This window comes from Eschrichtius robustus, chromosome 3, assembly GCF_028021215.1.
Source record: "Eschrichtius robustus isolate mEscRob2 chromosome 3, mEscRob2.pri, whole genome shotgun sequence".
NCBI lineage: Eukaryota > Metazoa > Chordata > Mammalia > Artiodactyla > Eschrichtiidae > Eschrichtius > Eschrichtius robustus.
This window is the reverse complement of record NC_090826.1, coordinates 19,698,836-19,768,664: the sequence shown is the minus strand read 5'-3', so window position 1 is coordinate 19,768,664 and position 69,829 is coordinate 19,698,836. Positions and strand designations below refer to the sequence as shown.

The window sequence follows — 69,829 nt, the reverse complement described above, 5'->3', positions numbered from 1 at the left end:
CAGAGGCTTCTAAGGTATCGGATTTTTTTTTTTCCAGTGGAGAACAAGAGGACACCTGACTGCCCACAGCATGCCAAGAGGGTGCACGGTCAGAAGTGGCAGGAAAGGGAATCCCAGGAACTGGGCACCTGCAATGTGCCAGGCACACCCACAATATTTTTTTTCATTTAATCCTCTTTGCAATTTTGAGAAGTGGGTCCTGCTGTTGGCCCCATCTCACAGGCGAGGAAGCAGGCTCAGAAGAAAAAAGCCTTTTGCCCACAATCTCACAGCTCATAAGGAACAAAGTCAGGCTTCGGGAAGGTTCTTTCTGCTTCCCCAGGCAGCCTCCAGGAGTTCGAGCAAAGTCTGGCACACGCCTCTGAAGAGGCACATGGAGATTATAAGCCTCTTGAGGGAAAAACCAAACTTGTCGCCCAATAAGCATTTGCCACATGGTCCCAGGAAGGCAGTAAACCACCTGCTGCACAAAAGTGCCCCTGGGCCCCCTTCCTGGGCCTGAACTCAGCTTCCCAGGGAGGGGGAGTCCCTCAGAGTGACCAAATTATAGGTGTTATGGGGGGCCCACTCTTATGTGTGGAAAAAACAGCCGAGTGCGTAGGGTGGTACGTTAGAAACTAGAGGTGGTGTCGGCAGAGTGGAAACAACTCCTGGGCTGGGAAGCAGGGGCCCGGGTTCCACTGACTCACGGGTGAGGTGGGGTGAGTCTCTGCCCCTCTGCGGGCCTCAGTTTCCACTTCTATTAAAGGGGGTCTTTCCAGTTGTGTTCATCTCTGATCTATTTCACAACATGGCAGACTCCAAAATGCTCCAAATTTAGTCAGGAGGCCAAGGCCCCTTGGCAGGCTCTACTTGTGCCACTGAGCGCACCCCCCTTCCACCCCCGCCCCCCGCCCCGGCTCTACTCAGGCCAGGCCAGCTGATGAGTTTCCAGCAGGGGCAGTCTATGCTCCTATGTGACTGTGATGGTTCTTTTCCTGCACTTACTCATAACAGAGCCCAAATTACATCACCGAGCCTCAGACAAGGAAACCAACCTTCATGGTGCCCTCACCCAGCTGCTTATCTCTTCGAGAAATGTGTTGTCCCCATTCTACAGGAAAGGAAACTGAGGCCCAGAGAAGGCAAGTGACTTGGCCCATAGTCTTGCAGCTGGGATCCAGCAGAGCTGGACTGGAACTTGAATCTGACTCCAGAGCCCTATGGCTTTCACTGTAAACCTGCTTCCTCTCTGGACAAATTAGGACCTCCACCCCCATCCCCTGCCCCCACCAACTTGCCATTCAGGTAGAGGAGACTGAGCCTTCATGAGGGTCCAGATGAGGCACAGACAACGAATTTCCTAGGGCATCCCGCTCCCAGGTGACCCAGTGAGGCTGGGGGCAGAAGCAAGTCTCCCTGGGACCTTGGACGAGCCCCTCCTCCCCCGGATGCCCCTTCTGCTCCTTGTTAGCTTACAGAGACGACCGTGAGTCCAAGGCTGGTGCCAGGGCCTGGCCCCAAGCTTGGGCTCCCTGGGAGAGGCCAGGTGGTGGTGCCCAGTCTGCAGACGACTCTTGGAAACCTCGGGATTTAGCTTAGAGGGTGCTGCACAGCACTGTGGTGTCATGGCTGAGGCCCAGGCTGGTGAGCCAGAGGCTGACATTCTAATTCCACTCAGAATACTGTGTGGCCTTGCACAAGCTGACTTCAGTATTCTGGGCCTCAGTGGTCTGGCCCATGAAATGGGAGAGTAGAACTTATGAGGGAAATGGTAAAGCCGCCACCCTCCCCCACCACGCCTGACCTGGCTTCTGGGAACACGGAAGCGTGGCGTTGAATCATCCTCCATGTCTTTCCTACTTTGGAGTCTCCCTGGGAATGGAAGGATTCAAAAAGGGGCTGACAAAGGGCACTGGGAGCCAGGCGTGGGGGGAGCGGGGAGCGGGAGAGCAAGAGGAAAGACCCAGAAGCAGGAAAGCCCAGGCACATTAGGCTGGAACAGAGAACCCTACGGAGATGCACAGGTGGGCAAAATGAGCAAAGGGCCTTGAATGACTGGCGCAGGTCTCAGATCCCGAGCTCTGCACAGGGCCCCTTGGCAAGGCCATGCCACCACCTTTCCCTAGGAGGGCCTTTCTGAAGGCAGACAGGCCTCGGCGTGAGCGCTGGTGGCACCCCTTCATGTGTTTCGCTTTGTACTTAATCCCAACTCCCGTAAAATCTCCCTGAAGTGCTACCCAGCCACACATGTGGACGCCTCTCCCCGGCTGCAGTGGTGGACGATGACCCGGGGAGAGCCACACGCAGCCCAGGGTGGGGGGCCTGCGGGGGATCCGGGCTCCTGGCGCCCAGTGCGGGGCCCGCAGGGCTCCCGGCTGCCCTGGCCAACACTGGCCTTAATTAAAAAGGGGTCTCCCACAGGATCCAAACCGCCCCCCACGCCACTCCCTCCCCAGCCGCTTCCAGTTCTGCTTCTGGGCCGCGTGCTGAGGCCAGCTCCACAAATAAAAGCCATCCCTTTTTGTTCTCTCTTTCTCTTTCTTTCTTCTTCTTTTTTTTTTTTCTTAAAAGAGAGAGAGGCAGCCACAAGATCTTCTAAGAGGCTGTGACATCACGGCCCAGGTGACCGCCGCCCAGCCAATGGGCCAAGGCCGCGAGCTGACTTCTTGCATCCTGTGAGCTGAGGTCGGGTTGACACCGTGAAGGCCTGGTCCCTCAACCACAGAACCACAAGGCCAAGCCCTCAGCCGCCTTCAGGTCCCTGCGCCGGAGCTGGTTGGCTCCCGGTCCTCCCACCCCCGGGCCGCCCTCGCACCCACTGAGCTGAGCTCTGCCGGGGGCGAGCCTCATTCATTCATTCCCGTAGCGCTTGATACTGGGCTGGGTCTGCTCTCACTGCCCTGCGACTCCTGCCCTGGCTGCCGAAGGCCCCTTCCCGCCATCTAATGATACACTCTGCATACGCTTCTGTTGAAAATTTGTGGCGAGACATTCCTGTGGGACCTGGAATCCAAATTCTTGGGTACAAACAGAAACTTACTTTCCTTGGGGATTTTTTTTCTCTCTCGCTCACACACACACTCTCGCGTTCTTTGCTTTTTTCTTTTTCATAGCAGTAGGGGGAAAAAAGGGACAAAACGAAAAAAACAAACAAAAAGCAGCAGGGCCCCCCCCCCTCCTTGTTTTCAAAAGTAGCTAGGAAAAAATAAAACAACAGCCAACCAAGTCAATCCCAACCCAACCCCCTGAAGGGTTGAAACCTCGCCTTCCTCAGAGCGGGGCATGGCATCGAACAGCATCTTCGATTCCTTCCCGACCTACTCGCCGACCTTCATCCGCGGTGAGTAATGATCCCCCTTTCGGGTGGGGAGCTGTGGCCAGGCCCCGGACCGCGACCCTCCACCGCCAGCCCTGGCTGCTTTCAAGTGCCCGGGCTGACTACCTAAATCCGCTGGCTTCTGAAAGCCTGAGGTGGGAAGAGGGCTTGGTGGCCTCCGTGGTCTCCTGGAGTGGAACATCCTTGTGGACTTTCATCCTCAGCTGGCGGGGACTGTTCGTGGCGGGCGCAATGGATACCACAAGACCTCAAGACCTCAAAGGCCAGACCTCGGAGGGTCGTGGGGTGGAGAGGACACGGGGGTGTCCCTGTGACCCGAGGCTTCCTGCCTCACCATCAGGGCTCCTGAGCCCAGCTGCCCCAGCCCCTGGTCCACCCGGAGAGCTCAGACCCTCCACCTGTGCTCAGGCAGACACTCAAATATTCCGATCCCCCAGAGCCCAGCCAGCTTCTGACCAGAGCCATGGAGCAGGCAGGGGGCAAGGCTACACCTTAGGATCTAGAGACCTTCCCGAGGACTTCTCCTGCATGGCATTTTCCGAGTAATCCCTGGGGTGAGGGAAGCAGAGGGAGGAAGGGGCTACAGGCTTTTGTTGGAACTCGTGCAGCTCTGCGTGGCCTTGAAACTGGATTGGAGTTGAGGGAGCAGGCCTTGGGAAGGCTTATGGACTTGGTCCCGGGTAGAAATAAGTGTTTCTGGGTGGCTTCCACCTCTATTCGTGGCCTAGAGGAACCCAGAGGTCGGAGTTATGTGCCTCAAAAAGGATAGGGTCCCGGGATCCCCCATTTGAAACCTCTGATTGAGGCTAGAACTCGGGGGGAGACTGTTCCTGCCTCTGTCTGGCCCCCCTGCAGCCTTCCTCCCCGCTAGCAGGAGCCCAGAGGGGGCTGTGGCACCGGAGATTGGAGGTCAAGAGGCCCTGAGTCTGAGTCCCAGCTCAGTGGCGACCGTGCTGAGCGGCCTTAGACAAGTTACTTAACCTCTCTGTGCCCCAAATGGAGGCCCCTCTGGCTGTGACATTCTGATTGCCTGAGGCTGGGAACGGACTGTGTATGAGGGCAGTGCCTCTGGGTTATACACGGGGATGAGTTCTCCTCCAGGACAGAAGGACTGAGTGGCATCCAGAGCTCCAGGGTTTGGGGGCCTGGTGCTGCCTTTTCTCAGCTGAGGTGATTGGCTGAGACACAGAAGTCGGTCTGACTGTCCATCTGCCCTTCTGCCCATCTGCCTGTCCTGCTGTGGGCTAACAGAGTGACTCTGAGCCAGTCCTTGAGCAGCCAGCTCTGGGCAGGGACTGAGGCACATCTGGGTGCTTATGGTCCAGAGGTTTCCGCGAGGGCTTGTCTGAGGGGTGGACCCATTCCTCCTCCCTGGAGAGAAGCTGAGGCAGGCTGTGTGGCCGCATGTGGGGGCTGAGTGGGGAGAGGCAGGGGCACTCCCATCAGACCTGCTTGTGGCTGGTGACCAGCAGCAGCCCGAGGTCTGGGAGCCGAGCGCCACGGGCTCCTTCCTTCAAGCGGCTCCTATTATAACGCTGTTCCCTTTGTAGTCCTCGGAGCTAATTAAAGGCAGTTCTGTGGCAAGAAAATAAGAGTTTATAAAAACCATTTGCTGGGTCTTTGTAATCTGTATTTCTCCCTCCGTGAGCAAGATGGAGAAATGTCGAGTTTAAAACAAAGGAAACTTGGGAGACAGGACTAAAGGGCCACCCACCTAGGATGGGCTCCTGATGCCATGGGGCCTGAGAGATGGTAAACGGTGACACAGAGGGAGAGGAAAAGGAGAGCTGGTGGCTTTGGGCCGGCTGTGCGCACAGAACGGGCTGATCCCTGGTGGACAGGGGTGCAGATGCGTCTTGTAAACCAGGGTCCGGGGGGAGGCCTCAAGGTCTGGGGTCTGAGGCTTTCCCTGCAGCTCCATGTTCTGTCCCCATTGTCTGGCCCCCTCTCTCCTGCCCAGTTCTGTCCCCCACATTCTGCTCACTTCGGGGGATCTGTCTACCAAATTCTGTCTCTGGAGGCTCACAGGGCTGCAGCTGCCAATTCTGTCCCCAAAGAGATCCAACCTCTGGGTCCTGCAGTGCTTGGCTACATGCTGTCCCATGTAGGGTCCTTAACCTGCCCTGAACCACAGACCTTTCTGGAGTCTCAGGAAGCCTACGGACTCCTCAGAATCGAATTTTTAAACGCATAAAACAAAATACAAGGAACTATGAAAAAACCCCATATCTATGGAAATACAGTTATCAAACTATAAAAAAGCAAGTCTGTGACTCCGTGACCATGGGCCTCTCAGTGGAGATAGTAACGGCCATAATGCAGCAGGAACGGGCATACATGGTATTTCAAGAGAATCCGTGACAGCCCTGATGAGACTGGAGGATATCTGTGATTTCCATGGGTGACAAAATCACTGTGGCAAAAGATGCTAAATTTTAGTTAGAGGTCAGTGAAAGGAAAGCTGTCACGTGTTTCCCGCTTGGGTTCACGGACCCCCCTGAATGCAGGCCTGCGGTCCCGGCTCCTCAGCAGGAGGCAGTGGAGCCAGTGGGTCTCACGACATCACTGCCCCTCGAGAGCTTTTAAGTTTGGCTTCCCGATTCCAGAACTCCTCTCAGTTCCCTGTGACAAAGAGGTTTGGGGAGAGCATGAAGAGGCATTTGATTCCCACACGAAGTAGAGGGTGAGGAAGAGACGTGAAGAGGGCGATGCTTAACCCACAGAGTTGGCAGACTGATGGCAGAATTCCAGGCACTGAGAGGGCAAGGGGGGCTCCTGGGGTGTCCCGTGCCCTGAGCAATTCACCACCTTCTCCCATCTCTTCTCCGGGACTCTCCCAGGTACGAGAAGGGGTATGAATATTCTCTTTGACAAATGCGGAAGCTGAGGCCTAATGGTACACTGTGTGACTATGGGCAAGTCCCTTCCGGTCTCTGGGCCTCAGTTTCCCCACCTGACAAATGTGGGCAACGGCCTTGATGCTGCCCAAGGGCCCGTCCACAACCCATGGAGGGCCAGCTCCTTTATTCTGGATCTGCCCCACGAGGCCCTTCTCTGAGCCCCCTGGGGGCGTCCCCCTTGCAGCAGGTCCCTCTCACAGCACCCTCAAACTGCACCCCTATGGGCAAAAGCACTCTCCCCAGGACACTGAGGGAGGGCACCCTTCCAGGGAGGGACCGGAAGGAAATGGGTCTAAGCTGCCACTTGCAGGAATTGGGAGACTCAGGGAGATAAATGTTTTCCTTTATTCAGTAATTCCCCAAAAGCTTATCAAGGAGTAGATACTGAGATTCAAGGTGGGCTCTGGAATCAGACTCTCCAGGCTCAAGTCCTGACTCTGCCCTTCACTAACTTTGTAGCCCGGGGCGAGCCACTTCACCTCTCTGTGCCTCTGTTTCCCCATCTGTAAAATGGGAATGATGATTACACCAAGTTCATGGGCTCTGGAGAGAATTAAATGAGCAGGGTGCCTGGCATAGAGTAAGTGCTCAATAAATGCCTTCACTTTTTAAATTATCAGGAGCCTGGCCTTGTGCTGGGAGCTCAGGTACAAGGGTGACTAGGTCAGTCTCTCCACCCTTGAAGAGGTCACAGTCTGATGTGGAAAGAGACGGGTAAACTGAAAATTGCACTGGGGTGTGATAAATTTATAAGGCACAAAGAACAGGGGGCTGGGGGATCAGAGAGGGGGCACTGGTCAGCCTGGGGGAGGAGAGGACAGTCCTCCTGGAGCTGGGCCTTGCAGGCTGAGGGGGTGACAGATGGCGAAAGGATGTCCCAGGCAGAGGGAATGGCCTGGGTGGGAAAGGATGAGATGACTGTGGGCACCTCCTGGGATGGCTGGGGGCACCATGCGGGGTGAGGTGCTGGAAGGGGACTGGGACGGGCCTGTCTGGCCAGTGTTCTCTGAGCAGCGGTGGGCAGCTGCACCGCTGAAGACACCTGGAAGGAACGGGAAACGGCCTCTCAGGTGTGAGGCGGGGTGAACAGAACTGCCCTGGGCAGGTCTAGCCGGGAGGGTCTGACTCAGAGGTCACTGGATGGCAGGAGAGCTGCCACGACCAGAGAGGTCACTCACCGTGTCCTGTGCTCGGCTCTGGGCAGTGGCTAAACAACAGGGGGCTCTCCCGAGTCCCGGGCACCCCAGGATGGCTGGTCACCCTGAGTAGAGCGCCCTTGGCCGCCTCCCCTCCCCCGTGACCCTGGGAGACGAAGGGGTTGACCGCCAGCCACCCACAGCCACTCTGGCACTTGCCTGGCGCCACCTCTGCCGGGGCCCTTTGACGGCAGCTCCTGAGTCCGCCCTGCACACGCCCATCTCCCCAGACCACCCTGCCAGTCCACAGTGCCCCCCAGGTGGGAAGGGCATTCCTGGGAGTCCCCCACTGGCCACAGAGTCTGGGCGGGCATGAGCCGGCCTCACACAGTGGGACTGTGTGTCCAGGCCTCACCCGCGCCCACGACGGCGGCCGGCGGCCCCCAGCGGCCCCACTGGTCACATAGAGAGCCCATTGACGCCTCGGTCTTGAGGTGGCCGCATCAAAGCTGAGGCCCGCTCGGCTACCTGAGAGGGTGGAGGAGCTCAAGGAGGGGAGAGGGGCCAGGAGTCAGATGCCCCTGAGCAACGGGGCCTGCAAACCTGACCTTCTAGAAGCCTCCTAGGGAAGGGAGGCAGACGCACCCCCTGACCCCAGCCTCGCCTCTGAGCCAGTCCTGACTCCTCCAAAGGCGGGGAACCTGGGCTCTGGGCTCAGGGTTCAGTGGGGCGGCCACAACACCAGCTCCTGCTCCTGTCTCCTGGGGATGCCTCATCTGCAGACCCTTCCTCAAACTCACCAAGCAGGGGGGTACCCAGATGGCAGCTGAGGAGTCTCACCCAATCTTCAAGACTGAGCTCAAGCACCCCCCTGCCAGGAGTCTTCCCTGGGACTACCTGTGGCCACCAGGGAGCCCTGGCCTCCTGGGAGCTTCCGGGCCCAGGCCGGCCTGGGGGACCAGCGAGTCACTCCCGCCTTGGTGCCCAGTAGCCTGCCTTACGTGCTGGAAGGGGATGGAGGGAGGTAGGAAGGGAGGGCTTTATCCCTCAGTGGATGTGGAACCCGAGCCCTCCATCACCCGCCTTGAAACAGCACTTCCTGGAGGGACACAGCTGGGCTGGGAGTTGTGGCACTGGGGCTAGGAGGGAGACCTGTCATACGGGGAGACTCCACAAGAAGCAGGAACAGTGAGTGAATCCAGGAGAATGTTGGAGCTGGCAGGCAGAGTGCCTCCGCCTCGGTTTATAGATGGGGAAACTGAGGTCCAAAAAGATGTGTGGTCTTGTGTGAAGTCGAATTCCGTAGCAGGAACACCAACTTTTCTCAGCTACTCGTGGACCAGGCTCACATACAGTCTAAGAGTCAAGCCAGGTTTGAGCTGTTAGATAGCTGGGTGACCCAACATGTTAATTCACCTCTTTGAGTCTCTTTCCTCCTCTATAAGATGGGACTAGAGTGGTTGCAAGGGAGAATGTGACCCTGCCCTGAAGCCCTGCGCACGGCACTGGTCTATAGCGAGTGCTCACTCAGCACGGCCACCTCTTTGAGCCCCTCGGCCCCGCCGCCTCCCCACGTTCTTTCACTTGCCACCCGGCAGATGTTCCCACGTATCACCCCATTGCTCCATCTCCAGCACGAACCGCCTGGTGTTCTCAGTGCTGGAGAGAGGTAAGCATGGGGGAGACTGTAGCGGGACAGTCAGGCCCCTTGTCAATGGCTCCCAGAGATGGGGATGGGGAAGAGGGCGTCCTCTGGGGAAGAGGCCACATGAAATGCAGTTAGTTACAAGCCCAGGCTGCAGCCAGGCCCCACCATTTCCTCACTCTGTGGCCTTGGACAAAGTGCCTCGCCTCTTTGAACTCAGTTTTCTCATCCGTACAATCGGGAGAACAAACGGTAGCCACCTCAGAATGTGTTGGGTAGGTTAATGAGATCGTGTATGTTACATACTTAATATAGGGCTTGGTGCAGAGGCAAGACCTCCATAATTATGGAAATTATGACTATTTCGTGTTCCCGCTCCTCCTGGGCAAAAGAGTCTGACTCTGAACAGGATGGGGAAGGTGAGAAACCTGCCTCTCTCCTCTCAAGACCCAGCCTAACATATATACAATGGAATATTACTCAGTGATAAAAAGAAACGAAATTGAGTTATTTGTAGTGAGGTGGATGGACCTAGAGTCTGTCATACAGAGTGAAGTAAGTCAGAAAGAGAAAAACAAATACTGTATGCTAACACATATATATGAAATCTAAAAAACAAACCAAAAAAATGGTCATGAATAACCTAGGGGCAAAACGGGAATAAAGATGCAGACCTACTAGAGAATGGACTTGAGGATACGGAGAGGGGGAAGGGTAAGCTGGGACGAAGTGAGAGAGTGGCATGGACATATATACACTACCAAATGTAAAATAGATGGCTAGTGGGAAGCAGCCACATAGCACAGGGAGATCAGCTCGGTGCTTTGTGACCACCTAGAGGGGTGGGATAGGGAGGGTGGGAGGGAGGGAGGGAGACGCGAGAGGGAAGAGATATAGGTATATATGTGTATGTATAACTGATTCACTTTGTTATAAAGCGGAAACTAACACACCATTGTAAAGCAATTATACTCCAATAAAGATGTTTTAAAAAAATAAAAAGACCCAGCCTAAAGGCCGCCCCCTCTGGGGAGCCTTCCCAGGTTCCCCCCTTCTCCCCTCCAGGCCTCGGGAGTGCCCTGCCCCCGCCCTCACTCCTCCCACCCCCTCCTGTCGTGTGGGGTGCTCCTGGGAGCAGGTCAGGCTCAGCGCTTCTTGCTAAGAGGGAGGAGACAGAGGGTGAAAGGACCAATGAACAGATGGACCAACACTGACCTCCAGGGAGGGTTCCAGCTTCTCCCCTCACTTCCCCTTTGCCGTCTGGCTCGTTCTTTGAAACGCTTGCTGGTGGGTGCCTGAGCTCTCACATCCAATTGGTGCAGCCGTGTGAAGGGTTAGGTTCCTCTTTGGGGTTTTCTTTCGCGTCTGGGAAAAGTGTTTCTGGCAAAAGGTTCAGACTTACGTGTGGGCGGAAAGGGCGGATGCCATAACTTATGATTCGCAGGGGTGACCGAAGTCAGCCCCCCGAGAACATCCTTCATTGTGTGACACTGAAAGTGGACACTGGTGGACTGAAATTCCACCACGCACTCGGCCCCTCTGGGGTGAAGCATTGCCAGCTGGGCTTTTTTTAGAACGCAGGGTCCAGTGCCAGTGAGTTCTCTGATCTGCTCACCTTTGTTAAGAGGAGAACAGCGGCTGGGTGTACAGCAAGTAGAAGGTGTTAAGGGAAGGAAAACTTGGGGTGCTCAAATGAAAGGGGGTGAAAAGAAAGGGCATGGGGAAGAGAAGGGAGGTCCATTTTGGTCATGCCCCTGCCCCAGACTCAACTCGCCCGGGTGCCCAGTGGCTAAAGGCCAACACTGCATGGCCCCAAGAAGTGCCCCCACCTTGAGGACTTCTATTCCGTCCTCCCTCACTGAACCCGAGTTCTGCCCCCCCGTTACCCCCCATGGAGGAAGCCCTGCTGAGGCCTCACCCACAGCTCTGGGCTCCCTCATATCTTAGGAAGATGCCTCAGGGCCAGCATGGTTGGAGCCCCATGTTAGGGGTGGCAGGGGCTTATGGCACTGAGCCTGGCTCTCCCCTGTACAGCAGGCATATCCCTTTCCGGGCAGGCAGAGGAAGCCGCCTCTGGAACAAGGCCACCTTAGAAAAAAGACTGGAAGGGCAACACGAAAATGTTGTAGTTAGTGCTACATGATGCAGTGATGGCAGGGAGCCTTCATTTCTAATTCTCTTGGTGATTTTTGTAGGTTTTCCAAACTTCTTTTATTTATTTATTTATTTATTTTTGGCTGTGTTGGGTCTTCGTTTCTGTGCGAGGGCTTTCTCTAGTTGCGGCGAGCGGGGGCCACTCTTCATCGCGGTGCGCGGGCCTCTCACTATCGCGGCCTCTCTTGTTGCGGAGCACAGGCTCCAGATGCGCAGGCTCAGTAATTGTGGCTCATGGGCTTTGTTGCTCCGCGGCATGTGGGATCTTCCCAGACCAGGGCTCGAACCCGTGTGCCCTGCCTTGGCAGGCAGACTCTCAACCACTGTGCCACCAGGGAAGCCCAGGTTTTCCAAACTTTTAAACACTGAACATGTATTACTTGTAAATTTAGGGGAAACTTTTTTTCAAAACAAGGAAGAGGAAGAGGCAGCCCCACACTCCCAGGAGCAGGTGAGCTGGGCCTCCCATCAGCCGGGGCTGCAGCGAGGGGTCGGCCTGCTCCTGCCCAGCCAAGGCCCCACCGGCCGCTCCTCGTCTCTCTTCCTCTTCCCAAATCGCTATGTCAGTCATCTTCCTCCCTGGCCCTCCCTATCTGGCTGTGGAGCAAGGGTCTGCCTTGGGCTGGGCAGAGCCGTGCATACAGCAGGTGCTTGGGAAATGCCTGTGGCCTGTGTTGTGGTCCCAATCTGAAGACAGTTTTTCCTGGAAAGGGCTGGTTTTCCTGGATTCTCCCATTCCCAGTGCCCAGGACTTGGGGTGTGATGTGGGCCAATTGGCGCTGCTGATCATTCAATGGACATTTATTGAGCATCACCTGCATGCCAAACACTGTCCTGGGCACTGAGGATTCAGGAGCAGACAAAACAGACAAAGGTGCCTGACCTCCTGGAGCTGACATCCTCGTGATGTATGGAAAGTTTGCCTCAGGGAAATGCCCCAGTGAGAAAGGCCAGCACCCCTTCGGCTTATGCCCTTCCTATCGGTGTAGAATCTCAGGCTCCTGGGACTTCTGTAACTTCCCATTACCCCATGGAACCCTCATCACAGCTCCTTGTGCTGGGCACCACTACCTCCATTGCAGAGATGAATAAACAGACAGACCCAGAGCGATGGGCGATGGACACTAACATTTCACAGAAGGAAGACACTGAGGAAGGGAGAGGGGAATCATGTTTGTTGATGATTTGCTGTGTGCCAGGCACTGTGGTGGTTCTAATTTCAGTTAATCAGTTAATCTCTAATCCATGTAGTAGGTGTTATCAATATTATCCCCATTTTACAGATGAGGAAACTGAGGCTCAGCAAAGGGAAGTAACTCACCCAATGTCATGTAGCTAGTAACCGGTGAAGCCCAAATTCATGTCAGAATCTGTCTGATATCAAAGCCAGCCTGACAAAACTCTCCTTTTTCTACCTGGCAGACATCTCTTCTTAAAGGCCCAGGCTCACCACCTCCTTGGAGCCCTCCCTGATTCCTCCAGGCAAGGTGATTCATATTTTCTTCTATGCAATTAGAGTACCTTCAGGCCCTTCTCAAATAATTCCAGAAGGCTTCCCAGAAAGGGTAGAATCTGAGACAGGTAGATCTGGGAAGGAAGGAACACTGGGGAGTCCAAGCAGAATTAACAGCATGGACAAAGGTATGGAAGAAGGACCACATAGAGAGGATTGCTTAGAAATGGGAGGGCCTGTGGGTCCTGTGGCGACGTTGAGGGAGAAGAGGCTGGAAGGAAGTTGAGCCAGGCCTAGAGGTTGGGCATGGCCTTCAAGGCAGTGGGGGTCCAGGCAGGATCCAAGCTGGGCAGTGATGTGGGGCAGAGCATCCTGTGATGCACCAGGCCGCTCTCTGAAATAGGCCAGTGTAGACGTGCGCCTTGAGTGCACGTAAGTGTGTGAACACAGACCACAGGGGCCCTCCCGCACCTGCTTGCGAGCCCTATTTTTATCACTCTCTAGACACACACCTCAGCAACGAAAGCGAACTTTTTCTCAGGCACATAGACTGTGCCATGGATGGGATCGTCTGTGGTCAGACGAGGACAAGTCAGAGCAGCCAAAACGAGACCCATCCCCGGGAGAACCTGGGACCAGTGCCGGCGACACAATTTGCAGGGCACAGTGCAAAAGGAAAATGCAGAGCCCCTTGGTCAAAAATCATTAAGAATTTCAAGATGGCAACTGCAGAGCATGAAACCAAGCGTGGGACTCTTCTAAGCAAGGGAGCCTGTGTGACTGCTTGGCCTGCAGGCCCCTGAAGCCGGCCCTGCCTAAAACAGCCCTAGGTTGGAGGGGCCCTGGCCTGAAAATGAACCTCTGTCTGCCTTTCCTTCTTTTGTGCTTCATTCCTTTGACTTGTGCAGGCCTCCATTCTTCATGAGTCCACAATTTTTAAAACAATGATAATAAATTAAGCCTTGGGCAAGAGCATACCTTGAAGCTTTTAGAACCAGCAAGAAAGTTAGGGAAAACATAAATCCACCCGACACCCCCACCCCACCGGCATTTTAGGTTGTAGATCACCTGAAGGACCTAGGAAATTTAAAAATAAACTCTGTAATCTCAACACCCAGAGAAAACCACTAACATTCAGTGTATTTCTGTCTAGACTGTTTTTCCTTGTGTCTGGTTTTTGCCTCTAAAGGGTCTCTTCCCTTTATGGGTGAGGTCATACGGAGACTTATGACATATCCAGGAACTTCACCAAAAATATTAACAATCATTATGCATATATGTCGGGATATGTCTTGGGAGAGTCTGGAGCAATGCTGTCCAATAGAACTTTCTGTGATGTTGAAAGTGTTCTGTCTCTACTGCCCGATACAGTAGCCACTCACTGCGTGTGAATACTGAGTACTTGAAATGTGCCCACCCAGGTCCACGAGTGTGACTGAGACACTGAATTTTTAATATTATTTTATTTTAATTATTTTAATTTAAATAGCACATGTGGGACCATCCAGATCTAGAAGAGTGTATGCCCAACTGTTAACCCAGGTTATCGCTTGAGGTGAGGTTATGGAGTTTTTCATTTTCCAACTCAAAATGTTTGAAAAGTTTTATACACAATCATCACAGATTGCTTTTGTAAGCAGAAGAAAGCTGCTGAAGATTTAAGTTTGTAATATATTCCATGCTATAGGGGGAGAAAAAGACTTTAGATTTTTAAAAGCATATCACCAGGGAAGATTGATCCTGGCAGAATGAGATCTATTTTTATTTTTCTTATCAACATACAAAAAAAAGAATGTGGGGTTTAGAATCAGAAGTTGTGGGTTTGCCTCCTGTTTCTGCCACTTACTGGCTGTGTGGCCACTTAACCTCGTGAACCTCAGTTTCCTCACCTGTGAGATGGGGATATTGACGCTACTGACCTCGCCAGGATGCTGTGGGGACTGAATCAGACAGTGATGATGAGAATGCAGGGAACCAGCTGAGCAATGGAAGCAAGTTACTGGAGATGATTTCTGTAGAGGTGGAAGCACTCGTCTCTGTGAGGGGCGCTGCTCACAGCTCTGCCATTTCCTAGAAACCAGGAAATGAGTGGGGCATCTCCCAACGTGTGTTCAGCAGATGTTATCAGGTGTTGAGCAGAAATAAAGGGGGCTCATAAAAAGGAATGAAATAATGCCATTTGCAGCGACACGGGTAGACCTAGGGATTGTCATACAGAGTGAAGTCGTCAGAAAGAGAGAGACAAATATCGTATAATATCGCTTATATGTGGAGTCTAGAAAAATGGAACAGATGAACTTATTTGCAAAACAGAAATAGAGTCACAGATGTAGAAAACAAACTTATGGTTACCAAAGGGGGAAGGGGAGGTGGAATGAATTGGGAGATTGGGATTGACATATACACACTACTATATATAAAATGGATAACTAATGAGAACCTACTGTATAGCACAGGGAACACTACTCAGTGCTCTGTGGTGTGACCTAAATGGGAAGGGAATCTAAAAAAGAGTGGATATATGTGTATGTATAACTGATTCACTTTGCTGCACAGCAGAAACTAACACAACATTGTAAAGTAGCTATACTCCAATAAAAATTAATTTTAAAAAAAGAAATAAAGGGGACTCTGTGACCAAATAAGATCAGGAATGACTGTATCAAGCAGTGTTCCACAGAGGATTTTACTGCAGGACTTTTCAGAGCCTTTGATATGCTAACGAACATTGGCTCCTTGAAGGAGCTGGTGTGTTGAGAGCCCACTTTGGGAAAAGCTGCTCTAGGGAAAGCTATTAAATCCACCATAGCTGCAGGCCTGTGGGAGCAGAAATTGTATGAAACTTGAAAGGGAAATTTGCTGGATCCTAAATGCAAAAGGAAAAGTACAAAATTGGAATTAATAAATGCATAATTATCTAGAAAATATAAATTATGACAATTCAACTCTTAAATAGTCACATTAGCAGTAAACACTTACATGGCTCTTACTGTATGCCAGGCACTAAGTGCCTTACAGATCTTTGCTCACTCGATCCTCACAACCCTACAAAATAAGTGCTATTATTAAGCCTGTTTTATCCATGAGAAAACTGAAGCCCAGAGAGGTTAAACCACCTGCCCAGGATCACCCACCTGAGGTTCAAACCTGCATCCGGAGCCTGTGCACCTCACCGCAGCACATTAGCTCTGAGTTAATTGAGGTTTTCCCAGATAAAGGAACATCCCTTGGCTTCCACTGGCCTCCTTCCTGGGAAGGGCTGGCGGCACTTCCACGAGCCTAGCCAATCAGAATCAGCTCTGCTGCTTTCTTGCTGGGTGAGTCATTGCCATTTCTGGGCTTCAGTTTCCTCCTCTGAGAAATGGGCCAGTAATCATTTGAAGACCAAGAGAGGGAGGTTTGTAAAACACAGTGCAAGGTCTACTTAGAAAGCACTTGATGTATGGTGGTCCTCTCCTTCCTCAGTGCACAGTTGGGGAAACTGAGGCATGGAGCAGTGGGGGCGGGGAGGGGCCGGGGGGGAAAGTTGAGCCAAAGTTGAGCTCAGAGAGCACTCCAAGGAGCCAAGCCAAAATCCCATAGCTGGCCCAGTCCTCGCATGGCACAAGCAAAGGGCTCCTTTCTCATTCGGCAGGGAGGGGCCCCTGTTATCCCTCTCATAACAGCACTTTGAGCACTTTGGTGGGGGCCTCTCCCTCTGGGCTCCTCTCCCTGGGACGCCCAGCTTTCCCAGGGGTCCCTCCCACCTAGTGTAGGTTCTGTGTGATCCAGCACCACGCCCCAAACCTACTGCCTGGGCATCCTGCAGCAGTCCTCTAGAATTCCCCTCTTGGGTCCTCCATGTGGAGTGAGGGGCACACACAGACATGCCTCTGCCCCTATTCATGGACCACCCTGCTTACCGGGGGGATATATTCCCCTGCCCTGGGTCACCTCTGAAATTGACTCGTGCCAGTACTGGGCTCAGCACTTGATATAATCACTACTAACTCTGGCAAACCCAAGCAGTTGGTATTTTTGTCCCCATTTTGCAGAGGAGGAAAGTGAGGCCCAGAGAAGTGAAGTCACTTGCCTAAGTTCCCAAAGTTTATAGGTGGTGGAGCTGGGGTTCAATCCCAGGCTCTCCTCACCACTGCCACGATGTCCCCCATAGGCACAGCCTAGTGCACAAAAGACAGCTCCTGAGTATACGTGCTAGACACACACACCCACACTCCCCCTGCACCCCTGCATGTCAGGGGCTTTGTTGCTGGGGTGGAAGTTGGGTGACTGACCCTCCCGTCTGAGCTGGGTCCCTCCCTCAGGCAGGGCCAGCTTCGTGAGCTGTAACCCATGGGGTGCTGCAGGGCTCCAAGCTCAGAAGGTCCCCACACTTGCGTTTAATGCTCCGCGGTTGCATCTCCGCATTCTTAATACCTTTATCTTTGGCTAAAAAGGGGCTGCTGGGGGGTGCACACCAGCTCAGACTCCGGGGCTGCCCCATGCTCTGAGTGGAGGCTTGTCCTTCGGCCAAGGCAAGAGGGGAGCTGGACATCTCGGCCCCCTGCCCGGGCAGGCCCCAGGCCAGCACACAGCCCCCTGCCCCGAGGAGGCTTGGCCCAGAGTGGTGGGCCTGGGATGGTGAGTGGGCTCCTGATGGCCTCCCTGCCCGAGCAGACAATGGACTGGTGAGGCAGGCACCTGGCCTTGGCTTTTGGACACATCGTGGCCCATGAAAAGCTCATAAAGGCCCCTGCTGGCTGGGGGAGGCGGGACTACAGCTCGTAGGGGGTCAAGCTGTGGTCAGGGTTGGGGCTCAGTCTGTGACCATTTGGGAGCTCCGATTAGGGCCTGTCTGTCTTGTTCAAGGCCAAGTCCCCAGTGCTGAGCTAGATCTGACTCTTCGGAGCGCTCAGTAAATACTGCTGGAGGAATGAATGAGTGAACACAGTTTTCCCAGGGGAGCCGAGCCCTGGACCCCGGGAGGATCTGCACTTGCAAATTAGCCAGACCTGGGTTCGAATCTTAGCTCCACCACTTACTCCCCGAGGGTCATATTTAAGCTCCCTTTCCCTCAGTTTCCTCATCTGTACAAGGGAGAGAACAACAGTTCAGACAATTAACTAAGACAGTATTTCAAGTGCTAAGCTCCGCCCCCGGCCCCAGTGAAATGCTCAGGGTGTGAGAATTAAGATGATTTATATTAAGAGGCTCTAGAGACACCTTCCTCCTCAAAGCTGCATGGTATTCACTCTGGCTCTAAGATTTCAGGCTTCAACATTTTTTAGGTGTTTTTCTGTATTTGACCAAGTTTTTTCATTGTGCTCATTCTACTTGTATCACAGGGGCAGGGGTGTGTTATGTGAGACCCTCAATGAACGTTATTTATTAACAGTATTGTTTTAAACAGACAATAAAAAGGAGGCAAGTCAGAGTCAGCTCCCCTCAGGCCTTCACTGGGGTCCCAGCTCCTGGAGGCCCCGACAGCACCGGGGCCCTGGGCCCAGCGTGCCCCCCTCCCCCACGTGGGCCCCTCCCCCACAGATGCCCCATCCCACATGATCCCCTCCCCCACACGCAAACCTCCCCCACATATACCCCCTTGTCGCATGTGCCCCTCCCCCCCGTACACCTGCCCTGCATACACCCCTCCCCCACGTGCATTCCACCTTCAGGTTAGACCAGCCCCAGCCATGGGGTTCTGGGTGAGACCTGTGGTTGTGGTAGGGCCTGTCACAAGCTGCCCCTGTTCAGCAACCAAAGTCTGGTCCCCCCAGGCCCGTGTGCCCACTGGCCCCCATGCTCCTCCCACCCCCACCACGTACGTGTGAACACACACACACACACGCACACACAGAGGCAAACACACATCAGAGGCCGCACCCACTGTGATAGACACCCGACTTTTCAGGAACCCCTGTCTGTGGGGACCAGGGACACCTGGTGGTGTGGTCTGAGGGAGGCCGCAAGGGAAGCGGCTTTGCCCCTACCCAGGCTGGTCCCAGCTTCTCCGGCCAGGAATTTCCTCCTCTTCCTGGGGGGCCCCCAGACACCTGCCACTGGCCCCTGTCCACAGGGCTAATGCTTCTCGAGCCTCACGGGAAACCCAGGACTGATGGGACAGAGTGGAGGTCCCAGCTCAGAAGGAGGTTCTCCAGCTGGGAGATGCTACAGAGATGTCCAGAGGGGACTCATGATCTGACAAGTGGGAAAACTGAGGCCGAGACAGGAGGGTCTTGCCCTGGGTCACCCCAGGAGGGTGGAGGCAGAGGGGGTGGAAGCACACAGCAGAGGGGGCGGTGAGGAAGGCAGGCCTGGTCCAACCTCTCTGGGCTTCGGTTTCCCTGCCTATCACACGGGGACCACTTGGGGACCTTCCAGCTCCAACAGTCTGATCTGCTGGGAGCTCTGGAAGGCTCCAGGGAGCTCCAGGTAAAGTCCACTCAGCTCCCTGGCTGGTGGGGGAAAGAGGATGCAAATAGGAGGGGTCCCCAGGGACCTGGGTTAACCCCCTGAACTCATTTCTGGCCTCTTCTTCCTGTGGGGTTGGTTAAAAAATAGCCTCCCATCTGCCGGGGCTGGGGGGGTGTGGTGGGTAGGCTCCATCTGGGGCTGTCAGGTCTAGGACTGAGACTTGCCCGCTCCAACACCGCAAGAACCAGGCTTGGCTGCCTCTGATGACGTGGCCCGTCTGACAAGAGTTCTCTCTTCCTTTGACTCAGCGGTGAGTATCACCACGGCTGTGCTCAGAGAAGCCGCATGCCCAGGAGGTTGTCATCTGAGTCCCTGCTCTCCCATTTTACAGATGGAGAGGGTGAGGGCACACACAGCATCAGGACAGCAGACAGAATCTGGCCCACCCAGCTTGTAGGCCAAAGCTCTCTCCTTACTTCCCAGTGATGCTGGGACTCTGCCCCATCAAGTAGCAGGCAGCAGGGGTAGGGGGGCTAGGTCTTTGCACCCCCAGATTACAAGGCTCACAGCTCTTCAGGGTAGAATCAGTGGTCTACACAGGTGCAGCCCCTGGAGGGCAGAAGAGTCAGCTTTACACTGAGTCAGGCCAACCTAGGGTGAATCCCAGATGCCCTGTTTCCCTGCTCTGTGAGCTCGGCCAAGCCACTTCGTTCTCAGACCCTCAGTGTTCTCATCTGTAAGATGGGAGATAGTCATCCCTACTTCCAAGGGTGATTGTGGGGATGCACAGAGATGCACAGGGCCTGGTATGAGGTAAGTTCAGTCATTGAATTATTAACACACATGATGTCTATGCAGGCCTGAGGTCGTGAGCACCCTCAGAGATGTCTGAGGCTGTTTCAGTTGGAACCGAGTGTCTGAGATGGAAATCATGAGCCTTAGACCATAATGCGGACAAATGGCTAAATGAATGGGTATCTTCAGCCTGGATGGAACCAGTGAGGCCTTGGATGTAGAGGGGGTTTTTCTTCCGAGGAGGTCAAATAACTCCCACAATTTCCTGCCAAGCCCAGAAAGCCAAGGCGAATGGTAGGAGCGGGACTGGGGAGCAGCAGGCAGGTGGTGTCGAGAGCCCAAGAGTGTCCACACGGGGCTCCCCATCCTGGAACACATCCCAAGGGAGGGACCAGGGACGAGGCTAAGACATCCACACTGGGGTGTTCTAGCAGTGTCTTCATAACTGAGATCCAGAAACACCCCAAAGGGCTGACCACGAGGGAATACCACGGTGGTCCAGCTGGAACTGGGGGGGGGGGGTCTCTCCACACACTTACCCCCACCATGCCCCATCAGTGTAGTTTTGTCGCCTGCCGTCAGGGAGAGGATCAATATCAAGGGGAAATGCACACTGTATGTTGGTGAGTTTCAAAAGCAGATTCAAAACATGGACTACAGGTTCCCACTGTTAGAAAAGAAAAGAAGGAAAGACAGAGGGAGGGGGGAGGGAGAGAAGAAAAAAAATCTATACATATAGTAAGAATACCAGAAGGCTGAAAACCAAAATATTAACAATTGTTCTGGGTGGCAGGATATGGGTGGTTTTAATTTTCTTCTGCATAATTTTATTACTTTCCAATTTTTCTTTAATGAATGTGTATTATTCTTATTATCAGCAAAAAGTGTGTTTTGTTTCAAGAGATGAGGGGGTAGGGATTAGAGATTGTTCTTCCCCTTTCTTAGACTCTAAAACTGAGGCCCAGAGTGGGAAAGATGTTCGTTCATTCCCTCGTTCATTCATTCACCGCTCATTCGTTCATTCATTCATTGGTCCTTAAATGCTTCTGGAAAGCCCCTTAGAGCCATGTTCAGTTCTAAGTTCCTCGGCCAAAGAGCTGAAAATGACTCAGTTCTGTCCTCAGGGAGGTCACAGTCTTGGGGAGTAAAGGACAAAACAACAAGTCCTTACAGTGTGTTCAGACAAGGGGCCAAGTCCTCCTGGGAGCATCAGAGACAGTCTCACAATGAAGGGGAATTAGGACATGGCTTTGGTGTACGAGCAGGAGTTCTGCAGTCAGAGAAAAGAGGGAAGCCACCCCTCACAGAGGCACCATGGTCTATTAGAGAGAAAGAATCCACTATGTGTAGGGAAGTGAATTAGGAGATAAAGCTAGAATGTTCTGTGAGCCAGGGTCTTCGAGGGCCCTGCACTGCCTGACTCTGCCACTCGATGGCTGTGTGACTGAGAAAGTTACTAAACCTCCTGGGCCTCAGTTTCCTCATCTATAAAGTGGGCTAATGACCCCATTGGGTTACTGCAAGAACTGAGTAAGTTAGTAATTGTAATGCACTCAGAACGGTACCTGGTATATAGGAAGGGCCATGAAACTGTTTGCTTTCATTATTTGCTGTTATTTATCCTGTAGGAATTCTGGAAGCCAAAAGGATTTTTAAGCTAGAATTTAATGTTCATTCATTCATTTATTTATTTCACTCATTCAACGGATATTTATTGAGATCCTAGTATGATCCCAAGCACATTTTTAGGCACTGGGAGTAGAGTTGCCAGACAAAATACAGGACACCCAAATTAGTTGAATTTCAGATAAACAATGAATGACTGCAATCGTTGGGACAACTTTACACTAAAACAGTATTTGTTGTTTATCTGAAATTCAGTTTAACTTGGTGTTCTGTATTTTTATTTGCTAAATATGGCAACTCTAACTGGGACTGCAAAACCAAATGAAAAAAAAAAAAATACCCTGCCCTCCTGGAGTTGACATTCTGGTGCTGGGGGAGGGAAAAGACAATTCGTAAGTGAAAGTGTAATTTATCAGGCAATGATAACTGTGCTAAATAAGTATAAATCAGGGAAGAAGGATGTATTAGTTTCCTATCACTGCTGTAACAAATCACCACAAATGCAGTAGCTTAAAGCCCATACATTTATTATCTTACAGATCTGGGGGTTCAGAAGGCCTACGTGAGTCTCGCTAAGAGCAAGGTGCTGGCAGGGCTGTGTTTCTTTCTGGAGGCTACTGGAGAATCCATTTCCTTGTCTTGTCCAGCTTCTAAAGGCCATCTGCTTTCCTTGGTTAGGGGCCCCTTCTTCTGTCTTCACAACCAGCAACATTGGGCCAAGTCCTTCTCATGCTGACATCTCTCTGGTTCCCCAATCAGTTCTCCATCTCACGTCTCCCTCTGACTGTCCTCTTCTGCCTCCCTCTTCCACTTGTAAGGACCCTTGTGATGTATTAGGCCCACCCAGGTAATCCAGAGTAATCTCCCCATCTCAAAGTCCTTAACCTTCATCATATCTGCAAAGTCCCTTTTGCCATGTGAGGTGACATATTCAGTTTCAGTGGTTGGGATGTGGGCATTTTTGGAGCCATTACTCTGCCTACTGCTGGGGCCCCAAGAGGGCCTCTCACTGGGGTGTCAGGGACCTGACTGAGGTGGGGAGTTGAGCCATGCAGACTGAATGTAAAGGCTTTCCAGGCAGAGGAAACAGCATGTGCAAAAGCACTGTGGTGGGAGTATAACTGTGTGTTTGAGGACCAGAGAGGAGGCCGCGTGGCTGGAGTGGGATGAGGGAAGGGAAGAGTGGAAAGAGATGAGGACAGACAGATGGAAGAGTGGGGGGCAGTCGTGCAGAACCCCATAGGGCTGATTGGAAGGGGAGAATCAGTGATGCCCCTTCCCACTCCTGGCCCTCAACTGCCCTCAACCCCTGCCCCCAGTACCATCCTGTTCTGCTAAGCTGACACCCACTCACATCAAAGGCCAAACTCCGCTCAGAAGTATCGCAAGATGAGAAGGAAAAGGGATTCAAGGGAGTTGGACTCAAGGATCTTCAAGGTCTTCCCAATATCAACCAGCTGTGACTTCCACACTCTTAAGACCCTCTGATTCTAGGGATATTATATTCCAGGACAAAAGCCTCATAACTGTGTGACCTTAGGTAGGTTACTTAACTCTGATGAGACTCGGTCTCCCCACCTGTAAGTGAGGGGATCATAGAACCCAGGATGCACGGAGTTAAACCGTATAAAGTGCTCAGCACTGCGCCTGGCACACAGTGAACACTCAATAAATGTGAGTTCCGATGACAAAGATTCCGCCATTCTCGCAGTGTCTCAGAGCCTGGAGCCCGTGACCCTGTCTCCGGGAGCCTGACATTGGCCGGCTGTGGGGTTCCAAGTCTCCGGAAGGCCCCTACACTGCCAGCGTGCCCCTGATGCCCTGGCCTTCCCCACGTGCTGGGTGGCATGGCTACCCCACAGCCACATGAAAGGCCATTCCCCCAGGGTGTTCCCACACCTGGGAAAACCGGCAGCCTGCCTGGTGCTGGCCCCGCCCGGTGGCTAGAACACCGGGCAAGATCAGTGAAGCCCGGCTGGGCTCCCAGGGCCGCCACCTTGTTCCAATCAGGGCCGGGCGCCCTCTGCTCCGGACCCCTGCACAGCCCCCAGCGCCGTCCCTTCCAGGCCCTGCCCAGCAGCCCACGTTTCTAGCCCCGTGACCCGTGAGGAGCGGTGCCCATGGCCTGACTCCACTCTGGCTGCCGCCTGCCTGGGCTTGGAGGTTGAAGAACATGCTGGACAGTGGGGCCGGCCTGAGGAGCCCCAGGCCGGGTATGGGGCCTGGTGGGGTCCTGGCATTGGGGCACAAAGGAATGCAGTACAAGCCCCTCTCATCTCCAGCCTCAGTTTCCTCAGCTCGAGGTCAGGCTACTTCAATTCACCCCAGCTGGTTCTCAGGGCTATTGTGGGAGAAGCAAAAAGGGAGAAAAGGGGAAACAAGTTTTAGAATCATGGACATGCCCGGTGCAGAGGAGGTGGGAGAAGGCAGGTGGGAGAAGCTGCTTCCTGCCGTGCTGTGGGCCCTCCCACCAGCTCCCCTCTCCCTTCCTCCACCTGAGTCTCCTCAACCTTCAGGTCTCAGCGCAGATGTCACCTCCTCCGAGAGACCTTCACTGACCCGCCTGTCTAAGGAATTAGTGACCACCCACTGTCTATCTTCGTGTTTATGTATTTGCCTCCTTGTTTATCTTGTGCCTTCCCTGTTGGAGTCAAAGCTATCGTGTCCATTGCTGTATCCTCAGCACCTAAAATAACCCCTGGCACATAGTAGGTGCTCAAAAAATGTTTGTTGACTGAATGAATCTAGCTAGAGCCTCCTCCTTCCTTTGCTTATTTCTCCTTTTCCTTTCCATCCGAGCTCTTCCCCCATCAAGTGCAAGGCTCCCCGAGGATAGGACTGGGAACATTTCCCCCTGCGCTCCTAGGATGGGACCAGGTCTCTGTGAGCTAAGGACTTTCAGAGCATCAAGCCCACCCCTGATTTGACTGAGGTTCAGAGATGGGGCAGTAAGAGGGTGCAGCCCCCATCCAGGGTCTGAGCACATTTTATGATCCCATTCCAGAAGTCACTCAGGGACACCCAGAGATGCACAGGTGATGAACGTCACATTCTTGCCAGGGACAAACTCATGCCAACAGCAAATGACAAAGAGTGCCCGGTGTCTGAGCCTGTGGCCCAGACACACCAGACAGGGACTTATGAGCTTGCTCTAGCCTCTGTTTGGCTCTGCCCATATCCTCAGCACCTCCCCAAGGGCCACAGGCCTGCTAGGCGAAGAGGGAGGGACACAGGCTCATTGCATAGGGCTGGTGTCACTCTGGGAGCAGATCTCCCTGCTGCATCCCCCAACCCCAGCCATCCATTCCTGCTGGCCTTTGGTTCCTGGGGGTCATCTGTGGACCCCAGGCCACAGCTCTGTCTTGTGTCCATGGCGTCTGTGCTCCCCATGGGCCTGGCAGGGCAGCACAGGCTGCCTAGGTTCAAAGCTCACCTCTGACATTCACCCGAGGTGTGAACCGGGGCGACTTATTAACCTTTCTGTGCCTCAGTTTTCCTAGTGCTATAATGGAAGTAATAATAAGGGTACTTAACACATAAGGCAGCTGTGAGGATAAATGAAATAATACATGTGAAGTGTGGATATCGTTAGTTATTATACTGAAGGGCCTGGCCCCTGGGGTGAGGCTGCTGTATACAGCAGGGCACAATTTCAGCATCAACAGATCTTGATTCAAATCCCAGCTCTGCCCCTTCCTAGCCGGGTCCGGGAGACTCACTCAATGAACTTCAGTCCCTCGCCTGTAAAGCAGGCCCGATGACATGTACCTAGAAAGCTGTTGGCAAGATTTAAGGAGCTCAGTAGGGAGCATGCTCAGCAGGGGCTGGGTACCCCAAAATGCTCCACATGGGGGGACTGCCATGATGAGCATGGCTTCAAGGCCACCAGATGATTCAGCTGAGTGAGCTGGTGGACAGGACAATCTGGTTGAAACAGTGATTTGGCCAAGAATAAACACTCTCCAACTTTGATGCACCATGGGCAGTTTTGCAACTCTATGCAAATTTCAGCATTCTTGTCAATCATTTTTTCAGAGGTTTCGGGGAGGGATGGCTTTTTCGGGGAGGGAGGGCTTTTTCACCTTTTGCTTTTCTCTTAAAATATTTTCTTGTAAAATATAGTAACAGGGAGTGTATATAAATAGTGTTTAAATGATAATAATAGAACAGACATCCATAAACCCACCACCTAGCTTTTAAAAATCTCTACTAAGTGAGGTGGATGGACCTCGAGTCTGTCATACAGAGTGAAGTAAGTCAGATAGAGAAAAACAAAAATATCGTATGCTAACACATATATATGGAATCTAAAAAAAAATGGTTCTGATGAACCTAGGGGCAGGACAGGAATAAAGACACAGACGCAGAGAATGAACCTGAGGACACAGGGAAGGGGAAGGGTAAGCTGGGATGAAGTGAGAGGACAACATTGACATATATACACTGCCAAATGTAAAACAGATAGCTAGTGGGAAGCAGCTGCATGGCACAGGGAGATCAGCTCGGTGCTTTGCGACCACCTAGAGGGGTGGGATAAGGAGGGTGGGAGGGAGACACAAGAGGGAGGGGATATGGGGATATATGTATGCATATGGCTGATTCGCTTTGTTGTACTGCAGAAACTAACACAACACTGTGAAGCAATTATACTCCAATAAAGATGTTAAAAAAAAAAACCCACTAAGTGGACCTTAGGGCTCCCACCAGTGTCCCCTTCCCAATCACATCCCTCCTTCTCCCTCTCCCTGCCATGGCGGGGCAGGGGAACCACTCTCCTGGTCTTTGTGTTAACCATCATCTTGCTTGTCTGTATGCTTTCTGCTTTCAGTGTCATTTTCTATTTATAAGAGCAGTCATTTTGGAATGAACTGAAAGGCAGCAATAAAAGATGTGACCTAATGAACTACTAAAGTTTACTTGGAGGGAAGAGCATGGAAGGTGGTCAATTCTCCCCATTTTACAGATGAGGAGACTGAGGCTTGAGGAGGCCCAAGGTCACACACTAGCAGGTAAAGATGCCAGGGTGAGAACTCAGAGCTGGTAGACCCTGCATCACAGACTGTCAGGTCACAAATGGAACTTCGGTTTCACTCTATCATTTGTTCAATAAATGTTTACTACGAGCCAAACCTAAGCTAGACACTGGTACCTGGTCCAGCCTCCAGCCCCATCCAACATTTAAATTCCCTCTACAATATCCTGGCCTCAACTTGAATACCTCCCATGACAGGGAGCTCTCTACCTCTAGAGGAATGTCTCATTCTGTCTCTGCTTCTTTTCCTCATATGGAGCCCAACAGCCACTGGTCATAGTTCCATCCCCAGCATTCGTGTGGTCCCCTGCCACGCACGGGCTCTTCAGAGATCTGAAAGCAGAGTTCTCAGCCCCAGGCCTGCTCTTCCCCAGGACAAAGTTCCCAGTTGCTTTAACAGTTCATCAAATGACATGGCTTCAATACTCTTCCCCATGCTGAGGTCCCTGGGGGTGTCACCTAGGCCTTAAAAGAGGGGGCTCAGGGTGACTCGCCCTCCAGGGGTGGTCAGGCTGTGGCAGCTGCTGTTTCTGAGCTCCCATGTGAGCCAGAAGCCCCCTCACGACCCCCTTTGAGCAGCAGTAATTGCCCCGTTTTACAGGTGAGGTGGCTGAAGCTCAGGAAGGTGATGTGTCATGTCCAGGGCCTGTCAGCCTGAACCTGACCCCAGGGCTTTGGGGCCCCAGGCTCATGCTCTGCCCTCCAGCCCAGGCTGCCTCAGGGACCCTCCCTGCAGCCCTCATATAACAGCCACCTTTTTCTGGACCAAGAGGGCAGGCTCCCCTCACCTCCGTGGAACATTTGGGAGGGAAGGAGGTTAACAGTCAGATACGGGGGGAAGTGTCTGAAAGCCCCGGGCTCACAAACCACCTAGAGAGTCAATGCCCCTGAACTAAGAAGAAGCAGAAACTTCCACAGCCAGGGTTCAACTCCTCCCAGAGCTGAGCTAGAGAACAAATTCAAGCTCTGAGCCCTTACTCCACACCTGCCTCAAAGTTTGCATGTAGCTCTGTCCACAGGATGGTCTGTGTCTACATACACTTGACGTGTGCCTATTGAGGCCTATCTGCGTCTACACTAATGTGTCTGTGAGTGTTGACACAGACAGATGTGTCTCCTTGTGAGCGTCTTTGCACACACATACACTTAACTGTTTACATGTGTGGCTGTGACCTAGCAGTGTTGGGCTCCATGAGGACTTGTCCACATAGATGTGTGAGTGTGAGCTGCCAGTGAGTGTGTGTGAGAGTGTGCCCACGAGCATGTGTGCTGCGTGAGTGTGCCCATGAGAAGAGGTGTGTGTGTGTGTGTTTGTGTGTGTGTGTGCACGTGCACACACGTACCCTGTGTGCCTTGGGTCCAGTAAGATCTTTCTTCTCCTGGCTTTCCAGCGCTCTATCCCTCACCTGCCCCTTGGGTCCTACAGTTTGACCCTTCCTCCCCATTTTCTAGCCAAATTATAACACCTGGAATAGAGGTCTTTATTACGGAAACAATGACACAACCTAAATGTGAGTGGGAAAAAAAGGACATTACCATCACCAGGCACATTTTTTCCTAAGGAGGACCCTTAGCTGAGGCTTCCAGACCTGGGCACTTAAGGTCCCTGACAGGCCATGGTGGCCTGTGGAACTGGGGAAGGAGGACAAGACCAGAGTTGGTCCCTCCACAGGTTTGCACAGAGAAAAGCTAGGTTATCAGGCAGGAGCCTCAGAGGTGGGTCCAGCTGCCAGTGAGCATCCTGTGTGACCTTGAGCAAGTCTATGACCTTGCCTGGGCCTCAGTTTCCCCAGTCATAGATTAACATGGAATTCTAGAACACTGAAGATGGACAGTCCTCCTGGGGATCAAGTGTGGGCTAATACACTTCTCTCCCTGATGGGGTGTCTGAGGCCCAGAGAGGGAAGGGGCTTGCCTGAGGTTACCCAGCAAGGAATAAGGGGACGGCTCCCCTGGGGCCAGCAGCCAGGTCATAAGTCATGACCACCTTTAGGCTCCATTCAACCCCAACTTTCTATGATTCATAGAGGATTGGAAGCCCTTGGAGTTTATCAAGGTATAAGGCACAACTGCTTCCCCAACCAATGAGGGTAGCAGAGGAAAACTGGAGCATGAAACAGTGGAGGAAGTCACAAAGAAGGACTTCTAGATGTTTAGGACAGAGAGCTGGGGAGGGGGGCCAGGACTCCCACTACATCCAAGGCCAGACTCAAGGCAATGACCCACACAGAAGAGCTAATAAATTTACAAGTGCAACAAACAACTATAAAACTGGGGCACCCCTCCCCCTCAGCCCTAGGGGTCGGGGCCCAGGTCCACTGTTGTCCAATCCAGGACCGAGGGACCCATTCCCCACTGACTGGGTATGACCATGAGTACCTTCACTTGTCAGGCCTCAATTATCCCTTCTGTTATTTGGGAATAAAAAAGCCTGACCGTGTACCTCACCATCCCCACTGGGCATGGTGAACATGAAAGACTGCAGAATGGGGAGTGGTTCAGACACTTGCTTTGGAGTCAGAGGGACCTGAGTCCAAATCTAGGCTTCCTTGCCACATGGAAACCTCTTTGAGCCTCAGTTTCCACATCTGCCCAATTCAAGAGGTTGTTTTAAAGTTCACCTCAGACAATGTAGGTGCTCAAAAAACACTCTCCCCAGGCCTGAGCACATGGAAGGGGCCAGGAGACATGAGGCAATGGGCTGATGGGGTGACCTGTGGACAGGACCAGTCATATCATTTGAGGGGCCTAGTGTAAAATGAAATTGCAGGCCCCTTGTTCAATAGGTATTAATGTCAAGGCAGTGACGGCAGAGCATGAATCCAAGTGCAAGGCCCTTTTGTGGGACTGCATGCGTCATGGGCCCAGGAAGCTGGCCCTGCCTGTGGGACATCTGGGGCGGCTCAAACTCAGTTCAGGTTGAGGGGCTGAGGCCCTGCCACTGTGGCTTCTACCACCATGCGGAGGGCTACCCCTCTCCCCGGGGTTGCAGCTGGGATCACGACCGCTGGGCCCTGCCACTCTCGGTGGCCATCGGAGGCTACATAAAAGACCAACTGTTTTCCACCTCATTCTGCCCCGTTTTTATCTCATGCCATGCATACAGCACATAGTTGATTTCTTTCCGCAAAGGGCTGCGCTTTTTTTCTTTTCCAAGGGCGACGCTTGAAAGCCATGTGGCTTTTATTGCTGGCAGGAATGTCTGAGGCGTTCCTCTACCACCACATGAAATGGAGCCGTAATCTTCATCTGCGTAAGGCCAAAGCCCCCAGTCTCCTCAGAGCCATCGGCCTCTGAGATTAATTAAGGCTTCACAAGGACTGATAGTCATTAGGACCTTTTTGGGGCGATGGAAAATCCCTAATGGGACTGGCTGGGCCCGGGAGGCCCTGGGTGGGCAGGCATGGGGGGAGGTGGCGTGGAGAGAAAGATACCCTGGGGCACAGTCAGTGGGAGGCGGTGAGAGGGGGTTCCAGACTCTGCCCCTGGCCAAAGCTGTGACCTTGAGTCGCAGCTTCCCCTCCCTAGGCCTTGGTTCCAACATCTGATAAATAGGAGATCTGGCTATGATACCTCAGAGCCCTGTGGAGTCTGACATTATAAAATTCTGAATCCTGCCCACAATTCTCATGCCAGGATTCTAATTCTATTCCATGACTGTAACTTCAAGCAACTGATTCTGGTCCATGAGAACAAGAGAGTGGTGGTCAGGAACGTGGGCTCTGGGGCCACGCTGCCTGGTGGGAATCCTAGCTCCACAGTTTCCCAGCTGTGTGTCCTTGGGCAAATTACTTAACCTCTCTATCTTCGGTTTTCTCACCTGTAAAATGGGGGTGATAACTGTACCTCCCCCATGAAAGTATTGTGAGGCTAGATGAACTTTAACTGTTGTCAGTAATGATTAATAAAGCTCAGCATTCTAACCCTGTTCCAATCCTATTGGAAAAATTGGTTTTGGGACTACCAATTTCTTGGACTCCTATTCTTGCCACCTGATTAAGGTTTGGAGGCATTTTGAACCTGAAAGCCCTCCTGTGTTTCCTCTACTATAGGGGATGCAAGAGGCAACAGCCACTCAGAAGAGCCCTTTCCTTAACTGCCAGAGCGGAAGCTCCATCCTGGGCCTGGGGAAAGGCCACGCCCTTTCCTGAAGCCCTCTTGGGCTCCAAGATACCCAGGCCCGTCTCACCATTCTCCTGCTCTTCCTTGCCCCCCAACAGAAGAGTCCTCTGATTTGATGGCTCTGCCAGCAAGGAGCTTGGCACCCACCCAGTGCTGTGGATGGAGGCACTGTGACCAGCCAGCAGAGCAGAGACAGAGCCCTGCTCTGTGTCAAGGAGTCACGTTAAAAGAAGGGCCCTCGGGGCTTCCCTGGTGGCGCAGTGGTTGAGAGTCTGCCTGCTAATGCAGGGGACGCGGGTTCGAGCCCTGGTCTGGGAGGATCCCACATGCCACGGAGCAACTGGGCCCGTGAGCCACAATTACTGAGCCTGCGCGTCTGGAGCCTGTGCTCCGCAACAAGAGAGGCCGCCATAGCGAGAGGCCCGCGCGCTGCGATGAAGAGTGGCCCCCGCTTGCCACAACTAGAGAAAGCCCTCACACAGAAACGAAGACCAACACGGCCATAAATAAATAAATAAATAATTTAAAAAAAAAAAAAAAAAAAAGGGCCCTCGAGGGACTTCCCTGGTGGTCCAGTGGTTAGGACTCAACTGTGGCCCCAGGTTCAATCCCTGGTGGGGGAACTACGATCCTGCAAAAAAAAAGAAGAGCCCTCAAGACTTTCTTGTTTGAACCTCTCAGGTTCTGAGGCCCAAAGGGAAGAAGCTCTTTACTCTCTGAGCCTCAATTTTCCCACCTGTAAAGTGGAGAAAACAAAATCTCTACCCTGCGGAAGCCTCATAAGGGTTAGTGATAATTGGGGTAGCACTCCCAGCACACAGCAGGAGTCCAATCAATTAGGGCCATTGTTAGTCATAGACCACAGCGCTCTGCCAGAATTATTTCCGTTTTATAGATGACCAAAGTGAGGAACAGGGAGGGTGGTAGGAAGACCAGACCCAGTGGCGGAAGCCAAAGCCAGAATCCACTTCCCTGGCTACTGATGGGGCCACCTCCTCTCCCCTGGCCAGGCTTGTGCTGAGACCACCCCTCTGCCCTCCGTCCTCCCGCTCGCATTCCCAAAGCTGGGCACCCTCTCCCAAGGGAGCTACAGCAGGGTGGGAGTGGGAGTGGGGGGCTCCGCGGCTGCAGGGGCAAGAGGGAGCCGGCACCGCCTGAGGCTCCAACCCGGGGTCACAGTGAAAATCATCTGGGGTACTGCGGAGAGCCGGCCCAAAGCCTAGAAGGCTGGTGAAAGTGAGGCCTGCAGGGAGACGGGGCACTTCCCCTGGAGCGATGGGCCGCACCTGGCCGGGAGGGGGTGCTGGAGGGACGCCCTGCAGCCCTGGCTCGGGGCTCCATCTTTGGGCTCCAGCAGGGTGGGCGGAGGTCAGGCCGCCCGTCTGTGGTGCTGCCCCCTGGCCTTGCAGGAGCTCCGTCCCAGTCTCCCTTCTTCCCTGGTGACTCAGGTCAAGTCTCTCCCCGTTCTGGACCTCAGTGTTCCTATCTGTAAACTGGGGACTACAGCTGAGTCAGCCTCCTCACAGGAGAGTTGGTTCCGAGGTGAAAAGAGAGCAGGCTGTGGGAGCGGACAAGCCCTGCACCCGCTTCCGGGACTCTGAAGGGTCTGCTGATTTCCAAGTCCACTGCTGTTTAACAAATTTTATTGCCTCTAGCTCCCCTACCATCATCACAGCTAACGGTACTGAGCTCTTTCAATATCTGTACACTGGGCTCTTCCCATTTCTTCATTTAACCACTGGTGGGGGGAGGGGGAAGGAACGTATATAACCGTTTGAGGTGTCTCCTCCCCGAATTTCGAGTCAGATTGAGCTTTTAATCTGGCTCTTGTCCTCCTTAGCCCGGAAAACCTTGAGCAATGTTTCTTTTCATTTAAATGGGCGTAACACCTACCTCGTACACATGAGGATTGAAAGACGCACTTAAAGCCCAAACACAGGGCCTGGACCTGATAACACCTCAGCCAACATGGCTGTTACTGCTCTTCCTACTTTATTGTCCAGGGGACCAAGGCTCAGAGAGGTGCAGACCCTGGGCAAAAGTTACAGCCAGTTAACCGCAGAGACTGTAGCTGTGTCCTACTCACCATGCTCTCCCCAGCTCCCTCTCCCTCCCCTCAGAGTCTGGCCCTTTCCAAAAGAGAAAAAAAAAAAAAAAACCTCTGCAATTTGAGAAGTCACTTGTCCTCCTCCTCCAGCCCCATCAGCAGGAGCCTTCCTGAGAGGCTGCCCAGGAGGGACGCCTCAGAGATGGATTCTCTGGGGTGAAAGCTCCCAACTCCGAAGGCAGCAACCCCTCAACCATATTACTGTTTCTCATGACCCTTTCTCACTAATTCTATATGTATATTTTAATATATGATATATAGGTAGCATATATAATAAAACTTACCTATGTATAAATATATAGCTGAAATAAGGACACAGACAAGTCCTAGTTTAATTAGCAGCATTCTCTTTCTTTTTCTTTCACATGGAACAATTGATGGTATTTTTGATATGGTGAAACACAATGCCCCTCCCCTCCAGACTGTGAAATGCAGCAATTAGAATGACCTCCATTCACAGAAGAGGAAACTGAGGCTCAGTGAGGGACAGGAATGTTCCACCTTGGGTTCCAGGGCACTAGGAAAGAAACAGGTTTCACCATGGGTCTCTCTGGAGTGGGTGTGGAGGCCGGGCTGGGAGGAACCATTAGCTTCTGGATGACTGTCCTCTGTCCATTCACTGGACTAGGGCTCCCATGAGACTCAGGATAAAGGGAACAGCCGCCTCCTGGGGAGGGCGTGGGGGCTGACAGTGCTGGCTGAGGCCAGTTTCCACTTGGGAAAGTGTCTGTGGGGAGGTAGGGGGTGAGGTGAGTGGGTTTCCAGAGTGAGGGTCTGAGAGCCCAGGGGAAGGTGAGTCCTCAAGACTCAGGCACCGGCAGCCCTATGATGGTTGCTGGAAAACCCTCCTGCAAGCTGTCTCTGCCTGGACATTCCTTAGCTCCCCCAGGCCACCCCCAGGAGAACCAAGGGGGCCAGGATTGCCAAGGACTAGGTTCCGAGTCTGGGGAAGCTTTGAATTTGGGAACTGGGTATTTCACAAATGGGAAATGTGAGGCCCAGAGAGGGGAAGGGACTTGCCAAAGGCCCCGGACAAGGGGTGATCAGGACTTATTTTTTTTTTAGTATAAACAACAGTGCCAGCTTGAATGGATGGAGCACCACCTATGTGCCAGGCCTGTGCTAAGCACTTTACACACAATTCTATGAGGAGGCCACTGTTATTACCCCCACTTTACAGACGAAACAGATGAGGCTCAGAGAGGTTTTAAGCAGTTTTCCCTCGATCACGGTAGGTGGTGGAAGAACTCAGGCAGTGGAACCGCAGGCCAAAGCTCCTTCCACAGCCAACGGACCTCTTCGAAGGTTTTCCAGAGCATAAACGTCCACTATCTGGCACAGCTGGGGGGTCCTCGCCCCTCCCCAAGCACTGGGACTCCTTAGGAATCAGACCTGCCCTCAGAAGCGCTCTCTCTGGTGGGAGGGGAGACACGTGCAGGCACCTCACTACCGGGAGTGCACTAGGCGCGCACTCCTAGACATTCTCCTGCAGCAGGAGGAGGGTGCCTGACACAGGGTCATTCTGACCCCATGGATCCCCTTCCAGGGGTGGAGGACACTGGCGGGAGGAGTGGCTCCCAGAACCCAGACTCTGCAGGCTCCAGGTTGTGTCCCTGTTTACCCAGCTCTGGGCCAAGGTAGGTCCAGACCTCCTGGCTTCCTCCCCCTGCTGCGGACAACTTGGCGTTCCCGTAGGTGGGCTGTTTGTCCATCGGTCCCAGAGAAGAAGGAGAGGAGATGACGGTCCACATAAGATGGGGAAGGGAGAGGGTAACTGGGTGTCCCAGCTTGGGGACTGGGAGCTTTCCAACTGTAACTGTCCTTTGAAAAACGGGGAGAGAGGGGGTGGGAAGAGAAGGAGAGAGAGAGGTGTGACTCTAGGTCCGTCAGTCTGGGGTGGGGACAAAGTAGGTTTGCCTTAGGTTGAAATTGGGAAAGAGCTGGTCTGTTCCTCTGTGAGTGCTCCTCAACCCCGGTGCCCCGGAACAGGACAGGAAAGTACTGTGCATTTCTGCCAGAGGGAACGTTCTGCAGCGGGTCGGAGGGCGCAGGAGCCCTCCGGTGTCCGAGATGCAAAGGCAGAGAGCGTCCTTGTCCATCGGGGGCGGAGAGGGCAGCCTCTGGTCTACCACAAAGCCATTGGTTTGTCCGATACGTAGCCGCACAGATGGTGAGGAATCGGGCGGGAGGTCTGTCCAGAAGGGGCAGCTTGCAGGAGGCGGCCGGCGGCGCCTGAACGCGGGACCGCAGCTGGCGCACATCTGTGCACAGAGCCTGTCGGGGCATCTCCGCGGCTGGCAGAGTGCAGGCGTCAACTAGCGGTGGATCTCGGAACTGCTCCTCCCCCGGCGGCCCCGGCGACCTCCTGCGTCTACAACCCAGGTTCCCTAGTTCTGGCGCCCACTGGCAGCGAGCGCCTTCCTTAGGGCTGGAGCCATGACGGGTCCTGTGACAGGTGCCAAGATCCACAGGAGTCCTATTCTCAGGAAACCCATTTGTAAACCCGCCGTAGGATGAGAGGGAGAAATCAGGCGGAGAGACAAGTAAGGGCACGGCTGCAAACCAAAACCACTCGACAAATCGAATTTACGAACCCCAGACGCAGCGGGTCCTGGCCCCAAAGCCGCTCCAGGGCAGTGCGGCGTCGCCCGTCCTCCCTGGCCCCGGGCCCTACCTGGCGGGAAGCTCCCAGAGGTTGGATGCGCCAAGGTCCCGGTTCCTCACTTTCTTCTAGTTCTGCGGCTAGTGTCAGCGCTCACGTGAGCGAGCGGGCCTGAGCCCCGGCGATCTGCAGCTGCGACGTGTAGGCTCTATAAAAAGGTCCAGTGAGGGACCTTCGTCGTCCCTGCTCTCTAAATGGCCCGAGGGACTGACGTGAGGCTCCGACAGGGGTGGGGATCAGCTCTCCAGGTGGTCGAGGTTGGGCCAGAGCCGGTCCTCCCTGGAGCGGACGCAGGGCTTGATTTCGTTTGGCAACGACGAAATGGCGCGCGATGGGCCGGGGTCAGATCCAGGGCGAGATCTTGCAACCACCGTCGGATCCTATGCTTCTTTGCTCCCGAGGCTTGGAATCGGTCGTTTTGCACCTGTCGAGTGCCGGAAACAACGAATATCCAACCCGATCTGCAAAACGGCGGGGAGGCTCTGCACGCGTTCGTTCCCCAGACTCCAGGGAGCGCATCTGGGGCGATAATCCAGTGTGAATGGCGGCTTGATCTTTCCAGTTCCCCTCCTCGATGTAGCCTGTCCCTACGCCCGCTCGCCCGGCCTAGGAGGCGGGAGACGGATTGTTTGCCTGCTTGCCGCCGGGGAATGTTTGGGCCACGCGGCCGGGAGTGGGAGCGAGGACCCAGGGCCGGCGAGCAGTGCCTCGGCAGAGCTGTCTTTGGTCCCTGCCCGCGCGGCCCAAGCGCACCGTCCGGGAAGAGGTGGGCGTGGACCCGCGGGGGCCAGTTTGCATCCACATGGTGGATGAAAATTCCCTCCTTTGGAAGAAGGGGCCCTTAGCTTTGCAGCCATTCCTGCGTTCTCTGCACAGTTTTCCTCTCACCAGGGACTCGCGTCCTCTTCCACGATGCAGGACAGTGTTCACATGCGCGCGGGGTCGGCGGGGGGCGGGGGTAAACACTCGCGTTTTTCAGGCCCCACCGCGTTTTTCGAAGACCCTCAGGCCGCCACAACGAAGAACGACGCAGCGAGGCCTGCGCGATCCTGAAAGTTATTTTGAGGGGAGAGCGGAGAGGAATGGGGTTACTCGCCCCCAAGCCGATGAGGGCGCGTAAGGGACACCCTTCCCTCTGTCCCCAGGTTGGCACCGGAGCCACCGAGGCCGGGAGGAAAGTCGCGCAGAGCTGGGAGCTGCAGAGGCCTCTGGCTCGCGCGTAATCTCCTATGCGGTGGAGGCTCTTGGGTCAAAATAATTTGCGGGACAGGTAGGGGCAGTGAGAAGCCACTTTGGGGCAGCTCCCCGCTGGATGTCACCGGCCTTGAGGCCCCCGCGGCCACCAGCTGAGGGTGCAAGCTTCACAGGCCGAAAGCAGCTGGAGCTGGGGAGGCCTGGCTGCGGGCGGCCGGCAAGGGAGACAGAAGAGGAGCTGCAGCCCCCGAGTCAGGAGGCGGCGGCAAATGAGCCTCTGTAGGGACTAGACGTCTTAAACAAATTCTTAGCCTCGGCTCCGGCTCCCCAGAACTCTCAAGGAGCCCAGGGCGGTCGCGCTGGGGGGCCCCAACCCCGGGCTTCCTCGGCGGGGCGGAGCCTTCCGCCCCTCCCCGTTGGGCGGCCTTCGGCGGTCCCCGTTCCTCCCCCGCGGGCGCTGCCGAGGTGCCCGCGATGGGGGCTCCGATTGGCTGCACAACGCGTCGCTCGGGCCGGCCCCGCCCCCGCGGGCGCCGGGGTACTAACCCCTCGCAGGCGGTTTCGGCACCGCCACTTGATTCTCGAGGATTTGCTCTGGGGCTGCGGCCGCGGAGTCGGTGGGGAGGCCGCTAGCGGGCTGCGGGGGCGGGAGGCGGCGGCGGTGGCGGCACAGCCCGCGCGGGCCCCGCCGCGGCCAAGGCAACCGGAATCGCCGCGAGGGGCGGCCGCACGCGGGCCGCTCGACCAGGATGCGGGACTAGCGGACCGGCTGCGCGGCCGTCGGGGCAGCGAGGCCTCGCGGCTGGCGGGCCCAGGCGAGGCGTCCCCGGGCGCCGCCCCCTGCGCCCTGAGGCCTCGGCCCGGCTGCTTCTGCTTTCCCGATTCTCGCGGCAGCGGCGGCCGAGGAGGCGCCCGCGCCAGCCGCCCCCGGGGGAGCCGCGCCGCCGCCGCCCGCCCGGTGCCCTGACGGCCGCTGTTATGCGTATTCCTGTAGACCCGAGCACCAGCCGCCGCTTCACACCTCCCTCCACGGCCTTCCCCTGCGGCGGCGGCGGCGGCGGCGGCGGCGGCGGCGGCGGCGGCAAGATGGGCGAGAACAGCGGCGCGCTGGGCGCGCAGGCGGCCGTGGGGCCCGGCGGGCGCGCCCGACCCGAGGTGCGCTCGATGGTGGACGTGCTGGCGGACCACGCGGGCGAACTCGTGCGCACCGACAGCCCCAACTTCCTCTGCTCCGTGCTGCCCTCGCACTGGCGCTGTAACAAGACGCTGCCCGTCGCCTTCAAGGTGAGTGCGGGGCCCCGGGCGGGAGGACACCGGCCCTGCGCCTTCGGGCGTCTCAGCCGCTGGAGCCAGGGCCCCAGAAAGGGAGGGGAGGGGACGTGCCCGCGACCCCGCGGCGCGAGCCCAGCAGCCGAGCCACGGGCGCTTTCGGTCTCTTTGCGCGCTCCGGCCGGGGACTTAGGCGTTCCTTCTCGGATGCACCCGACACGGACGGCTTTTAGAGGATTTGGCCCCTCCACCCTTGGGGAGCCCTGCGGAGAGACGTTGACGCGGAAACGGGCGGATGGGGCTTCGCTCTTCCCCAGCCCGGATCCCTCGGACACAGCCCTGCGGGCAGCGGGGCAGAGGAGTCCCGGGACCAGGGCGAGGACACCGGAGGCGGGGCGCGGAGGGTGGAGAGGGCCTACCCGCCTCTCAGAGGAGCAGCACCCCTCCTTCTGCACTGCTTCGGAAACACTTCCTGCTCACACCGTCAACTCCCGGCTTCTGAAATTTTACACCGGGAGGCTCTAGGCCGGGATCGGGGGCCTAAACGAACCCTAAACGGTTGCGGCCGGGATCCCGAATGTCAGGCAGAGACTGGGGGCGCTCCCACCCCTGGCAACCCCCAGTCATTCAAAGGAGCTTTTTCTCTTTGCTGGGGAGTAGGCGACTGTTTCATTTTCATTTTTTTAAGGGGGCAGCGAGATGAAACGAAAACGCCTTGGTTTTCCCCTAAACCTCTCACAGCTGCCGTGAGAAAGGGCAAGGCAGGAAGGGCCAGCGGCTGGGGGTGGCGGGTGCCTGAGGTGGCTGGAAACAGCGGCTCCTGGCAGCTGAGGCCGTCCTTGGTCCCATTAAGACGACTCCAAATTGGAAAAAGGGATGAGTGGCTCTTTGAGGTCTCCCGGGTGACATCTTAAAATACCAGTGGGGAAAATCTCCCGGGGAGAAGGGGGAGGGGGAAGCCCGTGTGACTTTAATCCTCAGATCGGAGGTTTTACTGTCACTTGGAGCTTAAAAGGAATCTTTGAAATTAAAAGAAGACAGGATGTTGACAGGAAATCTGGCCTTTTTAATCAGACCCCAAACATTTTCTCCTTGAAATTTTTACCATCTGGATCCCTAGTCCCTGCACGCGGTGGCCACGTTTAAATGGCTGTGACTGCCTTTGCAGTCTGATTCCTTTTCAAAAGGCATCTGCCTCCCCATGCTCCTTGGTGTGGGGGCGCGGGGTAGACTGTATTAGGGGGGGCATCTCCACCCCCATCCTGCAATTCCCAGCAGGTGCGTCCTCCTGCTGTCAAAAGCCCCTCTCTCACTTTAAAGGGGTTTTCTGGACAACCCCTCTGAAAACACCAGTTTGTTTTGCATTTTGCATTTTCCCTCCATAACGAATTCAGGCTCTGCAGAGGCAGATAAACTGGGCCTGGGCTGCATTTCAGGAGCCAAATTTTGTACCCCAAAGGGCTCTGGCATTAATTGAATGTGGGGAGCAGTCCCGTTATTATTGATGACATTATTTTCATTTAGAGACTTGGTTGCTAGGAGCGTGTTGATTCCTCTTTTGCTCAAGCCGAAGGGAAGAGAGGAACTGCACCCCACAGCATACTGCCTGCGCTCATTCACTGCTTTCACTTAGATTAAATTTCATTGAAAGGATAAATTGTTCAGGACGTGACTTAACCAGTTGATCTAGGATTTGGGTGTGGAAGGTAGAGATTTTGTCTTTTGATTTTTGTTGTATTGGGGGGGCAGGTCGCTATTGTTTTTCAACCTCTTCTCCAACCCGCATTTGAAAAATCTGCAGTGCGCCTGGGACCTAGGGGAGCTGCCCGCCCAGCTCCTCCCCTTCTTTCCTTGGCCTCCCCTACCTTCCTAAGCTGTCCCCCTGCCCCCATGCCCTCAGGTGGTGGCTCTGGGGGACGTGCCAGACGGAACGGTGGTGACAGTGATGGCGGGCAACGATGAGAATTACTCCGCTGAGCTGCGCAACGCCTCGGCTGTCATGAAGAACCAGGTGGCCAGGTTCAACGACCTTCGCTTCGTGGGCCGCAGCGGGCGAGGTGAGCGGGAGGGAGACCGCGCCAGCCCGACTTTGGCAATGGCAAAGGCGGGGAGAAGGAAGCTGAGAGCGAGGCCTTGGGGTCCCTGTGGCAGCCCCAGAAACAGGTCTTCAGGGCCAGCCTGCCGAAAAGTGGGGAGTGTCCTTCCCAAGCATCAAAACAGCGTTTTGGAACCCCTTGGGGTGTTACAGACCCTTCTGAGGATGTGAAGAAAGTTAGGGTCTTTTGCCGGAAAAAGACACAATTTTCTTCCCATTTCTGGGGTTTACTAACTTGTGAAGTCTTCCAAACCTCCCCTCTTTCCCGATTAAGCACCCTTGTCTCACAAAAGATGCTGGGAGAAGATAGTGGACTATCCCTGTCTTCAAAATGGGGCCTCATCAGTCTTTTTTGGCAGGATGCTTCGAGGCTGATTTAGACAAATCCTTGGTCTTTAGGTCCCCAGCACCCCAGCCACTCTCCCCACTGGGGTGGAATCTCCCCCACACTTTGAGGCTGCCTTCTCCCCAGCTGCGGTCTCCTGAAGCCACAGTTTCACCAGTTCTTCGAGCCTTAAGGTGGTTTAGAAAAGAAACGAATGCAGTGCAGGATGCTGAATGTTGGAAAGCATAGCTTGAAGGCTGCCGTCTCCCACCCTAGAATCATGGCTGGTGTGCCACCCTGCCTGTCTGATCTTCCTCAGGCAAGATGAAGGAAGGCAGGACCAGACGCCGCTGTGGCTGCTGCCAGGGGCTGTTGAGTGGGAGGCTGCTGGGAACTGAAACCCATCATCACTTCTGGGTGGAGAAGTTCTAGAACCCCTGCTGGGGCGAAATGGAGACTTGAGGGCTCGCTGGCCCTTTAAGACCAGCCTGCCGAAAAGTGGGGAGTGTCCTTCCTAAGCATCAGCCGGCCCCTCCCGCTTAAGAAAGTAAGCTAGGTTCCCTCTGCTTCCAGTCGCGACAGAGGCTGAGGCAGAATGGTACTTTTCATCACCAATAAACAAGACCTGCTTAAGGTTTTAGTTCCCTCTGAGCCGCCGGTCCTGCTCGGAAAAGGGCATCTGGGCACCATTTTTTCCTCTCCAGCCGCTCAGTGTATACATACAAATGTCAAACATATTTTGACTTTTCAGCATTAATTAAAACCAGGGCATTATTTGCATGTAATAACTGTTTACTTGTTACTTTTTATGAAACTGAAATAGTTTACATTCTTTCAAACATTTCCTGTTCCTGTTGGCTCCCTTCCCCACGCCCAGATTTCTTTCAGACGTTGCCCTTAACTGGTTGCAGGTTGATGGATGGAAAATGTTTGCTTTTATGAATTAAGCTTTCATTGCTGCTCCTAATTAGTCTCCAAGCCCCTTTTGTCATCCCCAATCTCTCGAGCGTTTTGCAACTTAATCCCAGCCCCAGCCCTGAGTGGAGAGTCGCTCGCCACTGGTTGGTGGTAGCTTGCTTGGATGCAGTTGGACCGTGGGGTGGTGGCCAGGTCCGCCGGCCCAGATGGTGGTGGCGAGGGAGGCCCCCTACAGCTGCAGCAGAAGGGGAGGTCAGTCTTGGGAGCCCAGTAAAGCACCTACACCCTCTTCTGGGAGGTGAACTCCAGAAAGAGAAGAGACGGTGATTCTCTGTGTTACTGAGATCTTGCCTGGCCCTTCTGCTGCTGAAAACGATTTCTTTTTGGTATTTATACCCACAGACCTGCACCCACCCTGCAAGGCCCGCCAGGAGGGAGATAGGTTTCCAAAGCATTGTGTAGCAGCGTGTTCTTGGAGCAGGCAAGGCTGAGGCTGGGGTCATGGCTCTGGGAGATGCAGGAGGCTGGGTTTATGAGACATCCTCACAGCCATTCTCTTGCCAGCCTCAGTGGTCCTGGGAGGCAGAAGAGGCCTGAGTGGGCGCTCCGATGCCCGTGGAACCCGACGGCACTTTCAGACCTTGGAGGCTCATGGTCTTCAACAGCCTGGGCTCTACAACCAGCCGACCTGGATTTCAGTCCCAGCTCTGCCAGTGACTTGCTGGATGATATTGGGCAAATGGCTTAACCTCTCTGTGTCTCCGTTTCATCGTCTGTAACATGGGGATAACAGTGTTACCTACCTCGTGGGATTTTTGTGAGCATTAAGGAAACGGGTACTAGCATATCAGTTGGCACATGCTGAGAGCTGGATACAGGTCAGAGATTTTGTTACTTCAAATGCCTGGGGCTGGAGGAGATCTTTGCAGTCCCTTTGAATGGTGACAGTCACTGATTTTCTGATTACGGTGTGGTTTGGGCGGGGGTGGGGGAAACCCAGAAAGTGTGAAGTGTCGAGTGGGAGAAGTGGAGGCGGCTGGCAGTGAGGAAGGAGGACACAGGGGTCCTGTGGCATGCAGCTCTGCATCTGCTGTGCCCCTCCTGCCCACTGGGAAATTCCCTCTGAGGAACAGATCGGTGGTTGACACAGACAGTTTGGGCCACTTTAGGAGTCAGGACAGGCTGGGGTTTGGGACTCAGAGCCTTTCCCTGGCTCTCTGACTTCTGCCAGAACTAAGAAACCAGAAGGAAACTTCTGCTTGTTTCCTTGCATTTTATTCCTTGAATCTGTCTTAATTCCAAGAAGATAGCTTTCCGTACAAGGCGTACACACAATACCACCACAGAGCTCTCACGATAAGCCTGAAGGTGTAAACCAAGAGAAGGAAGGGAAGGAAACCAAGTCATTCTCCTGCAGTGATTAGGGCCAAGGTCCCTGCCCTGCCGGACACAGTGCCCCTTCTTACAACAAATTTTTGCAGCGCGCCCTCTACCATCCTACAATTGAAACGCGCAAGATAACAATCTATCCACCTATGTGCATTTTCAAAATCTATATAATTCCATAGCTATAATGGAGAGAAAAAGGAAAAGTAACTTATAATAATGTATCTATTTGAATATGTAAATGTTGGGGCGAGATGACAGACACTGTGAGGTGGATGGGTGTTTGCACCTCTAGCCGAAGCCCCGTGACCCCTGCGGCCGGCCCGACAGGCCAGGTGTACATGACTCAAAGTCTGAACGTGGCACTGCCGTCAATGACATGATTTGCTGAAGCTGTGAGCAATTCTTGGCAAGAGTCTGAGCAAAATTTTAAAGAAAAGGAATTGTCTTCCCTCCCAGAAAATTCAGTAGATATTAAAAGAGTGTAAAAACTTTTTCCTTGTTTTATGTAAAACTGAGTTAGGCTCATGGCTCAGAGAATCTACATAAGCAAGTTTTTCCCACACGGGAAGAGCGAATAGTTGATTGCCCTGTGCAGTGCTAGACACTTGCATACCCCCCGCCTTCCACATCCCACCTCTTGAGGACCACGCAGCACACATCCCCAAAATGCTGTCTAGGAGGGGGCCGCTGGCCTAGGTGAAGATGAAAACAACATGACTTCCTGAACTGTCATGAACTGGTGAAAAAGAAACCGTAGTGTGTGGAGACAGATTTGGGAGCCAATGTGTAGGTGCAGCCTTAGGGGGACCACTGGTGGGGGAGGAGTGGATGGCTTCCTGGTCGACACTGAACAAATCCAGAGGCCCCCAGAGATGTCCCCTCCCGCTGTCCATGAGGCCCCAGTGAGTGGGGCTTGTCCCACAGGAACCCAGGCAAAGAGAGACAGGGACTTGCCCGAGGGCGCACTGCCAGACCCCGCTGTGCCTGCAGCTCCATCCAGGGACCCAGGTCCTGCGGGAATGCCTAGGGCCACTCTCAGCCCCAAGGAGCAGCTATTTCCGGACTAGGACTTCTCCCCCTCCTACCAGGGCCGGTGGGAGCACCTTGATTTGCGATTCCTGGGCTCCCGGCTGATTGCGAGTTTGCCCCGGGTTTCTGCACCGTTGTCCACCTCCTTTGTCCTCTCAGCTTCCTGCTCTAAGAGAGTGGAGAGGTGGACGGATGGGTTTGCCACCAGGCGGAGAGAGAGGTGACGGGCGCTCAGGGAGACAGCTTTCCCCACCTGTGGTTCGTGGGGCCCCTGCCTCTTGTGGCACCTGACACCTGCCCCTCCCTCCCACTCCTGCTCCCAAGTGCCAGCCCCTCCCTTCCTCCCTCCCTGGTCTCTGTGGGTACCTGGGAGGGGTGGTGTCAGGCCTGGAAACTGGGAGGAAGCTGTTAAGGTGGGCTGGTGACCTCAGGGCTAGCCTGTGGTTTGCTGCCTGGTGGGGTGGAGGCTCCTCACTCCCCAGGAGTAGGTGCTCAGGGTCGGTGCGGAGGGGCAGGCTCCAGTACATTCTAACCTTCCTGGGCTCTGCCTGGATACTGTGTGACCTGGTCAACTCATTGCCCCTCTGTGAGTCTCAGTTTTCTCATCTGTAAAATGGGAGCAGTAACCTCTGCCCTTAATTCATTTAACAAACATTTATTGAGCACCTACTATATGCCAGATGCTGTCCTAGGGGACACAGCAATGAACAAGACAAAAGTTCTGGCCCCCAGGGAGCTTATAATCTAGTAAAGGGAGACTAATTAGATAAGTAGGTAGATTATTAGAAGTAATAAGCATCAGGAGGAAACTGAAGCAGATCGAGTGGGAGTGGGAAGGTCTGTGATGCTTCAGAGTGAGCTTCTTAACCTTTCATCACCCCATGGACCCCTCTGACAGTCTCAGAATAGTGCTTTTTAAAGAATGAAATAAAATACAAAGGATGGCAATGAAAACCAATTATGTTAAAACATAGCAAAACGTTTTTAAAAATTGTGATAAATGCGCTGCCTTGTTAGCTTGTTAAATAACAAGATCTAGCAACGGGTTTGATGACGACCGTGACTTTGAAGTTGTGACGAGCATGAAAGATATTTAAAGAAATCTGCAACGTCTGTAATGTGATATGTAAATATCTGTGACGTCTGTTGGTGACAAGGTCACAGGGACTGCTGTAATGCCTCTGTGGTTTGTTGTCTACGTTCATCCTTAAGAGAGATGCTAAATTTCAGCTAGAGGCTAGGGACAATACAGTTGCCATTTTTTTCTTTTCCTATCCCAGTTTTCGAGCCCACTCAATTCTAAGAGGGATGCCAAGTTAAAAATGCCTCCTTTAGATAAAGTGACCGGGGAGGGCCTCACTGGAAAGGTGACTTTTCAGTGATGACCTGAAGGAAGTAAGGTGAGAAATAGAGCACTTCAGGGAGCTGGCAAGTGCGGGGCACAGGGGCCCATCCGGCTCTGGGCTGTCAACCTAAACTACCCATCAGCTTGGCACCCTGCGGTACCAAGGAGGTGACGGAAGGGTCAGAGGCCCAGGGACCCCTGGAGAGGGCCTGACTGGTAGGGGGAAGGATTCAGGAGGGAAAAGACCTCAGAGTGAGGGGAAGCAGTAGGGGGGAAGGAGGGTCCCGGGAAGGGTGGGGCCTGGAGCGGGAGGCCTCTGCACTTCTTGTTTCCAGAAAGCATGGAAAGCACCCCTGTTGTCTGAGTGAGGGCCAGGTGGGTGTCTCTGGCCCAGAGCTCCAGGTCAGGAGTGGGTTGCATTTCCACCCCTGCCTCCAGCTGGCAGGTCTGGCAAATCCCTCCAGAGAGGCCCCCCACTCTTCCCTAGTTCGAGTCACACCTCAATTTAAACCCCTTCTGTCCCCCTACCCCCCTACACCCCCCAAGTCTCAGAAGCCCTTGGGTTCCTGGGTGTGGCCCCGGCAGCCTGGCTGGTTTTCTTTTGTGCTGGGTTGTCCTCTTTCTGAGGCTGGAGTTTTCCCTCCATCACCGGATCAACAAGTAGCAGCCATGCTAAGCTATCGTTTCTCACACCCCGCCCCCCCCCCCAAGCTTTCGTCTCCTACTTGTGAAGTGGGAATATGGAATCAGGCCTGCCTGCCCTGGAGAGGTGTTGGGAGGACGAGGACAGCCCTGGGGGGACACAGGTGCACAGGGCCATCAGCCCCTGCCCTCGGGGAGTCCCCAGGCCTGTAACTGGGGACCAGAGATAGGGGTGCTCAGAGGCAGAGCAGGAGGAGGCCAATTTGACTTGAGGATCAGTGAAGCTCCCCCCACACCCCTCCCCAGCCTCACACGCATGGAGGCTTTGATGCTGGTAGAGAACAGGGCGGGAGAGGGGGGCTCTCACTTCAGTAAAGGTGCTGGGAAAATTGGGGTGCCCTTTGAAGAAAAACCCAACCAGTAAAGCCCCAGAAGAATCAAAGAATTCAACGTGGAAGGTAGAGAGGATGGTGTTTATTGAAGGTAACCTTTCTAAACATAAAATGACAGGAGAAATCACGAGCAAGAGGTAGAACTGAAAATGCAAATCAGCTTGGTGTCAGAAAGCGAAATGTAAAGGCCAGTGAAGTGGGAAACCGACTGCCACAAATAGGACAAGGAAAGTGTTAACAAGCTTGATAGAGTGATTTTTCCTTAAGGCATTGAAACCTTAATAGAAAAGTATGAAAGACCATGAAGCAATGATTTGTGTTGGATTAGGACAGATGATAAACATATAAAAATTTTCAGTCTCACTAGTAATAGAGCAAAGGTGACGAAGTCAAGAGTGTTTAAGAGATCTTCCACCTTGATGGATGAGGTCACGAAGACGCTGACAGCATCACGGTAGACTCGGGCCCACACCAATCACGATGATCCTCTCCAGAGAGTCATCTCACCGCAGAGATTAATGCCCCTGAATCCATCCCAACCCTCTGATGCGATGAAATCACTCACCGCTTCTTGGAATCTATTCTAAGGAAATAAGCAGAGATGTAGACAAAGATTTTTATAAACAGAAGGCCATTTTCGTTTTATTTTAAATGGTAAAACAAAAATGATGATTTTAAAAGTTTTCTCCCCTCTCAGGAATTTTGAATGGAGACTTTGGAGCCAAATGTCTATCTAAAAATAGAACAGAGTTCTGGAAATAACAGTTGTGTCTACAAATGAAATGTCTGCAGTTCCCAAATCAGTCCTTTTTCAGCCCCAGCTGCACACGCCAATAAGAAATTAGCAGCAAGGTAACACTCAAGAGTAAGGAGGTGGATAAGTAAAAGACAAGGCTTCCATGAGTTGAAATGTTTTGCAGCCATTAAAAATGAAGTTTATGAAGAATTTTTAATGACATAAGTGCTTATGATGTGTTAAGTGAACAAAAAAGAGGGTATGGAAATACTTATTTTAGTGTCATTGCAACTATGTAAAAACACACACTCGCCCAAAAAGGGTTGCAGGAAAGAACACCCAAATCAATGTTAATAGTGTTTATCTCTGGCTAGTGGAACTGTGGGTGATTTTTTTTTCTTCTTTTTTATATATTCTGTGTTCTCAAAGTCTTCTATAAAGATCACTAATTATTTTCATGAAAAAAAACATGTACTCATCTGAGCTCCCCACCCCAAAATCGCAAGGGTCTCTAGACAGAAGGAACAGCACAAACAAAGGCCAAGAAGCAGGGGGGAAGCAAGCCAGGGTGGCCAGAGCGTGGGGCAGGGGAATGTGATAAAGTTGATGCCAGACCTCCCGGGGCCTTGAATGCCAACCCCAGCAGCTTGAATTTTACCCAGAACCCTATCTTCTGCCCAGGTTCAAAGTAGAGAGAGCTGCTCCTTCTGGAAGATGAAGGCTTCAGGGTGTTGTGAATAGTTCCAGGTGCCAACCTCTTCTTTATTCCCCACTCTCCCCAGGGAAGAGTTTCACACTGACCATCACCGTGTTCACCAACCCCACGCAAGTGGCCACCTACCACAGAGCCATCAAGGTGACCGTGGATGGACCCCGGGAGCCCAGACGTAAGTGCCAGAGCCACTGAGCCCCTGGGTCGGGGAGGAGGGCCCAGCGGGGGAAGGGCAGTCACCGAGGTCAGACAGATGGCACTGGATCCTGGGAGCTGTGGCGGATTGCAGTTCTCCGCTCCACACCCCGCCGACTGTGTGCCTGTGCTTAGCCCCGGGCTGTAGGAAGCCAAGCTGGGAAGAGGAGTTGACTGAATCAACTTGACCTACCCTTGGCTCCCCGTACCCCAAGGGATGACTGCCCACTGGGGGCTCGCTGGGGGAGTATGGATTTGCAACCTTTAAGGAAAGGAAAAGGATGGGTGTGTGTTTGTGTGTGTGTGTGTTTGTGTGTCTGTGTGTGTCTGTGTGGTGTGTGTGGTGTGTGTGTATGTGTGGTATGTGTGTGTGTGCTGTGTGTGCTGTGTGTGTGTGTGTGCTGTGTGTGTGTGGTGTGTGTGTGGTTGTGTGTGTGCGGTGTGTGGTGTGTGTGTGTGTGGTGTGTGTGTGTGTGTGGTATGTGTGTGTGTGGTGTGTGTATGTATGTGTGTGTGTGGTGTGTGGTGTGTGTGTGTGTATGTGTGGTATGTGTGTGTGTGGTGTGTGTGGCGTGTGTGTGTGTATGTGCGGTGTGTGTGTGTGTGGTGTGTATGTGTGGTGTGTGTGTGTGCTGTGTGTGTGTGGTGTGTGTGGTTGTGTGTGTGTGGTGTGTGTGTGCGGTGTGTGTGTGTGTGTGGTGTGTGTGTGTGGTGTGTGTGTGGTGTGTGGTGTGTGTGTGGTGTGTGGTGTGTGTGTGTATGTGTGGTGTGTGTGTGTGGTGTGTGTGGTGTGTGTGTGTGTGCGGTGTGTGTGTGTGCGGTGTGTGTGTGTGGTGTGTGGTGTGTGTGTGTGTATGTGTAGTGTGTGTGTGTGGTGTGTGTGTGTATGTGTGGTGTGTGTGTGTGGTGTGTGTGTGTGTGTGTGCGCGGTGTGTGTGTGGTGTGTGTGTGGTGTGTGTGTGTGTATGTGTGGTATGTGTGTGTGTGGTGTGTGTGTGTGGTGTGTGTATGTATGTGTGTGTGTGGTGTGTGTGGTGTGTGTGTGTATGTGTGTGTGTGTGTGTGTGTGTGTGGTGTGTGTATGTGTGGTATGTGTGTGTGTCTGTGTGGTGTGTCTGTGTGGTGTGTGTGGTGTGTCTGTGTGTGTATGTGTGTGTGTGTGGTGTGTGTGTGTGGTGTGTGTGTGTATGTATGTGTGTGTGTGTGGTGTGTGTATGTGTGTGTGTGTGGTGTGTGTGGGTGGTGTGTGTATGTATGTGTGTGTGTGGTGTGTGTATGTATGTGTGTGTGTGGTGTGTATGTGTGGTATGTCTGTGTGTGGTGTGGTGTGTGTGTGTGTGTGTGGTGTGTGTGTGTGTTTGGGGGTGGAGGTTGGGCCAGGTTTGCTCTACTCCACCCCAGGTTCCTCTGTCAGTGGCGGAGGGAGGGAGCCATCAGAAGTAGGGGCTGCTCGGGCTGCAAGGCCAGATCCCCTCCCTGGAAACGTTCTTTGAGTCTTAGCATGTGACTTAAGTCACATAGAGCCCAGACACTCTGACCCCAGGACCCACATCTTAAGATCAGGAATGCAAATTTGATTCTGCAAATATTTATTGAGCACATATTCTGTGCAGGGAGCCCTGATCCGTGCACTTTAGCATCAAAGAAAGTTTGTGTTTCATTGCTTCTGCCTGCTGAATGACCTGGAGTTTGCAGATTCAGACTGGGGAAACTGGAGGGGCAGCTGCCACAGTGGGCCTGAGGCCTGTGTTCCCTGAATGAATGAGTGAAACAAAGAAGCAGCTGGCCGTCGCTGGACTGGCTGCTTCCTGAGCTCTGAGCAGAGCTCTTGTGTGGACTGGCCCCCACTCACCGCATGCTCATGCCTGGTGTATTGAGAGCTGCCCTGTCCTTCTCTTTGTAACTGTGGCCCTTTACAGTTTAGAAAACCCTCTCACATTTATTGTCTCGTGGGATCCTGAACCAAAGGGTCACTAGGTTCCAGGGAGGAGAGAATCCAGCCCTGGGGATGTTGAGAACCTGACCAGGGCCTCACACTGTCTCAGGTGCAGGGAGGCGCCAGTCTTCCCAGAGGCAGCCTTCAATTCCAGTTCCAGGGCTAAGTGGGCCTGAGGCAGGAGGCTGAGAACGGGGTGTGGCTATACCAGGGCAGCGCCAGTGAGGGCCCCCCAGGCCTGGCTCCCCATCAGTCCAGTTCCTGGGCCCACTCCAGTACCTGGCCACTTGGGAAAGGCTCAGAGCTGGGCCCGGTGGCCCTGGAAGAGTTTCCCTGTAGGCCTCTCAGGGCCACCTCCTCCAACCCGCCTCGGGCTCCTGAACCTGGTGATCAGGCCCAAGTTATTCACCTCCCAGCTGGCACCTGCCCTGGCCAGATTCCTGCTGAGTCCTTCCTGCTGGGATTGGATGTGGATGGGTCCATGCCCCTGGCCTTGGGCTTTGTGGCTCTGGACAATCATGGCTCCCTTTTGGCTTCAGTTTTGTCATCTGTGAACCGGGTCAGTGACCCCAAGAGTCTCAAGGTGGTGATGGCTGGGAAGCCCTTGTGAGCCATAGGCCCTTGGTACAGAGAGCAGATTCTGAGCCAGCTTGCCTGGCTGGGAGACCTTGGGCAAGTCTCTGATCTCTCTGGGCCTCAGCTGCCTCCTCCAGGAAGTGGGATGATACCACCCGGCCTGCAGGCCTGGAGATCAGTGATGGCTTGTGGATAGCATCTGGCTGTAGCAGAGGGAGGGTCCTTGTGAGTCTCTGTATCTGTGGTATTCTCTTGTCCCTGGTACCTGGCATCCCCTCTGTACTCCCACCACTAACACCATTAGCCGATGGTGAACGTTTCTTGGTCAGCAGCAGGGTGGCTGCTGAGAAACCCAGGCCGTAGTAATAGAGGTATCAAGTCTCCGCTGAGGGAGGTGGTGTCGTAGTCTAAGTCTCCAGGGGCAGAATCGGGATGAATGGGAGCCACGGTTGGGCTCAACGTGATGATGAGGCGTTAGGAGCCACTGCACAGAACAGTGAGCACCCACTGTGTAGCGGCGTGTGAGCGGAGGGCGCTGGGAGCTTGGTGGGAAGTCTCCCAGGGACCGGCCAATGCCTGGAATCCCCCGGAACCCTCCACGTTCAGCCCTGCCCCGCCCAGAGCAGCTGCCCCCCCTCCCCAGCCGAGGCCACTGGATGAGGGTGGAGGCTCAGCCCTGCCCTTGGAAGCCCCCAGTCAAGTCCTTGCCTGCTCGTCTCTCCCGAGGTCCCCCAGACATGAGACAGCCCCTTCTCGGGGTGAGCTGGTAGGGGAAGACAGCCCCTTCTCAGGGTGAGCTGGCAGGGGAAGGGGTGGCATAGGTCGAGGCAGCAAGAGGAAAGGAAAGAAATCAGGAGCGGAGAGAAGCCGGAGTCAGAAGCAAGGCGGTACGGGCCAGATCAGTGGTGTTAGAATGACTTGAAACAAAATCTTAGCAGAGGCTCGCTTATAGAAAAGAGCAGATGTAGGAGGCGGCACATCTCCCGGTCTCCCATCTGAGCACCTGCTTGCTCTTCCCCCTGCCCGGCCTTCAGGGCAGGTCTCACCTGCACCCTGGGTTCCAGCCCCAACCTGCCCTTCACTCTGCGACCTTGGGCAAATCCTCCTCCTTTCCCCGCTTCCGTTTCCCCACCTATAAGTGGTCAGAGGGCAGCTCAGCTGCTGCTGGTCAACGAGCACTCCCTGTGTGCCAGGCCCTGTGCAGAGTCTCTTTTTTTTTTTGGCCGTGCCGCACGGCATGTGAGATCTTAGTTCCCCAACCAGGGGTAGAACCGGCATCCCCGGCCTTGGAAGCGCAGAGTCTTGACCACTGGACCACCAGGGAAGTCCCCCAGAGTCTCTTAATTGATCCTCGGCAACCCCAGGAGGAGACAGGCCGGGAGGCCAAGCCACTTGCCCAAGGGTGAGCTTCGGTGCACCCCGGGGGCTCCACCCTGGGGCTCAGGGAAACCAGGGCCACTCAGAAGGGCCTTCCTAGCTCAGCGTGCTCATTTGTAAGATGGGGATGATACTAGCTTCTGCTCCGGCGAGTTGTGAGCTTTACATGAATTGCAGCTGCCTGGCCTGCAGGAGGTACTCAACAACCCTGATGGATTATCACAGGGTTTCCCTTCTGGGCTTTTCTCCTGCTTCGTCACCCCCCCGACCCCGTGTGAGGGCTGAGCCTTCTGTGGGGAGGGGTGGGAGTAGAGACTGGTCCCGGGAGCCAGGGAGGGGCGCCTGCAGATCCCCGAGGCCTGGCTGTGGGTTCTGTGGCCAGGTCGTTCCCCTCCGCTGCCCTGCAGAGCGTGCCCAGTCTGCAGCCAGGTGGCCGGCTGGGTTTGAAGGCTGGCTTGGTGGCTTCCTGCCTGTGTGGCCTTGGTTTCTGAGGTTCTCGGTGCTGGTGTCCCTCAGCGTCACTGGCGGCTGGTAGAGAAGCAGTGGAGCAGGATTCAATATACGGGGCAGCAGGCGGCGTGGCGCCGGCGAGCCTGGGGTAGACCGCAGTTTGGGAACCGCTCACCCTGTCTCCCAGGCTTGGCAGGTGCTGCAGCTGAGAGGGCAGGACGCAGGTTCTCCATGCTGCCTGAGGCCAGGGGGCGGGGGCGGTTCTGACACCTTGCCTGGGGGCCCTTTCTTCCCCAAAGTGTACATGGGATGATTTCAACAAATATTTTTCTGGGTCAGGCACTGTTCTAGAAGCTAGGGACACTGCAGTGAACCCAGCAGATGGGCTCTGGCCCTCTTGGGTCTCACACACTAGGGGTGGGGAGAAATGGTAACCATGCTGTGGTCACCATGGCCCACGAGGCCCAACCTGATCTGTGCCCATTACCCCTTGCCTTCCTCTCTGACACCCTTCTCCTCACTTACCCAACTCTGGCCACCTTGGCCTCCTGACCAGTCTTCAAACTGGGCAGCTTCACACTTCTGCCTCAGGGCCTTTGCACTGCCGTTCCCTCTACCTGGGGCACGCCTCCCCCAGCAACCCCAGACGTGTGGCTCGTGTGTGCTTCCCACCTCGAAGTCTTTACTCACACTTCTCAGTGAGTCCTCCCCTGACCACGCTGTTTTAATCAAACACACAGGCATCCCCCTCTTGCCCTTACACTTCCCGGCTTTCATTTTACTTATCACCTCCTAAGATGCTATATAGTTCACTCATTTATTTCACGTATTTTTCATCCCCCCTGACTACTACATATGCTCCATGGGGTGGAGGTTCTTTGCTTTGCCAGACACTGATGTAGACCCTGGAACACAGAAGTGAGCACTTAGTAGGTGCTCAGTAAATATTTGTTGAGTGAATAAACGAGGTAAACAGATGATTAGCTAGTTTAATTTCAGGTAGTGAGAAGTCCTGCAAAGAAAATCTAAGCTGGGGGTGGGGGGGAGCGGTGGAGAGTGCAGGGCTGGTACCCACAGCGGGAGGGGGACAGGGGAGGCCTCCTGAAGAGGTGACATTTGAGCGGAGGCCTGAAGGAAGTGAGCAGACAGCCACTGGGGCTGCTGGGGGCGGGAGACGACGTGGGCAGGAAGAGTGACCCTGAGCCTGCAACTTTAGGACTGTGGCTGTCGTAAAGTTGCCACAGGTCTGCCGTCAGCTCCAGGTGGGATTGGAGGGATGCCCGGCTTGAGGAGAGGCGACTGCTCCCGACCCCTGGCTCCCAGGACCCCACGCCCCCAGGGGGAGTGCACCCAGCAGGAGGGAAGGGGTTAACCTCGGGCCTCCACGGTTCCCCTAATCAACCCCAGGCCACTGGAAGCCCCAGTTGTGCCCCTGGGAGAGCTGCTGGCCCCCCACCCGCCTGGTTCCTTGCCTAGCCACCGACCGGCTTTCATCTGCTCACAGGGGGCCGATTCACCACGGACCACCTGGGGCTCAGCCCCCGCCTGCGACTCTGCTCGGCTGTTAGGAGCCGGGTGTAAATCTCCTGACAGGCCGCAGAGCCGGCCTTGGGCCCGGGTGCCCCACCCCACGGCTGGACAGACAGTGGCTGCTGTGTATGGGACGTGGCCACACCAGGGCCAGGCCGGGCAGCCGAGGAGGTGGCCGAGTGGCTTCAGATGGGAGAAGGGCCCCATGGCTGGGACCCACGTTGTTGCCTGCAGACCATGCTGCTCCTGGGGCCCCGCCCAGCTCTGCTTCTCCCCAACTCCCTGCTCCCGTTGGCCTCCTGCCCCCCTCACCCCACTGCAGCAGGACACTGAGCTGGCCTCCTGCCAGTCGGGCCTCACTGCCAAGGAACCCAGCTCCGCTCTCTTGGAGGTCTTGGGAAGTCAAGACCTTAGCAGCTGAGCTCCATGCAACATGCTGACCAGTCCAGGTTTGACCTTGACCACGTGCCTCCACTTTCCCATCTGTAAAATGGTTGTGATGATAGCGGCCTCTCAGAGGATCGTGGCCCTTGTAGACGACACGCGTGGCCTGCCTGGCACAGTGCTTGGCATGTCGTAGATGTCTGCTCAAGCGGTTGCCACTCTCATCACGGGGGCTCGTGTCGGGCCAGTGTGAAGGCAAGGGCAGGGCCCTGATGGCCCCTGGGTTTCCCCCTGAAGCACCAGGTACCTGGCAGGTGTGGGGACCCAGTGCTGGCCCGGTGCTGAGAGATGCCCCGGGAATGGAAGGAAGGGAGCCCCACCTGGAATCCAGCCTTCATCCTCGGGCTCCTGCCGCTGGACCCCGGGTGAGTCACCCGCCTGGCTGGGCCCCAGTATTCCTCCCCCAACTTTGATCCTTCTCACACACCTGCGAGGCTGGGCCCTCCCACTGTCCAGATCCACTGAGGAGGGGTTGTGAACCCAGAGTGCCTTCCTTGAGTGCCAAGGCCAGGTGGGCTGTTTAATTCTCCCGGCCTGTCCACACCCTCAGGAGTTAGAGCGTGAGCTCCACTTCACAGGTGACACAACTGTGGCCCAGTGGGAAAGAGCTGCCTGGGACAGGCCTGGGCCACTGGGCCCTGGAGGGTCATAAATGAGGATTGGAGCACTCATCAAGGTGACGTCGGAGGGGCTGTCAGTGAGTTGAGCCCAGGTGCTGCAGGCAGACGGGCAGCCCCAGCGAGGTCCAGAGGGCCAAAGTGGGGCCGTCCCCAGGCAGTCCCCCTCCTCTGCACAAAGTGCTCTACTTTGAAACACTTGGGGCCTGTCCTCTAGCTCATCCTCAACTCAGGGGTTAGACACTATGATAACCACTTGACAGGTGTGGAAACTGAGGCCCAGAGGAGCAGGGGGACTTGGTGGGTGAGAGCAGGGTGTGATTAGAGGGTTGGACTCTCAGCGCTGAGCCTCAGAGCAGGGCAGGGCCCCTGGTGGAGTCCACTGAGACCCTCTCATCTTCCTCTTTCCAGGCCTGTCCTCCTGCATCTGCTCTGGGCCCTGGGCCCGGGCTGGGCCCTAACACCCATTGTTTGGAGCCCCTGACTTTCCAAACCCGGGCTCCTTTCCTACAAGATGGGCTCCGGGAAGACAAGGTGGCCAGGTGCCTCTATGTGACCTCGAGCATGTTCCTGACCTTCACTGAGCCTCAGTTTTCTCACCTGTGAACTAGGGACAGTGGTAGACCCCCTCCTGGGGATAATGCAGGTGAAACAAGGCAGAGCGTGTCAACTGCTTAGACAGTGGAGTGGAGGAAGCGCTGAGTAAGTGTCAGCCGCTGTTTTTCTTTCCGTTCCTGCTAGCTACTGCTCTTAGCCTGCAGAGGCGCTGGGAGAAGGGGGCTTCCTGGAAGAGGCAGGGAATAAATACTAGAGAAACCCTGGGAGCAGGAGAAGCAACAGGAGGTGGTGATGGGAGGGCCCGGGAGCAAGCAGCCCTGCCTCCCTTCCTTCCGGGGGCCTCATCCTGGCCAGTCGCTGAGTCTTGCAGTCTTACGTCAGGGACTTTCAAAGCTAGAGGGGCCTCAGTGAGCAGTGTGTGCAGATGGGAAACTGAGTCCCAGCGTGAAAGGGCTGGGCCCCTGGTGACCTAGTGAGCTCCCCAGGGCTCCCCACCCAGCTCTCACTGTGGGCAGCCGAATGAAAGAGGTCTATTCTGAAGGCACATCTTCTTTCCTCGGGCACAGGGAGTTCCGTTCTGCTCCCAGTGTGAAGGCCCAGGCCCCGTGGCTCTGAGACTCTCTGGCGCCCTGGCCACGTGGAGCCACCTCAGCTCCCCTTTGCCCCTCCTGGGCCGTGGCTCCGGCCTTCCACAGCAACAAGAAAGCAGTTCCCTAAGTGCTGTTAAAACTCCTCCTCCAGGAAGTCTGCCCTACATGAAGGCAGAACAGCATGTGATGGAGCGTGCGCTCTGGGACCACATTACCTGATTTATATCCCAGACCAACCGCTTAGTGTAGGGCTCATCTTGAAGCCTCAGTGGCCCCATCTGTACAATGGGACCAAAAGGGAAGTGTCAGGCGAAAGAGCACTGGACTTGGAGTTGGGGTCTGGGTGCCGACGCCAGCTCCGCTGTCCTGGCTCTGTGTCCCGGACAGGACTTACCATCCTGGCCTCCGTGTCCTGGTCTCCATGTGGGGATGATAATCCTGCGTCCCTTGGCACGGGCTGGGGTAGAAGTGACCGTGCAGATGGTGGGGCCCCAGGTGGGTGGAGAGCGTCCGGTCACCTTGTTTGGCCAGCACTACGACCTGCGAGGGCACCATGATGCAGACACCGTGGCTTGGGGTAGGTGGGGGAAAGGGGTGAGGCTACCGGGCGGCAGAGCCCATCCTCAGACCCAGGCTGGCTGCGAACCCCTCCCTCCTTCCACTGGCCCACAGGAGTATCTCTAGACGCTTAGTGCACAGTGTGACTCAGAAACGGGACTCTATTAGCCAGTGGTGATAACAACAAGGCCTGAGGTTTTACACCAGCTTTCGTGTAACCCCACTGGCTCACTTCAAGCTTGTGGTTGACTAAGACACCCAGATCCTTTGCACCTGAGCTGCTGTCAGGTCAGTCTGCGGTCTCCAGATCTATCCAGCCGGCTTCCTGCCTGTTGAGACTGTTCTGACTTCATTCATGCCCCAGCTCATCCACATTGCCTTGCCATTTTCAGTGGCCTCAGCAGCAAGGGCAACAACATTTCCTCCAAGGCCGATCAGGACTGAGGCCAAGCCCTCCGGCACTTCCCTAGAGACTACGTCCTGAGGGGTATCCATTAGCCAGTCCTCGATGGCTAAGGTTAGACAACCAACCAGCAAATGAAATCCCAAACTTGGAGAATGCAAACTGGCGGCCCCTGAACAGGACATGTTCTACAAAGTGGTTGAGTTATTTTGTTGTTGTTTTCAGTATTTGAATTAATTGCCAACATATAAAATACGGGAGGTTTCACATAAAAGCAGGTTTATGGCTTCTGGTAAACTGGAAGCTCTGGCGACACTGGGTCCACCCCCATCAGGGCACCGGTCAGCTGGACGGGATGGCAACTGCCCCTTCTACAAGGCCCACCCTCTCCAGTCTGCCCCAGGCCCTACCCATCCCATGTGCCTCATTTATGTGACTTGCCCAGCCCCCATAGTCATCTAACTTAGTGGCCCCAGCTCCAGCCAAACTAACCCCAGCCCACGTTTTTCCTGTTGCCAAGGGTCCTGGGAGGTAGCAGTGGGGGGCCGGGGTGGGAGCCAGGTGGTTTCATTTTGGCTGCTGAGTGTCCCATGGGCTCGGGCCTGGGGCCTCCTCGGAGGAGAAAGTGGGTCCCTGGTTCTTGGTGACTTGCTGAGCCCATTGAGGCTCCCAGGACAACCTGTTCCATTTCTAAGGGCTCTCAGATGCCTATTTGAGCTTGTGACAGGGGTGTGTAGCGAGACGAGGGGCCTGTGGGTACCAGAATCCATTGCATCCCACTTTTGAAAATCAGAAATCAGGCCCATTCTGAAGCCTCCACCTCTGTCCCCTCACTTCCAATGGCAGTGAAGAGTCATCTCACACTTTCCAGGCCCCTAGGATGCCATTTTCCAAGCCTCAGCAAGCATGGTGAGGAGTTTTGTTTTACCTCCCACTACCTCTCTCTCCTTCTTTCGCTGTCAATCTAGAAAATTCCTCGTGTCACTGAAGACCCCAGAACTCAGGCAAGCCCTCCCCTCTCCCTCAGCCCCTCCCCACACTTCTTTTCCAAGGATCCCAAGTCTAAGACATCCTCCCTCTTTCCTCGCTGTGTGACCTCGGGCAAGCCTCTTCACCTCTCTGAACTGCAGTCCTCTTGTCTGTAAAAAGAGGACCAGGCCCACCTGTCTGCCTGGCCTCCTCCCTCAGGGTCGGGTGGAGCCAAACGGGCCAACCTCGGCTGACAGGCTGATCAGGAGAGCCCAGGAATGTCCGGTCCTCTCAGTGAGGAGTCATCTGCCCTGGAGAAATCCCCCGACACAAGGAGGGGTGTGAACAGAGAGATTCCTGGGAGTCCTGCATGCAGGGGGATAACTTGGAAGTGAGCTAAGTGTCCATCTGAGAGGAACGGCTGAGGAGACTGCGGCCTCCAGGGGATGTGCCGAGCAGGAACGAGGGACACCCACAGGCTTAGTGAGGCCGCCCCGCCCCCACTTGTTGCTCCTCACTGTGCCCCAGGGTGGGCTCCCCAGGTTGTTTCTCTGGGGCTGGGTGACTCTCTCCATCTATCAGATGAGGAAACTGAGGTGGCCCCCCAGGTGTGCTACTGAAAGAGCAAGTTAGAGAATGATACAGCCAGGCTGAGACCATTCAAGAAAGTTCTGTGAGAAACTTGCTCTGTGTTCTGCATGCACGTGAAACCAAAAAAAGGCTGGAAAGAAGGACCTCCAAATTGATCACGTGGGGATTTCTGGGCAGGGATTTAGGGTGGGTCAGAGGAGCCATTTTTGTAGCTATTCATATGTTGCTTGTGAAATGTAAAATGAGTAATTGAAAAAGTGGTGTGTGTGTGTGTGTGTGTGTGTGTGAGAGAGAGAGAGAGAGAGAGAGAGGTGGTGGTCCCCGCAAGCCTGATGTCATTCAAGAAGCCTTGAGGGTGGCCTCGGCTGGCTGCTTAAAGGCAGGGGCATGGCCATCTTGACCCTGCCAGCTCCTCCAGGGTCTCGGACACAAGGCTGGGGTCCTTCCTGTGTGGGCCGTGGCAGAGGGATACTGGGAAATGCTGGCAGTTTCTCCAAGTGCGATGCCCAAGCCAGGTGCACTGGTCCCCTGTCCCCAGCTTCGGGACGGAGATGGGAGTCCAGCCCCTCACACAGCGCCCCACTCCATTTCCCAGCATCGTGGTGTATTTCCCCTCCTGAGACCCAGAGGGGAGAAGGCGTGTGCTGGGGGTCCCAGGGTAGCTCTGGGCTGGAGGAGCCAGCATTCCCATTCCGGGGCCATCTCCCATGCCTCTTGCAGATGTGAATGGCGGGCAGGATGGATGCTGGGGGGCAGACAGCGACAGCATCCCTGGGTTCTCGCCCTGCCTCCCATGGGAGCCTGCTTAAGCCCCTTTCCCGTGCCTGTTGCCTCAGATTCCCCTTCTGCCAAAAAGCGTAACGTAGAGGTGTAGGTCGCAGGCTTTGATTTGAACCCTGAGTTCAGATCTTGACTCCACAACTTACTGGCTCTGTGGCCTGGAACCTCTTTGAGCCTCACCTATGGCATAAGAAGGTAGGAGTGAGATGATGGCAGCCCCAGGACAGCACGTACTGACCATTCTCTGTTCAGAAGAGACATCGGTAGTGGCCTATGGGTTCTCCCTGCAGAGGCCTAAGGTTAGACCTCAGGGAGAACTTCCCAGCAGAGCAAGGCATTTCTGCCCCCCTGAGACTCTCGGGGACCAGCTTCTCATGGGCTCCCATGCTCTGCAGGGCATCGACAGAAGCTGGAGGACCAGACCAAGGCATTCCCCGACCGCTTCGGGGACCTGGAGCGCCTGCGCATGCGGGTGACGCCGAGCACGCCCAGCCCCCGAGGCTCGCTCAGCACCACCAGCCACTTCAGCAGCCAGGCCCAGACCCCCATCCAAGGTACGGCACAGGGAGGTGGGGGCTGCGGTGGGAGAAGGGGGCGGGGGCCTGGAAGTGGTCTCTCTGCTCCAGAACAAAAGCTCATGCCAGGGTCGTTGGCTGCACCACCCTGGTGTTTGTTATAAAGGAGCACCAGTGCTCCTACACGGTCCTGGGCTCAGCCCTTCCTTCATTCATTCAGCAAACGTTTATTGCCGCTCGCCCTGTGCCGTCGTGGTGCCTGGCCCCAGGGATGAGTAGACAGGCACAGTCCCTGCCCTCCAGGAGCTCCCCGTCCCCTGCGGGAAATGGGTATTAGTCCCCCAGTGCACCCGTTAAAGTTGGGCAGGACTCGCCCAAGGAGCCTGAGACAGACACATGTCTGCCAAGGACACCATGGCCCCCCAGGCCTCAGCTTTCTCATCTGAAAGCGGGGTGGTGGTGGATGCCTCTGCCTGGGCCTTGGGTGACATTCACATGACGTTACTGCACTCAAACTTCGTAAACTGTGAAGTGAATTTGTCCCTGGAAAGAGACAGAGCATCTCCTGAGAAAGGTCCCCACCTGGCCCAGAGACTCTTCCCAAACAGGAAGGAGGAGGGAGGCCTCTGGGCGGAGGCCCAGGATGGAGTCTTTACGCCTTGGCCGGATGGACACGGCAGGCACGTGTGAGCCTAAGTCTCGGGCAGGCAGTCCAGGTGTACAGGGCCTGGCACATAGCAGGTGCTTAGTAGGTGGTCAAATGGTGAATATCTACTCTGCTCTCTAGGTTCTCTTGGCCAGTGGGTTGGGGTGCAGGAGGCTGAGTGCACAGCTGACCCTCAGGCCAGGCAGGGACGGACAGTGCTCGTCACCAGTGCTGGACGCGGCCGGGAGGGCTGGCTGCTGCTGTCATGCACCGTGGGTGTCTGTTCTTTCTTGGTCCTCCAGGCCCTAGTTAGAACCCATTTGGCAGATGAGTGAATTGAGGCTTAAGAGGTTAAGGGCCACTCTTGGGTCACACAGCACATCAATGACCAGGTTCAAAGTGTCCACAGCACCTGCCCCCAGGAACTTCCTGTACTTCTGAGGGCAGAAGCAAGGGAGTCCCTACTGGGTCTCTCTATTAAGGGAGGCCCTGCCCCCAGCCCTGGCCATGTGTGCCAGGCACAATGCCATGGCAGGGGGACTTGATGCAGCCCCCTGGTGTGAAGAGACGGTACCTCCCTTCTGGCCTGGGAAGCTGGGCCTTGGCCCTGCTGAGCCCCCAAGGTGGGGAGAGGCACCAGGTCCAGGCTTTTAGCCACGGGCTGTCGAGCTTGAGACACTCAGCAACTCTTGAGCCAGGGGGCGCTGCAGGGTGGAGGGGTCTGAGCTCAAGAGACAGCAAGAGGTCCTCTGGGCTCATGCCCACCCCTGCCCAGAAGCTGTCTGTGCTCCCGTTCCCGGCAGGCCAGCCTTTGTGCAGGTACAGTGGTCTAACACTCCAGGCCTTTCCCTGACATGGGCAGAGCTGGGGCCCAGCCAGGGGGCCCTGGAACCCAGCAAGTGGGGGCTAACAGTGGCGTCCTGTCCAGCAGCTCCCGTGGAAGGAGAACCCACCTCTCTTTCCACTTGTGTGGACGTGGCTTGGGAATCAGCACCTGCCGGAGCCTGAGGCAGGCCTACCCACCCTCTGTCCAGCCCCAGAGGGCCAGGCCTAGCCCAGCAGCAGGCAGAGCCCCTGCCTCCCCCGAGGCTGGGAGGAGAGGAGGTCGGGCCTGTGTGGGATAGTGGCTGACCCAGTCCTTCCCCTTCTGCTGTATCCTGAGGCAGGGTGCTCGCTAGCCACCCACAGCATTGGACTTCAGGCAGCCGCTGTGGCCCTTCACACCAGCCAGGCCTCCCCGTCCTCAGGCCTGTCCCCTTTGGAGTGAGAGGAAGGGCTTTTGACAACCAAGACCAAGGAAGGAACATGAACTTTGCAGTCAGGTGGACCTGGCTAGGAATTCGGGCTCTGCCAGGCACTGGCTGTGTGATCTTAGGCAAGTCGCTTCACCTCTCTGAGCCTCAGTTTTCTCATCTGTAAAGTGGGAAGAAGGAGGTATCTGTCACGGGGGTGTTGGCAGGGCCAGGCTTGGGGAGTCCCTCTCACTGGCCCTCCCCTTCTGGTGGGACAAGCCTCTACTTTCAGACTCCATCCTGGGGGGTCCCCCTCAGGATACCCCGCCACCACTTCTCTTGGTTCCTGTTAATAGCTTTGACCCCCCAGCTTTGGTGACTGGCAAGCAGTGCCGAGGCCCCAACCCCTCCGTACCCCAGCCCCCAGCCCCCCCGGCTGTGGCCGCCCACAATGGGGGCTTCTCACAGCTCAAAGGCCTCATTCAGCCACCACACAGCAGCTGGGGCAATTTGGAGAAGAAAATAAACATTTCCTTCCAGTGTTGGGATTGGCTGCTCGACAGCGGCCTGGCCAGCTCGGGTTTCTTGGGGCTACTGGGCTGGAGGGGGCGGGGCTGGGGGCAGGAGCTGAGGGGGTGCTGAGGGCAGATGCTCCCCCCACCCTGGGAGGGAGGCAGGAGAGGACAGTGGCAGGGCTGGGCAGGCCTGCCCACAGCCCACATGACCCCCGAGGGCCACACGCACCCAGGCCCACCTGGCACGGCCTTGTTTCCCGGGCTGCAGCCCTGCCATCGCATCCTGGGCTCCCTGTTTGGGCTCCCTTTGTTTTGAAAAAGGGGTTCCTGTCAGGCGGCAGCGCTCGCTTCCCCGGGCTCAGAGGAAGGTGTTAGCCTCATGCTTGGCTGTGCTTGGGGTGCCAGGCACTGCCAACAAGGCTCCTCCCCTGGGGTTCAGAGATGAGGGCAGGAGCCGGGCTCCTCTGACCCCCTAGGCTTCAGGGCAACACTGACCAGCCAAGAGATCTGTTAGGGAGGGTCCAGATGTGCCAGAAGGCCCCCGTCTCCTGGACCCTAGCCCCCACATCTCCCCACCTGGAGCCCAGAGCCTCATCCCGTATCATCCACATCCGGGACCAGAGCCTGCTGCTGAGGAGAACACCCCCCCAGCTGAGCTGGGAAGACCCCAAAGTCCAGAGAAGTTACGGGTCTTATCTGAGGTCGCACAGCACCTCAAGCAGATCTGGGGAAGTGAGGCCTGAGGGCACCTGCAGCTCTAGCCTCAGCCACGCCTCAGGCACGGCAGGCAGTGCACACCCGGAGCTGGCCAGGGGCAGAGGCTGGGCTCCTCCTGAGCCGTCTCTGGCCCCTAGTCTTTGGTGGACAGAGGCCTTGGGGACAGACAGACTTTAGTCTGCTGCTGAGGGCTCATCCACCTCCCCACTGCTGCCCAGAGTCACCCCTTTGGCCAGGGTACAAGGAAGGCCCAGGGTCAGGGGCTCATCTTTGCAGGGCCCTGAATGAGCCGGTTGTCCTGAGTGCCCAGAACAGGAGGTGTCACAGCTGCAGTGGCAGCACAAACCCTCATCAGGCCCCTGCTCTGTGCTCAGTAGGCACTTTACATGTATTAACTAATTTAATCCCTAGGAACTGTTATTGTCTCCATTTTTCATGTGGGACAACTTGATGCACAGAGAGGTTTAGTGACTTGCCCAAGGACACACAGCTAGTAAGTGTTAGAACTAAGATAAGTATCCAACCTCAGAGACCACACAGTTAACCTTCAGTCTGTGCTGCCTCAAAGATGGGACAGTTACCCTTCAGGCACGTGTCAGAACTCAGGACTGAGAGCCCTAGGATTCTGTGTAGGTCCAATGTGCTGTGTGACACTCAGGCAAGTGCCTCACCCTCTCTGAGTCTCAGTCTTCCTACCAAGGGGTTTAGACTCAATCCTGAAGCCCCTTTGAGTGTTGAGGTTTGGGGGGTCTGTGATTACAAAAGTACGGGGCAGAGGCTGGGATACTTTTGTCTTGGAGCCAACTCCTGGGGGAGCCAGGGTGGGGCCTGGGCTGGACACTGGGTCTCTCTGTGACAAGGGCAGGGTCCAGGCCACCAAGCCCCTCTCGCTGCCGTCTGTCTCACTTTGCTGTGGAGGCGGGTGAGGGTGGCATCTGATCCCTGTCTGGCCACCAGTCAGCTCCAGCTTGCAGGGCTGCCCTGGAGACACAGGCCCAGGCTGAGGCCGGGGCGGGGGGACGGGGATGGACAGAGCTGCCGTGGACCCAGCTCCCACAGCACAGGCGGAAGCTCCCGTAACCTAACTGAGCCCCACCTGGGCAGGAGAGGTGCAGGTGCACGCGCACGTACACCCCAGCGGGAGCAGAAAGCAGAGGCCTCGTGATGAGTTCCAGTCCTTTCTGTGCAGCATCAGGAGAATCCATCTTTCTCTCTCTGCCTGGTTCCTCGTCTGCGAGAGCAGGGCCTGACTCCCAATCTCACAGGACCGTTGGAGACCCTCTTTACCGAGAGCGAGAGAGGGAGGGCGAACCTGCCGGGCCAGGCTGTTGGGCGGCCTGTGCTGGCCCCGCCCTTGGCTCCCCACGCACCCACAGCCCAGCGGGGAGCCCACCTGCCCCCTCGACAGGCCTCTGCACGGCTAGGCTGGGAAGAGGATGCCGGGAGGAGAGAAAAGCCCTCCCCCTGCTCTGCCTGCTCCGGCAGCGCCCGGAGCCACCCACAGCCCAGACCCCTGCTCGCACCTGCTTCCCAGGTGGGGCCGGGTTGGGAATCAGCAGGCTGCAGCCCCCGAGCAGCTCAGGGCGGTCGGAGCAGAGCCACATGTAGCACCAGGGATCCCCCCAGATGGGCCTGTAAACCAGAGCCCGAGGGCATTCGTGAAGAAAGGCCGCCGGGGTGGTGTCGGGCAGTGACTGACCATCCTCCTTGCTGTCCCCCAGGCGCCTCCGACCTGAACCCTTTCTCCGACCCCCGCCAGTTTGACCGCTCCTTCGCAGCGCTGCCGACCCTCCCGGAGAGCCGCTTCCCCGACCCCCGGATGCATTACCCAGGGGCCATGTCGGCCGCCTTCCCCTACAGCGCCACCCCCTCGGGCACGAGCATCAGCAGCCTCGGCGTGGCCAGCATGCCGGCCACCGGCCGCTTCCACCACACCTACCTCCCACCGCCCTACCCGGGGGCCCCGCAGAACCAGAGCGGGCCCTTCCAGGCCAACCCTTCCCCCTACCACCTCTACTACGGCACTTCCTCCGGCTCTTACCAGTTCTCCATGGTGGCCGGCAGCAGCAGCGCTGGCGACCGCTCGCCCACCCGCATGCTGGCCTCCTGCCCCAGCAGCGCCGCCTCTGTCGCCACCGGCAACCTCATGAACCCCAGCCTGGGTGGCCAGAGCGACGGCGTGGAGGCCGATGGCAGCCACAGCAACTCGCCTACCGCCCTGAGCACGCCCGGCCGCATGGACGAGGCCGTGTGGCGGCCCTACTGACCGCCCGGGTCCAAGTGGACTGCTCCCGCTGATGGCGGGGAGCCCAGGAACCTTCCAGACAAGTGGCGGGCCCAGCTCCAAGGCTCAGGGCACTCATGGGACTTAACGCTTCACGGCAGCTGTGGGCCCAGGGGCCATGGTCCTGGGGCCCAGAGCTGGTGGCTGGCTCTGAGAGCATCTGGTCCAGCCACGTCTTTGTACAGAGGGGTCGGGACCTCCCCCAGGACCCCGCCCCCAGCCCAGATCCTACTCATCTCATCCCACGTCCCTGTGGGAGAAGTAGCCTCCTCCTGCCACCTCCCCTGGAATGACCTGGCTGTCCCCAGCTATGCCCACTGCTGTCATGGGGCCCAGGCCTCCTGGGACAGAGACCATCTCTGTTCTAGAGCGAGGCGGCATTTGCCCACATGGTTTGGCCTCTTATCCTCGGGACCCTAGAAAGACCTCCCCACCCTTACCTTCCTCAGAGACCCCGCATCCTGTGGGCCCAGCCCTCTCTCTGCATTTACACAAGTTGAGTCACAACTGGAAGGTCCCCCAGCCCTGAGCGGGGCTCGCTTATGGTTTGGATGGGGAAGGAACCCCTCCAGAGGCCCCAGGGAATCGCTAGCAGAGATGGAATGAGGATACCCCCAGGCCTGCCCCCCAGCTCTGCTTCCCTACAACTCCTGGCAGCTAAGGGCCCGACCCCATCCCAGCCGTCCGTGGGTCCCAGGCCCCAGAGCAGACTGGCCTGCGGTAGCAGGCCCCTAAAACCGGGGAAGACACCTGCAGACAGGTTCTCCATGCACTTTACCAGTCCGAGGCATTCGCCCTCTGTTCTCTCAGTGGGGGCTGGGAAGGGTCCCTTCCCCCCTAGGCTGGTCTCAAAATTGCCATTTTTGGAGAGAGCACCAGGACCAGACAGGTCCTACCAGAGAGCCTTGGGGTAAGGGTTCGTGGGGTCAGATGTCAGCATCCCTGGCCCACCTAGGTCCAGCCAAGCTGTGCACAGCCAAGCTGTGCCCCGGACCCGCAGCCTCGTGGGAAGGCCCAGCCAAACCTTCCAATCTCTGACACACAACTCTCCGTCTTTAACCAGTCTGCTCCCAAAGCAGTCTTGAACAAAAAACCAGTTTTTAAAGCTGATTTTAGAGAAAGAAGTTTGTCAAACATTTTCAGACACGCGATCTCTTACAGGAAAAGGCCCCATGATAGTGAACGATATCCCTCCCCCTCCAAGAGTGTGGAATTGTTAGGATCCCTAAACCTCCTCAAGAGGTCGCAGTCCTTCAGCAGCATCCCACCAGCTTGCGCCGAAGGCCAGCCTGGTGCAGAACAAAGGGAGCGCTGGTGAGATGCTGGAATCTCAAGTCTGTGGCTCTCGGGCATTTGTCCGAGAGGACGTGTGGGTGTCCCGGTAGAGGTGGGAGGGATGTGGGGGAGCACGGTGGCTGCGTGATGGCAGAACACAAGAGCTGTGAAGGGCTTGGCAGCCTCAGCTCAGCCCCTGCTGTGCTCACAGGGGAAGTATTACAGTTTACAAGTGGGAAAGCAGGCCTTGCCCGAGGGTTTAAGCATGTCCGAGTTTTTTTCGTTCTAGAAAGGCATAAAAAACCCATGTCTGAATTTTTTAGTTCTCGAAAGGCGTAAGTGGAAAAGGACAAAACTCTTATAAGCATTGGGCAGCATGTGGCTTTTAGCCATTGTTTCAGCCCCATCCTCCGTGGATGTGGAAATCTCCCCTACAAAATGCTCCTTAGCGGTTGTCTCTGTAATAGCACGTGGCCTGCCTGCCACCGCACCCTGTAACAACCGCCAGATAAGCACATGAGATACACGCTCAGACAGGGTAGGAGGTCCTTCTGGTGATCTTATTCAAACCCCTCTTGCTACAGCTTCTCTTGTCCTGCCCTCACTGGAAAAAGCAGTCCCCTGCTTTTATCTCTTCAAAATAGCTGCTGGGGGGATCCTGCTGACTCCCTTCAGCTGGGGGAGGTGGGGGGATCTCTCCACCCCTTCTCAGGAAGCAGCTACAAATCCATTGCCCTCGTGTCTCCTCCTCTCCTCTTTGGTTGTAGACTGGCCCCAGGCCCCAGTGGGAGGCACCCTTGGGTTCCCAGTGCCCAGCACTTTGTAGCCCCTCCCCAGATTACTATCCCTTCCTGACATCCAAGGCCCCCGTGGGGGCAGGGACAGGAAATAAATCGACCCCCTCCCAGCAACTCCCTGACTCGAAGTGATGGCAGCCGTGCTGAGTCTTTTTTAAGGCCCATAGTGGGTACAGACAGCTTGGGTCCTTATTTACAAGGCTGCTTTGAAGTTGTACTAGGCAAACACACTGATTTAGAAAGCACAAGGAAACGAAGGGTTTTGGGCACCATATTACTGTAAGCCTCTTGGTGGTGGGTACGGATACGTTGTGACATATTGTCATGCTGAGGAGTTAATACCTGCTATACTCATATCTTCCGTAAAACCGACCCAGGGCTGGGAAGAAGGTGGAGAGGGATGGAAACTGCTTTGCACTATAATTTGCTTGGTGTGTTTGTTTTTAATGCACAACTTCCGTGTACAGTAAACTGTCTTCTATACTATTTAACAGTAAAATGAAATTTTGACTGATTTGTTACAATAATATAACTCTGAGATGTGTTGAAGGATCTCAATGCCAGACTTCTAGAGCTGTATGCGTGGGGGGTGGGAGAGGATGGGAGTCCTCCCACCATGGCCAGGGAGGAATGGGGCAGGGCCTGGGGACAGGAGCAGGACTGACCCCACTGCTTTGGAGATCCCCAGCGCTTTGGCCTCCCTGCATCCGGCTCCATCTGGAAGGGCCCCAGAGACCACCCTGGGTGAATGCAGCTGGTGAGGCCTCTCCCATGTGTGGCTGGAACCCCAGAGGAATATCAGGTCTTCAAGGTGCCACCATCCCTTCTCCCTTCACAGGTGGCCCATGACTTTTCACAAGTCAACAGAACAGGCAGAGCATCTGTTCCAGCTCGCCCCCAGGCTCTGAGTTGGGAAGGGGGCATAGGTAGGTGGACCGTGAAGCAGCCTTGGTGAGAGCCCATCTCTGGGAACTGTTTGCTGCAATACTGATAAGTTAGCAGCAATCAGAACTGCAAAGCAATCAGCTATGTCAGCTCCCCCGTTTTGCAGATGAGGCGACTAAGGTGCAAAGAGGGGGTGTAATCTGGCCCCACAGCTCCGCGGAGGAGTTTGTGGCTGATGGTGAGGGCGGCGGGTGTGAGGGTGTGGGGACTTGGCTTGACAGCCTCCCCAAGCCTGCCAGCAAGGAGGCCTGGCCCACTGTGCCTGTCCAGCTGGGGCTTGGGGAGGGGAAATTTCATAAAACACCTTATTTTTGAGTGAAAATACTTCAAAAGCTAATCCCAAGACTTTGCCCTGTTCAGTTAGGTTGGTCTGCCTGAAACCCAACACCCGACAGGAAGTTCCCCTTTCCCCAGCCTAAACCCTGATCCCCGCCCCTCTGCGCTGAAGCACCCCTTCTGCCCCAGGGCCAGCAGAGTCTTCTCTGAGCAGGGTCCCAGCCAGAGCTGCAGAACTACTCTGTGGGTGTGCTCTGAGTGCCGTCTGCCCGGATGAGCAGGAATGGTCCTGAAGCAGCATCTATAAGACAACACTCTGCTTCCGTAATGTGTGTTTATTTGGGGGCCCTTTGTAGGGAATGATGGAGGTTATGAGGGAGCCACAGTTCAAGCTCCTCCCCGCTGGCCACACTTTGGTGCCACAGCTGATACAAGAGGAGGTGTGGCCTCCAGAGCCCCTGACTCAAAGCTCCATCACCTTACCCCTAGCAAGCACAGACCAGCCCACCCAGGTTCCCAAAGGGAAACTGAGGCCCAGAGAAGTCCAGGACTTGCCTGAGGTCACACAGGCTGCTGGGGGAAGAGCTGCAGTAACCATATCAGCCTGCAGGTGGCAGCAGGTGGGGAGCGTGAACATGCCCCTCCAGAGAAGGGGGAAAAGGGACTTGCCTCAGTTATGGCCGGAATTCAGGTTAGGTGTTGGAAGGAACTTCCTGACCTCAGGGGGTTCATCCCAGAAGGGCCTGGAAAAAATCTTGATATGGAGGAAGGGTTTCCTTTCCTTCCTTAGCTATGTGCCTGTGGGAGGTCCCTGTCCTTCTCTGAGCCTCCCTTTTTATTCAGATATTACACAAGCACCTACTGTATGCCAGGTATGTAGTAGAAGTATCATATGCCAGGTATGTAGTATCAAGTCCCATGATCCCCAAAGGCCCTGCTTTGGGACAGGGGTTTACTCGGCTTGAAGGAAAGGTTGACATCCCTGGCCCAGCATCCCCAGCCTGCTGGAGCCCAGGCCTGAGCCCCCCACCTCCTGCACCTCCCGTCAAGGGTAAGGGGGCCATTTTGTTCCAGAGTCTGGGAGCCCCTGGACTCTAGAATTCCATTTTGAGGCTCGAGGAGCTAGTCCCGTTTGGGCAGTGCCTACGGGTTCACCAGCCGTGTCAGGCCACAGCCTGTGTCCGGCCTGGCCAGAGGCTGAGAGAGGTGGTCCAGGCCTTGGGACTCCCAGGGGTGGTCTCCCTGGGCACTGGACTGATCTTGGCACCTCCTGAGGGGTGAAGTGGTCCCAGACAGACTTGAAAGTGCTGGGCTTCTGGCCGTGGAGACCGCTTTGGCTTATATAGTGAGAGGTGGATGTCCCGGCAGGGGTCTAAGGCCCCAGGTAATGATGTGTGCCCAAGGGAAGAACTGTGAGGGCCGGAGGAGACCGCAGTGAGGGGCTGCCGGTGCGGGGCCAGCGCCGGTGTTCTGGGGAAGGGCCTCAGCCTGACTTACTCCCCCCTTTCCCCAGACTGCACCCCACAAACACAGCCAGCCAGGACCCCCAGTATGGCCCAGGGGGCAGCTCTCAGCTGCACCAGACACCCAGCGTGGCCACCGGGGAACGCACCTCAGTGGGTCGGTTCATTCTGGGGTCGTAAATGAAATAAGCTGTCAAAAG

The 69,829-nt window shown here is 55.3% G+C and overlaps 1 protein-coding gene across 1 annotated transcript; it reads left to right on the top strand.

The window, feature by feature from the left end:
- Positions 1-37,516: 37,516 nt before the first annotated feature.
- On the top strand, positions 37,517-67,412 carry RUNX3 (RUNX family transcription factor 3). The gene is made up of 5 exons (XM_068537793.1): positions 37,517-37,822; positions 39,708-39,864; positions 47,461-47,565; positions 59,360-59,518; positions 64,311-67,412. The coding sequence occupies exons 1-5, from the start codon at positions 37,517-37,519 to the stop codon at positions 64,853-64,855; spliced, it is 1,272 nt and encodes a 423-aa protein (XP_068393894.1). The 3' UTR covers positions 64,856-67,412.
- Positions 67,413-69,829: the final 2,417 nt, after the last annotated feature.

Coding starts and splice junctions, on each gene's coding strand:
- RUNX3 (XM_068537793.1), top strand. CDS start 37,517: ATGCGTATTCCTGTAGACCCGAGCACCAGCCGCCGCTTCACACCTCCC. Junction 37,823..39,707: donor CGCTGCCCGTCGCCTTCAAG/GTGAGTGCGGGG, acceptor CCATGCCCTCAG/GTGGTGGCTCTGGGGGACGT. Junction 47,566..59,359: donor TGGACCCCGGGAGCCCAGAC/GTAAGTGCCAGA, acceptor CATGCTCTGCAG/GGCATCGACAGAAGCTGGAG.